Here is a 72,089-nt window from a genome sequence, read left to right on the forward strand (position 1 = left end):
CTTATTGCAGTAAGCATCTTGCAATATATACATGCACCAAATCACAATGTACACTTCAAGCTTACACAATGTTGTATGTCACTTATATCTCAATAAAACTGGGACAAAGAAAAAGAACAACAAAAAAGAGCAGAATATACAAGTTTTTATCTTGGTTCTGGTTATGCTTTGAAAAAAAAAGTCATGTGGGTCCCTGGATAAGAGATAGAACATGAAATATGAGAGAGTTGAAGGTCTTCATTGATGAGACCATGCTTCATTTCTCCCTCTTCTGTCTCCTCAGTTATGACTATATATTCAGTCAGTTTATATTCCTTTTAAACTTTTAAAATTATGTTTAAAAATCCATTTGGGGAGCTTTAGTTCCTGGGGCTTGAGGTACATTCTTTTGAATGATGGGAATGATCCTAAAGTGACTCAAAACCCTGCCTGGTGAATAATAAGAGGGAAAAGCTGAAAAGTAACGAGACTTCTTCCCCCCATGCAATTCCCCAAGAGCCTCTGATGACCCTTTCCTAAGAAGCATGTCTACCACACTTCCAGCAGTACTGTCACAGAACAGCTATGCAGTCCCCTATATAAGTTTTCTGATCAATGTATTGTCTACGTCAGCAATGCTGGTTAGAAACCCTCCATCTTGTCAGTCATAGTGCCCATGTCAAATATATTAAGAAAAAATTTCCCATTACATGATTCTTTATCATATACACAAGAAAGGCAAATATAAAAAAAAATGTCATGTCTCAGAGATAAAAATCAACATTCTGTAGCCAGAAGGACGACAGTTGCTCAAGCCTGAACAGAAGAAAAGAAAAGAAAAACAATGGAGGGCAGCTGTGGATATTTTATTCCAATTCTTAGCTGGTTTACAAAAATAACCTTTTATCTTTCCCAACAAGTTATCTGAGCTGCAGTCTTATTCAAGGTACATGCATTCCATTATCAAGTGATAGGTCAATAAAGTCCTAAGGAGTCTACACCCAAGGACATGTCTAATACCTGTCTGATTCACATACAGGTTTCTCAGGGCATCTCCTAAGGGTCAAGTACAAGATCCAGTCAGTTCTCTAGAAACCCCTATATATTTAATTTATTTTAAAACTTGCAGTTCTTTTAGGATCATTTTCTCCAAGATTCATCAGGTGCTTATCTACCCAAAATATGCATCAAGAGCTGCTATCACCTAAAATGACTGTGAGTGCTTAGATTTTGATGATGAACAGCATGTATATATCCATATTTAGGAATGCAACAAGAGTTCTGTAATGAGATCATGAGTATGTCACAAGCAATGCAATCATTTAGTCAAAACAAAATCCTACTTAATTGGCCAAAAGATAAATGGGGGGTGGGGTGTCATCAGCACCTGAGCAGGGTATATAAAGGGCCCAAAGCAGGACAAAGACATTCACACCTGACAACACCCAAATCCTCTCATCAGTCCAAACCTAAACAGCCCCACATATCACCATGTCCGGCTCCTGCTGTGGTTCCATCTGCTCCTCCCAGGGCTGTGGCACAGAATGCTGCCAGCCCTCCTGCTGCCAGCCCTCCTGCTGCCGCGACCCCTGCTGCTGCCGCCCCGTGAGCTGCCAGACCACTGTGTGCCGCCCCGTGACCTGCACCTGCCGCTGCACGCGCCCCATCTGTGAGCCCTGCCGCCGCCCTGTGTGCTGTGACCCCTGCTCCCTGCAGGAGGGCTGCTGCCGCCCCATCAGCTGCTGCCCCACGTCCTGCACTGCCGTGGTCTGCCGCCCCTGCTGCTGGGCCTCCACCTGCTGCCAGCCCATCTCTGTGCAGGCGCCCTGCTGCCGCCCCTCCTGCTGCCAGCCTGCCCCCTGCCGCACCACCTGCAGAACCTCCCCCTGCTGCTAAGAAGTGTATCGACTGTCTAGAACAAGCTATCAACTTTCTGGAAACGTCGTACTCCCATCTCTACCTAACAAACCTCCTGCCCTGAACTATCAAGACCCCAAGTCAACCAGAGGTTGAATGGAAATACAGGCTCACTTATTAAGACTTGGGCTGTTCTCAAGTCTTTGTAACACTATCAACTCCCTTCTTCCCACTGTCGATCTTAGATCTTGCGGCATGCTTGTTTTCTAATAAACTTCTCATCTTTGGCCTAGAAAATATATTTTTGGTTTTACTTGTTCATTCTAATTTTTTTCATTAAGTTTATTTTTTATTTTACTTAAATCAATTTGCCAACATATAAAATATACTGATTGCCTACCATCTGCAAGTCACAGGCTAGATGGTATATGAGAAAATTAAAATTGAGTTAAAAATGGTCCCCTCTTCAAGAAACTTCTAGGAAGATAAAAGAAATTCACAATGATGCAACTAAAAATTATAAAATGAAAAAAAGTGCAACATACATTGGTGTCAACAGAGAAATCGGTATTGACTAGGGAGGGTGAACAAGGAAAACTGAGAAGGGAGCTAGGATTTTGTATAGGTTAAGATTTTGGCATGCAGGTATAAAAGACGATGGCATTCTCAACACTGGTAATAATACACATGAAGGTATGGAGAGAGGGACTGTTCAGAGGATAGTTTGGCTGGGAACACTGGATATATGTAGAATGATCGCGGAAAATAAATTTGGAAAATGTGTATGCTTTGAATACTAACCAAAGGAGTGTGTCCTTAGTGCAGTAAGTACTAGGGAGCTTTTGAAAGTCTTGGGGCAAGTGAATGGCACAAAGGGTACTGGGTATCAGCATGATCCTTATGGTAGCTGCTTATCAAAAATAAGGCCAAAGGCTAGACATATAATAGCTATACAGAAACAATTCAAGAGGCCATTGTACTGGTCCAAGTGATATACAGTAAGAACTGACCTACAATGATAGCCATGGAATAAAGAAGACACAAAGAGTAGGGCAGACATAGAAACTCAGAAGATATATTACCTAATTGTGGGAAACAAATAGTTAAGAATGAAATGTGTTGGGATGCCTAGGTGGCTCAGCAGTTGAGCATCTGCCTTCAGCTGAGGATGTGATCCTGAGGTCCTGGGATCGAGTCCCTTAACAGTCTCCCTGCAGGGAGCCTGCTTCTTGCTCTGCCTATGTCTCTGTCTCTAATTAATAAATAAATAAAATATTTTAAAAAATCAAATGTGTTATTGCAGCTTTAGGTAAAATTCTTCTGTCAGAAGACACCTAAAAGAATCTTAACATATTCATGCTTATTTACTGTATGTTTACTACTCCATAGCATTTCTGCCCACTATTAGTATTTCTATTCTTGAGCTATTTTAAAGTATTTTTTAAAAATAAGGAGACAAAGAGTTTTAATACTTAATTGATCCTGGAAAACAGCATGGTATAAAATAAAATGAATTGATGTAGGAGGGAGAGATAGAAGTTTTATACCCAGCTCTTCTGGCTGTCTATTGTGTGAATAAGCAAGTCACTAATCTCTCCAAAATGCAGCCACTCCTAGACTCAGTAGTAGTCTAACATCAACTGATGCCAAGAGGAAATTAAAAGCAGTCTATAGCAAAAAATCAGTGTTCCAACTTAAAACTATAAGGATGGATGTTAGTATATTTGAATCTTTTCCTTGATTCATCCCTCCTATCAGTACTACAATGATTTGTACACTAGAGCAAGATATGAGGCAGACAATTAGAAACGACAAATACCCACCATTTGCTTCAACGTGGATGGAACTGGAGGGTATTATGCTGAGTGAAGTAAGTCAATCGGAGAAGGACAAAAAGTGTATGTTCTCATTCATTTGGGGAATATGAATAATAGTGAAAGGGAATATAAGGGAAGGGAGAAGAAATGGGTGGGAAATATCAGAAAGGGAGACAGAACATAAAGACTTCTAACTCTGGGAAATGAACTAGGGGTGGTGGAGGGGGAGGAGGGCAGGGGGTGGGGGTGAATGGGTGACGGGCACTGAGGGGGACACTTGACGGGATGAGCACTGGGTGTTATTCTGTATGTTGGTAAATTGAACACCAATAAAAATTAATTTATTAAAAAAAAGATATGAGGCAGACAGATTGAACCTCCCTTCTGCACAACCCTTTAGTTGCTCTGTGCATAATATGATGATTTAATAAACATTTGATACTTATAAAAACAATGATGTCAGTTTCTTTTAAAAATGTCAGTTTCTATAACTATACAATCAAATGTTTGGACAAAACAATTTATTGTTTTTGATCTCTGATACTTGATGATTCCTTCAACCACTTTTCAACTTCATGTGGTCATGGTTATCATATGACATGAATATCTTTCTTGATACTGGCATGAATCACATTCTAATGTAATTCTATCACTGTTCATACCAATACTTCCACCTCATAAAAAGCTAACTATGTGCTTCTATTCAAGATTGGAAGGAAAGAATAAACCTACCACAAATAGCAATAATATGCTCTTTTGGCCACCACTTCTTTTTTTCATTTCCCCCCATGTAAACACTACACATTCTTCTTTTGACAACATGTTCTTTCTTTTGGCAACCACCAAAACTGTTTCAAATTTATTTTGCTTAATGTATATCCAGCTTTCTGGCTATGTACTGTGTAAATGGAGCAGCTAGTCACTTACCTCTCCAAATTATAGTCATTCCTAGATTCAACAGTATTCTAACATTGGCTGGTGGTGAGGGGAAATTAAAAGTGGTCTATATCAAAATATCAATCCTTTTCCACCTATACCTATTGAATGATATTTTATCATTCATTTCCTACCCTGCCTTATATGCACTGTAATCCAGAAAGGATATTTCCTAACTCCTGCTTTTCCTTTTAGTGGTTCCCCTTCGTAAATTCAATTGTTGTGCTCTTTGGTCTAATATCCTTTCACAGGACACATGGTGATTACATAAATTGAAAATAAATCCCACTTATGAGAAATAAATACTGTCTAGATAATCTATATAGCAGTGATTTTTATCGTTCATAGAAAAATGTAAATTACACTTACATTTCTGTGTGGTATTTTCCTCATTATTGGCTATGAATTTTAGCCTTTCTTTTAAATTTTGGCTAATAAAATATCTGTAGTAAATTGGAATGGAACAGTTTTTATTCTCTACATCTTCCTGAGTGATGTTTTCTCAAGTCTGAAGTGTGAGATTCAGGAGAGATCATGGAAATTGGGAGAGATCCAATTTCTGGAAAAATCTATGGATTTCTATCAATGTGAAGTTTATCAGAGTTTCTATCTGACTAACTATAGAGACTAAAATCTTATTAATAAAAAAATTAAAATGTCTTACATAGGAAAGTCAATTGTTACTAATTTTTTCTGGAGATTTGAGTTTGGTGAATATGACCCTAAAATCACATCATCTTATGAGTGAGAGTCACTTTGTCATGTGATGCAGAATGGAAGCTGAGACTTGAGGAGAAATTACAGCATTGTTTGGAAATGAAACAATAACATTTCTATTAAGGACGAAACATTTAGTGAATATTAGCTGAGCAATAAGGAAAAACCAATCTGAGGATGCATTTAAAATAACTCAATATTTGAACAATCAAAGGACTCTGGAAAAGCTTGTTTAAAGAGTAACAAGATAAAAATGCTGTCCATCACAAACAAAGGAACTGGCCAAGACCTATAAAAGGCCCAAGTGGAATAAGCAGCTCTCACTCAGAAACTCCACTAAGCAACCCAACTCTCAACCCAGCTCCTGACCATGGCCTGCTGCTCCACTAGCTTCTGTGGATTTCCCACCTGCTCCACCAGTGGGAACTGTGGCTCCAGCTGCTGCCAGCCTAGCTGCTGTCAGACCAGCTGCTGCCAGCCAACCAGCTGCCAGACCAGCTGCTGCCAGCCAACTTGCTGTCAGACCAGCTGCTGCCAGCCCAGCTGCTGTCAGACCAGCTGCTGTGAGACTGGCTGTGGCATTGGTGGTGGCCAGGAGGGTGGCAGTGGAGGTATGAGCTACCGAGTCAGGTGGTGTCGCCCTGACTGCCGCGTGGAGGACACCTGCCTGCCCCCCTGCTGCGTGGTGAGCTGCACACCCCCAACCTGCTGCCAGCTGCACCATGCCCAGGCCTCCTGCTGCCGCCCATCCTACTGTGGACAGTCCTGCTGCCGCCCAGCCTGCTGCTCCTACTGCTGCCAGCCCACCTGCTGCCAGCCCACCTGCTGCCAGTCTACTTGTTGAAAACCTCATTCTAAAGGAATCCTGAGAAACTGGTCCTTCAAAATGAGCCAATGTAGAGTCCCAACAACATCTGAGCTCTAATACTCAAAATCCAGCTTGCAAACTCTTATCACATGACTACATAATTTTCCTAAGATGTGAATTAATTTATAATTGAAGACCAAAAATATTTCATAAACCTCGATATGAACAGAAGTCCTACAAGTTTAAGAGAAATATGTAAAATTTTACTATAAATATCTGAAGCAGCTCAACAGCTCTTTGGAGTTGGGATTTAATAAAATTTTTATTCTTCAGTGATGAAGTCATTGTTGGAGCTTTCTTTTCTTTGGAATTTTTTATTGCTATTGGGTACTTGGATTTTTCAAAATCTCAATAACTATGCTATGACAGTATGGTTTTCTTAATTTTTGTCCTGTTATAAAGGTCTTTGAAAGATGGATTTTCTTTGTTTTGCCATTAAATAGTCTAATATCTGCAGCCAAAATCTATTATTAAAAGAATCTATCAGAAAAAAAAAGAATCTATCGGTATTTAAGAATTATTCCCCAAGGTCCTCACATATGCAAACTGATGGGCTAGGTGTTCCAGAAGATCAATTTTACAAAAAGGAATTTTTATGTCATTTAGCTTCTTGAGGTGTTACCAAATCTTTTTATTTCAGTCACATGACTCAGTGTACAATTCTTTCAATTATCAAGGGTATAAAAGGGTAATACATAATTGGAAAGACAGTAAACATAAGATTTCAAATTACTAGCATAAGATGTAAAGGCATCCTGAGTTCTTGTCACTACTTGGTAACTAAGAATCTATGGATTATTGAGCAAGGCCTTTTGCCTGCCTGGGCACCAGTTGAAGGCCTGGAAAATAAGAGAATTGACTTTCATTGCTTACAAGATCCCTCTCAGGCAGAGGATAGATTATTTCCTAAACAGGTAATAATGCACTGACAATTAGTCTCTTCAGATACCCAATAGGGAAAAAGTATTCAGTGGTCAAATAATGTTGCATGCATTTTCACCATCTTTAAGGTTTATATAAAGCACAATAGAATATTAAAGAAAGCTCTAAAACTATTATTCCCAAATTGATTTAATCAGGGAATCTTCCATTTATTTATTATTAACTAACATCCTGTAACACTAGTATTCCTCAAAATATACTTTGGAAAATGATGAAAGGGAATTTCAACTAATGTTTCTATAACATCTATACAGTTCTTTCATGTATTGTTAAGTAGAAAACGAATATTCATTACAGGAAGGGTTTAAGCAAGCATGATACTGGCATTCACTATGTCCAGTCTTATTCTAATCTCCAGAGAGAGAGGTCTAGAATGAAGCAAGGATGAAATAAAAAAACACATAATAAGACCTTCCATTTTAATGGATAAAATTTTTAATTATAAAATCAAAGTGGTAAACGAGTAGCAGGAGATAAAGGGAAATGGGGAATGATTACTAAAGATTATTAGTTGATGAAAAAGTTTTTAAGCTAGAGAAAGGAATGGCGGTTGCAAAACATTATGGATGCACTAAAAGTCATTCAATTGTACATTTTAAAATGGTTTAGTATACATTATGTGAATTTCACTTCAACTTAAAAAACTAAGTCAAAGGGATGGGGTTTCCACTAACACGACTTAACCAGCATTAGAAAAAAAGCACCACCTTTAGGTAGACACAGTCTATAGAATATACAGCTTACTGATCCTATAGCATCTTTGTGTGAAAAAGGTTCTCCCTCCTCTGAGAGGACAGAGCCTCCCATCAGGGCACAACCTACACATTCATACACAATGTGTCTAAAACATGTTCAACACTCTACGTCCCTCATATACCACTCTCTTAGCTTCCAACAGATTAGGAAGACTTAGGTTGGATGCACCTTTTACTTAGAAGGGCTTCAGATTGAAGCACCAAAAGAGCCAAGTGGACATGCAGAAGAGAAGAAGATCTTATTACTTGATATAGAATAAAAAATTGGGGATGTTCAACTGGTTGGCATATCAACCATATCTTATCACTCAGGAAAGTAAGGCAGAGGCAACTGAATTAGAGAACTAGTAAAATGGACTTTAAGGAATTGAGAGAAGCCCCAAAATTTACAATAAGAAACTCAGAATCTTGATCTCTTAAAGAAAAATAACTCAATATATAAGTATCTATAAACAGAAGGTAAACATTCAATAATAAAAAACAAACACATCCTTTCTTCTTTTGGTACTACTGTGTCTGGGCCCCATCACTTAAATGAAGCAATGAAAACCAAAGAGAATAAGCAAAGTAATAAAATAGTTTTAAATGTAAAATGACTAGCATTCTTTTCTCAAAGAAGACCACAGATAAAGATATCCAGCATTTAAACAGGACAGAAAATCTACACAGAAACATCATGAATGATTATAACTTCTTACTCTGTATGAGAACCAATCAAGAAGAAGTGGATTTAAGCGGTAGGAGAAAATAATTTTATTTTCTTAATTTATTTGGGAAGGTAAGGGAATGTTCAGATTTGTCTGTGGCAGAGGAGTAGAATTCTCAAATTTTAAGTGTCATACCTTATGTGATGGTTAATCTTATGTATCAACTTGACTGGTTTAAAGGAGATATGGTTTAAAAGAGAGCTGGTAAAACATGATTCCTGGGTATGTCTGTGAAGGTGTTTACAGAAGGAATTCACATATGAATCTGCAGAATGAGTAAAGAAGATTGTCTTCACCAATGTGGGTGGGTATCATCTACTCCATTGAGACCCGGAATAGAACAAAAAGGCAGAGAAAGGGTGAACTGTTCTATAGCTCAAGCTGGGACATCCATTTTCTGCCTTTAGACTTCACTGCTCCTGGTGGGACTTCTCAGGCTCCATATCTGTGTGAGCCAATCCCTCACAATAAATACACACACACACACACACACACACACACACACACATCCTATTAGTTCTGTTTCTCTGGAGAACCCTTACTAGAATATCTTATTCTTAATAATTCTCTGAAGGCAATTAAAGCCCAGAAACATGAAAACTGAGTTAAGTTTTGCACCAATGTTAGCTGCTAAAAACAGTGCCACACCAGAAAAGTACAGAAATAGAGATTTAACAAACAACATTACTATCTCCAGTGCCTTTATCAGGAGGTATTTCAACTCCTCAAACATCTGAATTGTTTGCAAGGGGAGATAAATGTTTTTAGTATCAGAGATTCTACTGAATTTAAATATGAATTAAATAGCTCCTGAGATTGTAATGGTGACAAATCTACATATTCCAAACATCCAAGGTAGAAAAATTAGTTAATCAAAGAATCTGTGATGTAGATTTGCTTAAGGAGAGGAGGCAAAAAAATTCACATACCTTTTAACTCAAAATTTGATGTGGGATTTGAAAGTGTCTTAATTCTGACTTGGGAAGAGTTATGATCTTAACTCAAAACTGTCATTTCTGGAGAAGCAGGACTGAACACCTGGTATTCTGATTCAACCTATATAAGTAGCATTTTAAAATTCATGTCCCTATAATAGAATCCATACTCAACAGAGACCAGGTCACCTTTCATTGCACCTGCACAAATTCGAATTATATTAGCTTTCAGTGAGTTGGACTAGTTTCTAATATGTACAGTAAACTGCATATTGCAGATCTAATACACATGCTCCAGTGTTAATACACTGAGTGTGATTTTTATGCAGTTAAGGACATTTAAACTATAGGACATTCTAATATCAAAATTTAGATAAAGTCACAAGTCAAATAGGTTAATAACCTTTTTAGCACTTGAGATTTTCTTGAAATGTGCTTATTATATAGTTAAAAAATAAAATTTTCAGAGAAGCCTCTAATTGTGTTGCTACTCACCCTAAGTGCTGCCTTTCTTCCTTTGACTCTAAAAAAAGTTTGAAAGTGGGCCACATTTTTACATCTTTTCTTACCCTTTGATTTTCTCTAGAACAATTGCTTACATTTGGAAAACAGTATTTTTTAAGATTTTATTTATTTAAGAGAGAGAGTGTGTGCATGTGTGTGTGAGAGAGAGAAAGAGAGAGAGAGAGGGAGAGATCACAAGCAGGGAGGAGGGCAGAGACAGAGGGAGAAGCAGACTCTCCACTGAGCAGGGAGCTGTGTCCATCCTAGGACACTGGGATCATGACCTGAGCAGAAGGCAGAAGCTTAACCGACTGAGCCACCCAGGCACCCTGGAAAAAAGTATTGACTATACTTGGTTGAAAGAGTTTAGTCTGGAGTCAGATGATGTGCGTTCAAATCTCAGATTCAGGGCAGCCCGGGGGGCTCAATGGTTTAGCGCTGCCTTCGGCCCAGGGCATGATCCTGGACACCTGGGATCGAGTCCCACATTGGGCTCCCTGCATGGAGCCTGCTTCTCCCTCTGCCTGTGTCTCTGCCTCTTTCTCTCTCTCTCTCTGTCTCTCATGAATGAATAAATAAAATCTTTAAAAAAATTCAGATTCACCACTTCTTGCTGTGAAACTAGGCAAGAGATGTAAATCTGTTTGAGGCTCAGTTTCATTACATGGATGATGGGAGTAGCTATAGGCGTGGCTCATGAGATCGCAGTAAAAATTAAACGAACTGATACAGGCAAAGTAGTCAGAACCATTTGGGCACCCAAGTGCTCCAGAAACTGTGATCAGTAACAATTCATCCACATTTCTCAGTCACCCAAAAAGCATCCCTTTTTGGCCAGCTGGATCACTTTGTTTCACAGTCAAATTGAAGATAAGAAAGATAAATGGGCAGTAGTTGACATCAGGGCCATGTTGCTGGGAATTAAACTGTCATGTGAGGCCCAAGAGCTCGATTATTAGGATCAACATTGAGTAATACTGACACTCCTTAAAGATGAGGCATTATTGGTCATTGCCCATTATTCTTAGGGCAATGACCAAATTTTAACAAATATGAGGGACTGTGGGATGTGTAGCCAATGAATGCCAATGATTACTTGACTGTGGTAAAGAATACTAATTGTAGACCAAATAAAATGAACTTTAAAAGCCTTTTAGAGGTTGAAAAATAACTCAGGAATAGGGCAATTATTATTCAGAGACAGATTATTTATACACAAACAAGAAAGAGATTTTGAGAATTATGTAAATCATAGCTAGCCAAGCCTTATAAAAGGCCCAGCGTGGAAGTCACCACCAAATCTCAAAAACTTCTCTTAGCAACTCAACTCTCAACCCAGCTCCTGACCATGGCCTGCTGCTCCACTAGCTTCTGTGGATTTCCCACCTGCTCCACCAGTGGGAACTGTGGCTCCAGCTGCTGCCAGCCTAGCTGCTGTCAGACCAGCTGCTGCCAGCCAACCAGCTGCCAGACCAGCTGCTGCCAGCCAACTTGCTGCCAGCCCAGCTGCTGTCAGACCAGCTGCTGTGGGACTGGCTGTGGCATTGGTGGTGGCCAGGAGGGTGGCAGTGGAGCTCTGAGCTGCCGAGTCAGGTGGTGTCGCCCTGACTGCCGCGTGGAGGACACCTGCCTGCCCCCCTGCTGCGTGGTGAGCTGCACACCCCCAACCTGCTGCCAGCTGCACCATGCCCAGGCCTCCTGCTGCCGCCCATCCTACTGTGGACAGTCCTGCTGCCGCCCAGCCTGCTGCTCCTACTGCTGCCAGCCCACCTGCTGCCAGCCCACCTGTTGTGAGCCCACCTGCTAAAAGCCAGGTTGTTGATTTTTGATTTGAAGTTTCAACTTCCAAATCAATTCATGAGCTAATTTTCTCCTCCACTTCTCATGGACCACTAACAAATTCTTGAACTTTTATATGGATTTTGTTGTGGGGGATACCACACATTTGGGCCTCACAGATCTGATTCCATTCAATTCTGGAAAGACCTCATTCTCCCCACTGAGATTGCCAAAATATAAATTTAACTCAAGAAATTGCCTTCAGGACGCATGTGAATTTACTCTCTATGACTCAGTGCCACTGATGCCACAGAAGAACCATCTGTCCTTCTCAGATATGTACACCTCCACTATGCCACCATTCTGCAAGCTGCAGTTTTTATGAATGGGAATTAATATACCAAGGTCTATTAAATTTTATTTGGTGCAACAAACATATCTATTCTTCTTCATTGAGTGTGTTCGTGATATGTATTTCATAAAAAGTCACTAAAGATTTTAGTCTGTTTTGGATATCCCACATTGCTGTCTAGGAAATTTGATCAGATCCAATGGATGTTAATCCCCATAGAAAGATAAAGCAAAGGCAGTTATATAGGGCCTCAGAAGTGGCACAGGCTCTATTTCCATATCTTGACCTCACAAAATGTTTCCATAGAGTTACAGAAATCGGGAACTCTGAATCCAGAGCCAGAATATGATGTATGTTTTTCAAGTCTATTAGAGGAATGTTCTTTCAGGCTATCTTCAAACTGTGGTAACATAAACTAGTATATTACACTCTTCCATTTATATGTAGCCTTGAAGAGTAAAGCAAGAGAGCTATAAGTTGGGGAAGACTCTCTGAGGAAATATACTTTTGGTTAGATAGAAATTTTTACTTTTCTTTTTCCAGTTTCTAAACTGAAAGTGAAGATAATAATGTAACGAATTTGGTTTAAAATTTTCAAAAAATGAAAAATAAAATAAAATTTTCACTTAGAAATACATACATTTATTTTACATACTACATAACAAATGTAAGTTTAACATACAATGAACGTACACATATTTAAATACAGCCTCAGGAAATGCTTCATAAATCTGGGCAGATTTTAGACAATGATTAGGATTAATTTGTGGTTTCTTGAAATTAGAAATGGAGGGAGCCAGGGGCTCTTGGGTGGCTCAGTCAGTTAGGCGACTGACTCTTGGTTTCAGCTCATGTTGTGATCTCTGGGTCAGGGGATCAAGCCCTGCACTGGGCTCTGGGCTTAACTCAGAGTCTGACTGGGATGCTCTCCTCTTTCTGCTCCTCCCTTCTGCTCTGTGTCTGTCTGTCTGTCTCTCTCTCTCTCCCCCTCTAAAAATAAATAAATAAAATAAATAAATAAATCCTTTTTTTAAAAGAACTGGAGGGAACTGAAGTTAATTCTTTTCTATTAAAAATACTTTAGTTAAGATTTTTTTTTAAATATTTTGTATTGGAATTCAATTTGCCAACATATAGTATAACACCCAGTGCTCATCCTGTCAAGTGCATCCCTCAGTGCCCATCACCCAGTCACCCCATCCCCCTGCCAACCTCCCCCTCCACTATCCCTTGTTCGTTTCCCAGAGTCAGGAGTCTCTCATGTTCAGTGAAAATTAACAAGACAGGAAACAACAAATGTTGGAGAAGACGTGGAGAAAGAGGAACCCTCTTGCATTGTTGGTGGGAATGTGAACTGGTACAAGCCACTCTGGTAATCTGTGTGGAGGTTCCTCAAAGAGTTAAAAATAGAACTGTCCTATGACCCAGCAATTGCACTACTGGGGATTTACCCCAAAGATACAGATGCAGTGAAAAGTTGAGACACCTGCACCCCAATGTTTCTAGCAGCAATGTCCACAATAGCCAAACTGTGGAAGGAGCCTCAGTGTCCCTCGAAAGATGAATGGATACTTTGGTTAAGATTACAATGCTTTATTCTTTCAAGGGTTAATGGAAATCAAGATTGGAAAGCATGAAAAAGGATAACGTGTAAGCAGAGAATCAGTTTTCCCAACATTTCCTCTAGAGATCTGATCCAACCCAGAAGACACCCTTGAACAACAGAACAAAAATGGAAATGTCTTCTTGTTCCTTTGATTTTAGCTATTGACCATTTTCAGGTAGCACTACCTAAGAGCTCCTTTTGAGAAAAAAGTATAAAGTAAAATGACAAGTGACTTGCAGAATAGAATGCAAATTTGGCTGTTTATCGTTACAATACACTGCCCATCATTCATTCATTTCTTGATTCAACAAGCATTTACTGAGTACTCACATTCAGGATGGTGCAGAAGGCACTACCTAGAATACTAAAATGGATCAGACATGGCAGATCATGCCCTTAAGGAATGAAGGATATGGTAGAGCAATTACACAATTTTAGCCCAGGGGTGTCTGAGAGATCATCTCATTTTACAGATGAATAAACCAATGTTCAGAGGGATTAAGTGACTTTTCTGAGGTCACAGAATCACTTAATGGTAGAACTAGTGTGAGAAGCCTGCTTAGTTTAATTAGTTCAATTTAGTTCTCATAATCACCTAAAGCTGGACTCCTTTAAAGTCCCCTCTTAGCTTAAAATTCTATGATTTTTTTTTCAAAAGCACCAACTAAAAACAATTGAGGATTTATCAACAGGGGGATGATTGAATAAAGTGTGGTATGATCATAGTCTGAAATATTGCATAGCTGTTTAAAAGAATGACTAATACATATGAGATATGGAAAAAATTAGATAACCTAGATAAAATGGATAAATTCCTAGAATCACATAATCCATCATGAATCATAAAGAAACAGAAAAATCTTAAATCTATCTATGAATCATGAAAAATCTAGAAAAATATGAACAGATCTGTAACTAATAAGGAGATTAAATTAGTAATAAAAAACCTCCCAACAAATAAAATCCAAGTACCAGAAGCTTCACTGGTAAATACTACCAAATACTTAAAGAAGAGTTGAAACCAATCATCCTCCAACTCTCCCAACAAAATAAATAGGAGGGAACACTTCCAGACTCACTCTATGAGGTTAGCATTACCCTGATACCAAAGCCAAAAACACTACGAGAAAACTAGAGACCAGTATCCCTGAAGAATATTGATGCAGTATTCCTCAACAAAATACTATCAAACAGAATTCAACAGTACAGTAAAAGGATTATATACACCATGACCTAGTGGGATTTTATCTTAAAATGCAAGGATGGTTCAACAGACAAAAATCAATGAATGTAATACAACACATAACAGAACAAAGAGGAGAAAACACTTGGTTATCTCAATAGACGGAAAAAAAAGGATTTGATGGAATATAACACTTTCATAATAATAAAAAAAACAGAAAACAAAACCACTCAACAAACTAGGAGTGGAAGGGAACTACATCAGCCTAATAAAAGCCATATATGAAAGCTCACACTAACATCATTCTCAGTGGTAAAAGACTAGAAAGCTTTTCCTCTAAGATTAGGAAAAAGAGGGACACCTGGGTGGCTTAGTGGTCAAGCATCTACCTTCAGCTCAGGGCTTGATCCCAGGGTCTTGGGATCAAATCCCACATCAGGCTCCCCACAGAGTGCCTGCTTCTCCCTCCGCGTATGTCTCTGCCTCTCTCTGAGTGTCTCTTATGAATGAATGAATAAAACCTTAAAAAAAAAAAAGATTAGTAAAAAAGAGAAGGGTGCCCACTTTTATTTATTCTATTTATCATAGTACTAGAAGTTCCAGCTAGAGCAATTAGATAAGAAAAAGAGGCAAAAAGCTTCCAAATAAGAAAGAAAAAAGTAAAACTGTCTCTACTTGCAGATGACATGATATGATATATAGAACACCCTAAAGACTCCACCAAAAGAAAAAAATTAGAAGAAAATGATTAGAACTCATCAACAAATTTAGTAGAGTTGCAGGATACAAAATCAATATACAAAATCAGCTAGATTTTTATATACTAACAACAATCTATCAGAAAGAGAAATTAAGGGGCCTGGGTGGTTCTGTCAGTTAAGCATCAGACTCCTGATTTCAGCTTAGGTCATGATCTCAGGGTGGTGAGATGGAGCCCCACATTGGGCTCTGCACTGGGCATGGAGCCTGTTAAGATTATCTCTCTCTCCTTCTCCCTCTGCCCCTCCTCCCTGCTCTCTCTCTTGCTCTCTCTCTAAAATAAAAACGTAAAAGTAAATAAAGATAAATTTTTTTAATAAATTAATTTTTATTGGTGTTCAGTTTACCAACATACAGAATAACACCCAGTGCTCATCCCGTCAAGTGTCCCCCTCAGTGCCCGTCACCCATTCACCCCCACCCCCCGCCGTCCTCCCCCTCCACCACCCCTAGTTCATTTCCCAGAGTTAGAAGTCTTTATGCTCTGTCTCCCTTTCTGATATTTCCCACACATTTCTTCTCCCTTCCCTTATATTCCCTTTCACTATTATTCATATTCCCCAAATGAATGAGAACATACACTGTTTGTCCTTCTCCGATTGACTTACTTCACTCAGCATAATACCCTCCAGTTCCATCCACGTTGAAGCAAATGGTGGGTATTTGTCGTTTCTAATGGCTGAGTAATATTCCATTGTATACATAGACCACAGCTTCTTTATCCATTCATCTTTCGATGGACACCGAGGCTCCTTCCACAGTTTGGCTACTGTGGACATGGCTGCTAGAAACATCAGGGTGCAGGTGTCCCGGCGTTTCATTGCATCTGAATCTTTGGGGTAAATCCCCAATAGTGCAATTGCCGGGTCGTAGGGAAGGTCTATACAAATAGCCAACAAACATTTGAAAAGGCATTTTCATGTCACTAGTCATTACAGAAATGCAAATCAAAACCACAACTGATAAACAACCTCATACCCACAAGACTGTCTAGTCTCAAAAAAAAAAAGTGCTAGCAAGGATGTGGAGAAATTGGAACCCTTGTGTACTGTTGGTAGAAATGTAAAATAGTGCAGCTACTATGGGAAACAGTATGGCAGTTACCAAAAAAACTAAAAATAAAATTACCATGTAACCCAGCAATTCCACTTCTAGGTATATACCCAAAGAATTTAGAGTATGATTTTGAAGAGTATATTTGTACACCCAAGTTCATGGTTATATTACTCATAACAGCCAAAAGGTTGGAAGCAGCCCAATGTCCATCAATGGATAAATGGATAAACAAACTGTAGTGTATACATCCAATGGAGTATTATTCAGACTTAAAAAGGAAGGAAATCCTGATATATTCTGTAACATGGGTGAATCTTGAGGACATTATGCTAAGTGAAATAAGCCATTCATAAAAAAGACATATTGTATGATTCCACTTATATGAGGCACCTATGTTGGTCAAATTCATCAATACGGAAAGTGATAAAGTGGTTACCAAAGGCCTAGGGAGAAAAGAATGGAAAAGTTGTTCTTTAATGCACAGTTTCAGTTTTGGAGGTTAAAAAGACTTCTAGAGATTGCGCACCAAAGTGAATGTGCTTCAGCCTAGTGAACAGTGCACTCAAATGGTTACGATGTTAAATTTTATATTATATGTATTTTATTATAAGTACAATTTTTTAAAAGATTTTATTTATTTATTCATGAGAAACATAGAGAGGAGAGAGAGAGAGGCAGAGACACAGGCAGAGGGAAAAGCAGGCTCCATGCAGGGAGCCTGACGTGGGACTCCATCTCGGGTCTCCAGGATCACGCCCTGGGCTGAAGGCGGCACTAAACCGCTGAGCCACCCAGGCTGCCCCACTATAAGTACAATTTTTAAAAAAATAAATACATATAGACCCCATTATTTACTTAACTAGATATATTTATGGTTTATGTCTGCAAAAGCAGGAAGAAGTGTCAAAGAATATGCACCAAACTGTTATTTCTGAAGTACTAGTTTTGGATCAGATGGATGTTTTGGGAAAGAGAGGAAAAATAATAATTTTTTTATGCACTTGTGTACTGTTTGACTTGTTAAAACACGTATTCATCACTGAATTTTATTTTTAATTTAGTAGAGTCAGAAAACAATCTACTAGCAAAAGTCATTAAAGGTTTCAACTGGGAATATGTACACTGGTGGTTGAAGGCAAAAATACTGGTTAGAGCTTTTAGTGTCCTATAACTTGCACAAACAGATCCTAGAAAGGCATAGTTCTTTTGGATGTTGATTAATTTGGATAGTCCATGTTTTGATGACCCTAATATCAGTCATTCCAAATCTGAACAAATTCTTTTTATGAAGTCCTGATCCCTAATTTAATGATCAGTTAGGAAGAAAATGTTCAGTTTAGATAAACTGGGTCTCAAGGTTAACAAAGGATAGGTATGGTAAAGCAAACCAGGGTTAGCCCAACTCTAATCTGTCATGTGATTTGCATAAAGAGGTGTTGCTCTGATTGGCTTCCATAATGATCCAGAGAGCAAAGACAAAACATAATGAGATTTAATTGAATAATGACCAAGCAGTCTATTGAAATGCTATTTATAACTTTCTAAACAACTCAAGTATCAGCCAATCAGAGACTTACTTTGCAAATGGTATCAAGGAACAATGCTGAGTGTTAGGGAAATAGGCAGCTCTAGGAAATATATAAAAGGCCAGATGTAGAAGGTGCAGCCAAAACTCAAAAACTTCTCTTTAACAACCCAGTTCTCAACCTAAGTTCTGACCATGGCCTGTTGCTCCACTAGCTTCTGTGGATTTCCCACCTGCTCCACCAGTGGGAACTGTGGCTCCAGCTGCTGCCAGCCTAGCTGCTGTCAGACCAGCTGCTGCCAGCCAACCAGCTGCCAGACCAGCTGCTGCCAGCCAACCAGCTGCCAGACCAGCTGCTGCCAGCCAACTTGCTGTCAGACCAGCTGCTGCCAGCCAACTTGCTGTCAGACCAGCTGCTGCCAGCCCAGCTGCTGTCAGACTAGCTGCTGTGGGACTGGCTGTGGCATTGGTGGTGGCCAGGAGGGTGGCAGTGGAGCTCTGAGCTGCCGAGTCAGGTGGTGTCGCCCTGACTGCCGCGTGGAGGACACCTGCCTGCCCCCCTGCTGCGTGGTGAGCTGCACACCCCCAACCTGCTGCCAGCTGCACCATGCCCAGGCCTCCTGCTGCCGCCCATCCTACTGTGGACAGTCCTGCTGCCGCCCAGCCTGCTGCTCCTACTGCTGCCAGCCCACCTGCTGCCAGCCCACCTGTTGTGAGCCCACCTGCTAAAAGCAAGGCTGCTGATTAATCAAGAATGAAATGGGAAGCTAAACCAGCTGCTCTGATCTCTGAAGAAGTGTTCAATTTTATTCCCATCATGACGTTTCTAAGCCGATCAGAAATAATGAGTCTTAATCAGGCCCCTCTTGGATGTGCTGAATTAGCACAGTGAATACATGTATCAATCAAAGTATCTAGATATCCTGCCTTGCTAGAGAAGGCATCAGGGTAGGGTATTTCTTTATTTCAGTGACATCTCCCGTCTCCTCCCTATCTCTTGATCCCTGCATATTTTTAGATTTGCTTTCTCCTTGAATATACTATTAATTTCAAATAAAATGTTTAAATGTGTAAAGCAAACTGAGTTATTTTCTTCTTTCTACCTCTAAGCTTATCCATCTTTAGTTGGAATTCAAGTTAGTTTAGTTGGATTTGCATTTTGATAATAATCTTAAAGCATAAACAAAGTATAAACTGGAAAGATTAAATATTAATTACATTATGCATGAATCCATCAGTAAGTAAAATGTTCCATGCGTTAAATAATCTTTATAGTTATTCAAATACTTAAAATGCCTGGGTGGCTCAGTGGTTTAGCGACTGCCTTCAGCCCAGGGAGTCTCGCATTGAGCTCCCTGCATGGAGCCTGCTTCCCCCTCTGCCTATGTCTCTGCCTCTCTCTGTGTCTCTCATGAATAAATAAATAAAATCTTTAAAAAAAAAACTTAAAATGCTCTAACCTATTATGATTAGGTCTAGACCAGTAAAGCCACTTTTGGCTAAAAATTTTAGGTTGCTCAAATCTATGAGATCTCCACCTAGATATACCTCTACCATTTTAATCTCCTTCCAGTTAGTTTATACACCAGATGGTTCTCCTTTGTGCATGCCTAATATCTAAAGATTATATTACTTACTAAATAGATTTTAAAATATCTACCAGATACTATCTATTAGATGGCATTTTCCAAGAGCATTTAGGTTTAATTCCTATGTCTTAGCCTATTATATTCTTCCCACTGATCCCCAAATTACTCTTCAAATTTCAACTCCCAACACTCACCTGCATTTACTGTAAGTGTGTATAAAGTGTATCTGATGTAAATGAGGGTAGAACAAAAAGCCAGGGAGATTCTCTGTGAGTTCTACCAACACCAATGGTCAAATACATGCATTAGATATCTCAAACTATATATGTTGCACTTTGTAATCCAATTTGAAAGATGTTCTCTTAGGAAGTTAACACAAATCTAGAACAAAAAATACATTTTACCATTTAATTTTTAATTCCTCATTAAGTATTTTAATGCAACATCCAAAATAAAATAGGACAAAATATAGGACACTTTATGTAAAATATTTTCCAAGTTATTTACTAGCTCCCAGCACTTACCTCTATCATTTAATTGGCAGCAATGATAGATCAAATTAATTTCAAAGAATATAATAAATGGCGATGCATTCTTCAAAACATCATAATTCCCAGATGGTTTTCCCTGAGACTTGGTTCAACTATTCAATGTAGAAAAATATTTCAGCACTTCCTAGTCTCTTTTGACAATAACAGGGACTCCTCCATGGAAGGTGCTACAGCTTGAAAGTTCTATTAAATCATTTGTAAGTGGTCCATGTGTCCATGAATCATGCCTTTTACTCCACCTATTCAAAATCAGATTCAGTGAGCATTTACTGAAGTTCTACCTGAGGCTTAGCACTCTGCTAGATACCTTTATATACACTATGTCACTTGGTTCACAAGAAAAGATTTCTCATCTAGAACATGAAAAATATTTACATATTTCAAACTGATTGAAATCAAAGGAATTATAACAGTAATTTGATGTGATGTTGGAGTAAACTAGAAGCTTTTAATTATGTATAACCAAAGGTACTCTTCTATTCAGAGGAAGTCCCAATGTCCTAAACTCAACAGAATTCAGTCTATACAGCCAGAAGGAAAAAAATAATAGTTGAAAATAAAAGCACAATTATCCTTAGCCTTAGAGATATGAATAGAGTGTCACGTGGAATAACCACCTCTACAAAATGAGGGTGTTGACATGGAGTAAAATGGACGGACTCTTTGAACATGGAAAACCACAAATGTATTCCAAAGTGCAAAGGACCAATATGAGGAGTCCAAATGAAACTATAAAACGAAGTAATTTCTAAACTGCTGCTCATAATGGGTCATAAGTATTTCAATGTAAGCCAATCAGAGGACCAATGAGGAACAAATTTAAACAAAAACAAGGAAGATATGTTAAGAATTTTATAAATAGAAGCTGGCTCAGATATATAAAAGGCCTGACATAGACCTTACCACCAAAACACCTCCAAGCAACCCAACTCTCAACCCAGCTCCTGACCATGGCCTGCTGCTCCACTAGCTTCTGTGGATTTCCCACCTGCTCCACCAGTGGGAACTGTGGCTCCAGCTGCTGCCAGCCTAGCTGCTGTCAGACCAGCTGCTGCCAGCCAACCAGCTGCCAGACCAGCTGCTGCCAGCCAACCAGCTGCCAGACCAGCTGCTGCCAGCCAACTTGCTGTCAGACCAGCTGCTGCCAGCCCAGCTGCTGTCAGACCAGCTGCTGTGGGACTGGCTGTGGCATTGGTGGTGGCCAGGAGGGTGGCAGTGGAGCTCTGAGCTGCCGAGTCAGGTGGTGCCGCCCTGACTGCCGCGTGGAGGACACCTGCCTGCCCCCCTGCTGCGTGGTGAGCTGCACACCCCCAACCTGCTGCCAGCTGCACCATGCCCAGGCCTCCTGCTGCCGCCCATCCTACTGTGGACAGTCCTGCTGCCGCCCAGCCTGCTGCTCCTACTGCTGCCAGCCCACCTGCTGCCAGCCCACCTGTTGTGAGCCCACCTGCTAAAAGCCAGGTTGTCATTTCCAATTGCCCAGGACACAATATCTCTGGATAGCAGATCTCCTCAATCACCCCTGGGCCATCAGAAGTTCTTAGACTTCCATTTAGGTTTAAGTTATGGAGTTACTAAGTATATGAGTTTTATCTGATTTCATCCTGCAGTGAATACCTTGGCTATCCACTGTGGTCACAGAAAAGCTGCAAACCTACCAGTTGGTTATCAAAATGCTTTGGATATACTATTTCTGATTTTTCTGTAGGGTTGAAAACTATTAATATTCTGTGGAATTAATCTTTGAGAACTATCCTCAAGTCTAATTCTTTTCCCTGCTTTATAATCCTTTTTTTCTAAGTTCTATTTACCTAACATTTTTTCTAACATCAAAGGCACCAGAGTAGAGTCAAGTGACTTTCCTCAGGTGTCATCAGAAAAAATGGAAGCTCTTCACCCAAAATTCACCTTCTAAGAAGTAGGCTAAACTTTTTCATATTTCAACATCTGATTCCAACCCTTTTTTTGCAGGGGGTGGGGATCATAATGATCTTGCCTGTTGGCTGTTTCAATTACACCTGTGATACAGTGTTTTCTGTCATTTCTTAATAAATATTATAACTGGGCAAATAAACCTTAGTCTGTGTTTCCACTTGTACATAGAATGGGTTAACTGTGATAATTTGTGAGTGCCTACTTGGAAGAAATACATTTGTTTCTTTTTAAAAGAAACTGAAATCATATATAGTGCATTCATTCATTCATTCTATAAATATTTATTGACCATCACTTCTAAGGCAAGGACTATGGAGATCAGGAAGATGAAGAATATCCTTGAGGACTTTGCTATGCATTAAGAAAAAGTGTATGTGGGAAAATAGCCACAAAAATGTAACAAGATAAACTATATTCTCCTTAGTTGGTAGAAAAAACTCTCCCTGTCTTAGGGAGATTCTTTTGTGGCCAACAAGCTCTGATGATCCAACTTACAACAGATACATCACATGTGACATACACATTGGCAAACCCAAAACCCTAAGAGAAGGATGTAAATAAGTAGACATAAGACAGAAGGATTTTTTTTTTTTACTTCAGAAAGGGAGTGAGGATAATAAAGAAGAGAGGAGAGACCCAGTCAGGAGGTCATGAATATTACCCTATGACTTATCCCCATTAAGTTACCAAACTCACACAATACTTAGAATAGGTCAGCTTCCCTATGAATATCAGTGGAAGAGCTGGATTTCATGTGTGGGTTGCTGCAAAAGGCGTTGGAAACAACCCAGGATGCAGACAGAGCAGGGGGATCTATAAGAAAGTAATGCCTCGGGAATGCTCAGAAACTGGAAAGGCTCTGGATGACCATTGCTATGGAAAGTAATATCTTGTTATGTAGACCGCAAAGAAGACAGAAGGGCCAGAAACAGGATTTCAAAAAGGAAAAAAATCACTTTGGGACTAGCAGGAGCTATGTTGGGAGCAACATCTGAAAAGGCTTCATAAGGGAGGTAATCTTTTGGGGCGCTGATGATCATTCTAAATGGAAGGAAAAGAGTTTAGCCTCCCCACCTATAAGAGTGGCAAAAATCCAAAGCACAGACAACACAGAATGGTGGTGAAATGCTGCTGGAGCAAAAAGAATTCTCTCTCAGTGCTGGTGGGAATGCACAATGGTACAACTTTGGAAGACACTTGGGCTGTTTCTTACCAAGCTAAACACAGGCTCATCATACAACCTAGCAATTGGGTGCCCATGTATTTATCCAAATAAGCTGAAAAGTTAAGTCCAGAAGATAGGGGGCAAGATGGCAGGGGAGGAGAGGTCCTCAACTCCCCCTGGTCCCACCAACGCACCTAGATAACTTTTAAATCATCCTGAACACCTACGAATTTGAAGTGAGATTTAAAGAGAGGACAGCTGGAACGCTACAGAGAGAAGGATTTTTGCTTCTAGCAAGGTAGGAAGGTGGAAAAAAATAAAATAAAAAGAATCAAGTGGGGAAGGGGCACCGCAAGGCACCAGTCTAAACCTGGCAGCGAAAACCTCGGGGACAGGAAAGCCCAGCACGGGAGAAGCAGGAACTTTAAAAATCCACACCGGAGGATCCCTGGGTGGCGCAGCGGTTTGGCGCCTGCCTTTGGCCCAGGGAGCGATCCTGGAGACCCGGGGTCGAATCCCACGTCGGGCTCCCGGTGCATGGAGCCTGCTTCTCCCTCTGCCTGTGTCTCTGCCTCTCTCTCTCTCTGTGTGACTATCATAAATAATAAATAAATAAATAAAATTTAAAAAAAAATCCACACCGGATTCTCCCTGGATGGGAAGTGCTCACCAGGGAAATCGGGCATTATTGCAGGAGGGGCAGTGAGGCCTCCAATTTCTCAGAGTCGCTAAAAGAGGAAGTGCGTGGGGGGAGAGTGCAGCACAAACTGTGAGCGCATCTCGGTAAAGGGCTGGAGCGTGCAGTCCTTGAGGCATCTAGGAGAAGCTGGTGGGTCAGGCGGGGGCTGTGGACAGAGGTGTCTGTGCCCTGCTGCCTTTGGGAGCCGCTACCCACCCCCTCCAGTGCGATTCTAGCACCACAGGGCCCCTGGATCCCAGGGCGCCAGGCAGACACCATGGCGCCAGGCAGCCCATGATCCTGTGCTTCCCTTGGGACAGGCAGAAGCGGGGACGGCACAGGACAGCGAGGACTCTCCTGCCACTGGGAGCCCCCAAGATGTGCAGATCAATGCACCTGTGCTGTCCGGAAGCATCTAGGCCAGTGTGAACTGGGAGACTGCATTAGTTACTGGTGGAGAGCTGACTCCAGAGCTGGACATCTGACCGCCGCCAGTGTTGTTGTTCCTCCTGTGTCACCTTGTGCCTGGAAAGGCGGGGCTGCCAGGGAACAGAGGACTCACGGGGTAAGCAGCTCCCACTGAGCCCGCAGGGGATGGGGCATCTCCACGCAGGGGATGGGGCATCTCCATTCAGGCACACACACCTGAGAATCAGCACAGCAGCCCCTCCCCCAGAAGACCAGCTGGAAGGACAGGGAAAGAGCAAGTTCTGGACCAAACAGCACTGGAGAGTCCAGGGGAAGTCGAGGGATTTATAGTATTAGAACTAGAGGGTACCCCCGCATCCCCTTTTTCCAGTACAACTCATTTTTATAATCAAACTAAAAATTTCCAATATTTTTTCTCTTTTCCCACCTTAAATTATAATATTTTACCCCCTCTTCATTTTTAAGTTTCTTCCTTTTTGACTTTCATATTTCTACAATTACATGTCTTAGATATATTTTCCACTTCTAGATTCCCTTCAACGTACTCAATTTAATTTTGGGAGAAATATGAGATATGTTTCTTTGTTTTGTGTTTTTTGTTTTCTCTGCCTCATTTTGTTCTACTATGGCGGAAGTTAATACCTTCTAAAACATGACCAGCATGCAGCCAGAACCAAGTGGTATACCATGCTCATTCATTCTGTAAGATTATATTCTCCCTTCATTCCCATTCTGCCCCCTCTTTTATATCATTTATGTTTTGGTGGTCAGTGGTGGAGCTTTCTATAAGTATTGCTGGTTTATATAAATTTGGGACTAAGCATCTTCTTTTTTTAATTTTTATTTATTTATGATAGTCACACACACACACACAGAGAGAGAGAGAGAGAGAGAGAGAGAGAGAGAGGCAGAGGGAGAAGCAGGCTCCATGCACCGGGAGACCGACGTGGGATTCGATCCCGGGTCTCCAGGATCGCGCCCTGGGCCAAAGGCAGGCGCTAAACCGCTGTGCCACCCAGGGATCCCGGACTAAGCATCTTCTAACATACAGAACTTAATACACTAAGAACCAAGAGGATCACCCTCTAGGACTCCTCAGGTAGACTACATTCTCCCTCCACTACAATTTCGTCAACACCACCATCTCCCAGTCCTCCCCTTTCTTTTCTTATCTTTTTTAATTTTTTCTTTTTTTCCTCTTTACTTTTGCTTTTTTCTTTTTTTTCTTGACTCTGGGATTCTTGGCCTTTTATTTTTTACTACTTTGTTTTAAAATTTGTTTTTCACATTGGTGGTCCTTTTGTTTTATTTTGTTCTGATCTTTGTTTTCATTTTCTTGTCTCTGACCTCGGCACATTCATCTAGGGTGAAATTTATTTAGGTCGTGGTTGATATTCTTGACTCAGCCTGCTTATACAGCCACTCTGCACTGAGCAAGATGACTAGAAGGAAGAACTTACCACAAAAGAAAGAATCAGAAACAGTACTCTCTGCCACAGAGTTACAGAATTTGGATTACAATTCGATGTCAGAAAGCCAACTCAGAAGCACAATTATAAAGCTACTGGTCACTCTGGAAAAAAGCATAAAGGATTCAAGAGACTTCATGACTGCAAAATTTAGATCTAATCAGGCTGAAATTAGAAATCAATTAAATGAGATGCAATCCAAACTGGATGTCCTAACGATGAGCGTTAATGAGGTGGAAGAAAGAGTGAGTGACAGAGAAGACAAGTTGATGGCAAGGAAGGAAGCTGAGGAAAAAAGAGAAAAATAATTAAAGTTCATGAGGAAAAGTTAAGGGAAATAAATGATAGCCTCAGAAGGAAGAATCTGCACATAATAGGGGTTCCAGAAAAGGCTGAGAGGGACAGAAAGCATATCTGAACAAATCAGAGCTGAGAACTTCCTTAATTTGGGGAGGGAAACAGGCATTCAGATCCAGGAGATAGAGAGGTTCTTGCCCCCAATCAATAAAGACCATTCAACACCTTGGTATTTAATAGTGAAACTTGCAAATTTCAAAGATAAAAAAAAATCCTTAAAGCAGCAAGAGACAAGAGATTCCTAACTTATATGGGGAGAAATATTAGATTATCACTAGACCTCTGCACAGAGACCTGCCAGGCCAGAAAGGGTTGGCAGGATGTATTCAGGGTACTAAATGAGAAGAACATGCAGCCAAGAATACTTTATCCAGTAAGGCTCTCATTCAGAATAGAAGGAGAGATAAAGAGCTCCCAAGATAGGCAGAAACTGAAAGAATATGTGACCACCAAGCCAGCTCTACAAGAAATATTAAGAGGGGCCAGGTAAAAGAAAGAGGAAGCCCAAAGAAATAATCCATAAAAACAGGGATTGAATAGGTATTTACAATGACACTAAATTCATATATTTCCATAGTTACTCTGGATGTGAATGGACTAAATGATCCCATCGAAAGACGCACGGTTTCCGACTAGATAAAAAAGCAAGACCCTTCCATTTGCTGTTTACAAGAGACTCATTTTAGACCTAATGACACTGCCAGCCTGAAAATGAAAGGTTGGAGAACCATTTACCATTCAAATGGTCCTCAAAATAAAACTGGGGTAGCAATCCTCAAATCACATAAATTAAGTTTATCCCAAAAACTGCAGTAAGAGATGAAGAGAGACACGATATCATACTTAAAGGATTTATCTAACAAGAGGACCTAACAGTCATGAATATTTATGCCCCTAATGTGGGAGCTGTCAAGTATATCAATCAATTAATAACCAAAGTAAAGACATACTTATATAATAATACACTAATACTTGGAGACTTCCACATGGCACTTTCTGAAAATGACAGATTTTCTAAGCACAACATCACCAATGAAACAAGGGCTTTAAATGATACACTGGACCAGATGGATTTCACAGATATATACAGAACTTTGCATCCAAACGCAAATGAATACACATTCTTCTCAAGTGCACATGGAACTTTCTCCAGAACAGACCACATACAGGGTCACAAATCAGGTCTCAATACATACCAAAAGATTGGGTTGTCCCCTGCATATTTTCAGACCACAATGCTTTGAAACTAGAACTCAATCACAAGAAGAAATTTTTAAGAAACTCAAACACATGGAGGTTAAAGAGTATCCTGCTAAAAGATGAATGGGTCAACCAGGAAATTAGAAAATTAAAAAGATTTATGGAAACTAATGAAAATGAAGATAAAACCATTCAAAATCTTTAGGATACAGCAAAAACAGTCCTAAGAGGAAATAAATCACAATACAAGCATCCCTCAAAAAAATGGAGAAAACTCAAATACACAAGCTAACCTCACACCTAAAGGAATTGGAGAAAGAACAGAAATAAGAAATAAAAACTACACCAAGCAGAAGAAGAAAGATAATAAAAATCTGAGCAGAACTAAATAAAATAAAACGAGAAGAACTGTTATTTATCTATTAAAAATTAATACGCTAGATAAACCATTAGCCAGCCTTATTAAAAGGAGAAAAGACTCAAATTAATAAAACCATGAATGAAAGAGAAGAGATCACAACCGATACCAAGGAAATACAAACGATTTCAAAAATGTATTATGAGGGCAGCCCTGGTGGCCCAGCGGTTTACACCACCTTCAGCCCAGGTTGTGATCCTGGAGACCCGGGATTGAGTCCCACGTCAGGCTCCCTGCATGGAGCCTGCTTCTCCCTCTGCCTGTGTCTCTACCTCTTTCTCTCTCTGTGTCTGTCATGAATAAACAAATCAATAAAAAATAAAAAAATATATTATGAGCAGCTATATGCTAATAAATAAGGCAATCTAGAAGAAATGGATGTATTTCTGGAAAACCACAAATTACCAAAACTGGAACAGGAAGAAATAGAAAACCCAAACAGGCCAATAACCAGGGAGGAAATTGAAGCAGTCATCAAAAACCACCCAAGACACCAAAGTCCAGGGCCAGATGGCTTCCCAGGGCAATTCTATCAAATGTTTAAGAAAGGACCAATTCCTATTATACGAAAGCTGTTCTGAAGGATATAAAAGGATGGAATACTTCCAAACTCATTTTATAAGGCCAGCATCACCTTAATTCCAAAACCAAAGACCCCACCAAAAAAGAAGAATTATAGGCCAATATCCCTGATGAACACAGATGCAAAAATTCTCAATAAGATACAACCAATGGGACTCAACAATACATTAAGAACATTATTCACCATGACCAAGTGGGATGTATCCCCAGGATGCAAGGTTGGTTTAACATTTATTAAACAATCAACGTGATCACATCAACTAGAGAAAGAAACAAGAATCATATGATCTTCTCAATAGATGCAGAGAAAGCATTTGACAAAATACAGCATCCATTCCTGATCAAAATTCTTCAGAAGGTAAGGATAGAGGGAACATTCTTCAGCATCTTAAAAGCCATTTATAAAAAGCCCACAGCAAATATCATTCTCAATGGGGAACACTGAGAGCCTTTCCACTAAGATCAGGAATATGACAGGGATATCCACTCTCACCACTGCTATTCAATATAGTACTAGAAGTCCTAGCTCAGCAATCAGGCAACAAAAAGAAATAAAAGGCATTCAAATTGGCAAAGAAGAAGTCAAACTCTCCCTCTTTGCAGATGACGTGATACTGTACATAGAAACCCCAAAAGACTCCACCCCAAGATTGCTAGAACTCATACAGCAATTTGGCAGTGTGGCAGGATACAAAATCAATGCCCAGAAATCAGTGGCATTCCTATACACTAACAATGAGACTGAAGAAAGAGAAGTTAAGGAGTCAATCCCACTTACAATTGTACCCAAAAGCATAAGATACCTAGGAATAAACCTAACCAAAGAGGTAAAGGATCTATACTCTAAAAACTACAGAACACTTCTGAAAGAAATTGAGGAAGACACAAAGAGATGGAAAAATATTCCATGCTTATGGATTGGAAGAATCAATATTGTGAAAATGTCCATGCTACCCAGGGCAATTTACACATTTAATGCAATCCCTATTAAAATATCATGGACTTTCTTCAGAGAATTGTAACAAATCATTTCAAGATTTGTGTGGAATCAGAAAAGACCCCCCAGTATCCAGGGGAATATTGAAAAAGAAAACCAGAGCTGGGAGCATCACAATGCCAGATTTCAGGTTGTACTACAAAGCTGTGATCATCATGACAGCATGGTACTGGCACAGAAACAGACACACAGATCAATGGAACAGAATAGAGAATCCAGAAATGGGCCCTCAACTCTATGGTCAACTAATATTTGACAAATCAGGAAAGATTATCCACTGGAAAAAGGATAGTCTCTTCAATAAATGGTTTTGGGAAAATTGGACAGCCACATGCAGCAGAAGAAAACTAGACCATTCTCTTACACCATACACAAAGATAAACTCAAAATGGGTGAAATATCTAAATGTGAGACAAGAATCCATCAAAATCCTAGAGGAGATCACAGGCAACACCCTTTTTGAACTTGGCCACACCAACTTCTTGCAAGATACATCTATCAAGGCAAGGGAAACAAAAGCAAAAATGAACTATTGGGATTTATCAGGATAAAAAGCATCTGCACAGCAAAAGAAAGAGTCAACAAAACTGAAAAACAACTTACAGAATGGGAGAAGATATTTGCAAATGATAGATAAAGGGCTAGTATCCAAGATCTATAAAGAACTGATTAAACTCAACAGCAAAGAAACAAACAATCCAATCATGAAACGGGCAAAAGACATGAAGAGAAATCTCACAGAGGAAGACATAGACATGGCCAACAAGCACATGAGAAAATGTTCCACATCACTTGCCCTCAGGGAAATACCAATCAAAACCACAATGAGATACCACCTCACACCAGTGAGAATGGGGAAAATTAACAAGACAGGAAACAACAAATGTTGGAGGGGATGTGTCGAAAGAGGAACCCTCCTGCACTGTTGGTGGGAATGTAAACTGGTACAGCCACTCTGGAAATCTGTGTGGAGGTTCCTCAAAGAGTTAAAAATAGAACTGCCCTATGACCCAGCAATTGCACTACTGGGGATTTACCCCAAAGATACAGATGCAGTGAAAAGCTGAGACACCTGCACCCCAATGTTTATAGCAGCAATGTCCGCAATAGCCAAACTGTGGAAGGAGCCTTGGTGTCCATCAAAAGATGAATGGATAAGGAAGACGTGGTGTATACATATGTACAATTGAATATTACTCAGCCATTAGATTTACGGCAAATTTATTTTTTTAAGATTTTATTTATTTATTCATGAGAGACAGAGAGAGAGAGAGAGAGAGAGAGGCAGAGACAGAGGGAGAAGCAGGCTCCTCACTAGGAGCCTGATGTGGGACTCAATCCTGATCCTGGGATCAGGACCTGAGCCAAAAGCAGACGCTTAACTGCTGAGCCATCCAGGCGTCCCTACTCAGCCATTAGAAACAACAAATACCCACCACCGTTTGCTTCAACATGGATAGAACTGGAGGGTATTATGCTGAGTGAAGTAAGTCAATTGGAGAAGGACAAACATTATATGGTTTTGCTCATATGGGGAATATAAAAAGTAGTGAAAGGGATTATAGGGGAAAGGAGAGAAAATGAGTGGGAAAAATCAGAGACGGTGACAGAACGTGAGAGTCTCCTAACTCTGGAAAACAAACAAGGGGTAGTGAAAGGGGAGGTGGAGGGGATATGGGGTGACTGGGTGACGGGCACTGAGGGGGGCACTTTACGGGTTGAACACTGGGTGTTTTACCATATGTTGGCAAATCGAACTCCAATGAAATAATATACATATAAAAATAAATAAAATAAACTCTGAAAAAAAACTTACATCCACACAAAAACCTGCACATGAATGTTTATAGCAGCTTTATTCATAATTACCAAGAATTGGCAGCAACAAAGATGCCCTTCAATAGGTGAATGGAAAAACAAATTGTATTACATCTATGGAATGGAATACTATTCTGTGATAAAAAGAAATGATTTATCAAGGTGCGAAAAGATTAAATGCATATTACTAAATGAAAGAAGCCAATGTGAAAAGGCTACATGCTATATGATTCCAACTGTATAACATGCTGAAAAAGGCAAAAACAACAGAAACATTAAAATGTTGCTCAAACGTTCTGCCTACTATGCCGCAGAGATGCCTGTAGTCCAACACTAAAATAACAGGCTTATAAACTAAAAAAAAAATAAAGTTATAGAAATAGACACAGGACTAGCCTGTGAAATCTAAACAGAAGCCAATTATGGGCTTTTAAGAGAGCTTTCTTTTATTGATTAAAGGACCACACACTGTTGGTGCTTCTATTTCCTCTTTGTCCAGACTATTCTTTTCACTTTAAACACAGATAGGACTCCTGGAGCTACAGAATACCAAGATAATGGAAGGGACACTGGTCCTGACATAGCTGAGCCTCTGCACCATTGCTAGCAGCTGCCTACCTGTGGGAAGAAGAAGTCCTTTGATCAAGCCAATATCTATTGGCTTTTCCAAAATTGGAAACCTAGAGCGTTCCTAACCACTACACTATGCAGTAGATTGCAGTAAGCTCTCAAAATGGAAACTTCCTATATATGACACCTAAGAGCATTTGAGATGCATAAACAGTTCAGTGATAGGAAAAGCACATTAACTGCAAATTCTAAAGCAAGAATGGGGAGTACTTTTAATTGAGGTTCATTGATCATAATGTGAGTAGATGGATAATAAGAGGGATAGAAGAAAATCAGGGGGGCAGATTAAGGTAAGAAATGGAGAAAAGAATGAAAAGGAAAAGCACCAAATAGAGGAGAAAAGACAGAGAGAAGACAGATTGAAGATGACGAGGGGGACACCTGGGTGGCTCAGTGGTTGAGTGTCTACCTTTGGCTCAGGTCGTGATCCGGGGGTCCTGGGATGGAGTCCCACATCAGATTCCCCTTGGGGAATTTACTTCTCCTTCTGTTTATGTATCTGCCTCTCTCTCTGCATCTCTCATGAATAAGTAAATAAAATCTTAAAAAAAAGAGAGAGAGAGAGAGAGAGACGACTAGGGACTAGAGGCAGAAAAGAAAAGGGGAAAATGACGGGGGAGAGGGGCATGAAGGAGAAAGATGAAAACCAACATGACCTTGTTTAGTGCCAGACACTGTGCCATATGCTATTTATACTTTGCACACTTTATCATTTAACACTTATATCAGTCCTTGAGATAAATATTATTATCCTGGCTTGTAGATAAGGAAATAAATCTAAATGAAACTAAATAGCTTGCTTAAGTCACATATTCTTTTAAGTGAACAAAAAAACTAAAATCTGAACCCAAAACCAAAATCTGACTCCAAAACTCAGAGAATGAAATTAAGGAATTAGATTTGAAGGAGGTATGGGGAGGTTCAGGAGATTTAAGAATGGCTGTTTAGAAGCTGTGGAATAAGTTCCTCTTTTCTCAGTTGTTATTATCTTTCAGCCCACCTGCATAGTCCAGGATAATCTCTGCATTTTAGAGTCACCTTAATAGTACCTTTAACTACATCTGCAAAGTTCCTTTTGTCCTATAACATAACATATTCATGGGCATGACACCAGGGCTCAGAGGTCACAGGGCCTCAAATTCTGCCTACCCCAGGGATTATCAGACACTGTGTTGACACTAATTCCTAAAGACCCAAAATATCACTCAGTCCACCGATGAAAGTGGTGGCTTATGGTGGATCATGGTGGCCAGTCTTACCACCCATTTTAATCACAGCAGACCCAGTAGATCCAGAGATCAATTCCTCAATTTGTGAGTCTATAACTGGGATAATCTGATTGACAATTAGCAAAATCCTCACGTTAGCACTCTGGCTTGAGAAATGAAGCTCATGTGGTAGCAAGAACCAAGTAGAAGCCACTGGAAGTTCCCCCTCATTACAAGGGTAGTAAATCCAAAATGATATCATATCCCTGGAGGAATTGTGAAGATGAGTGCCATTTTTAGAGACTTGAAAAAAGCCTGATGGTGATACCTAGCATCTCCCCACTGACTCTCTTGTTTGTCCTATGGAAAAAGCAGACAAACCTTAGAGTATAAGAAAGTAATTATCTACTATTATTTTTTTAAGATTTTATTTATTTATTCATGAGAGACAGAGAGAGAGAGAGAGGCAGAGACACAGGCAGAGGGAGAAGCAGGCTCCATGCAGGGAACCCGACGTGGGACTTGATCCCAGGTCTCCAGGATCACGCCCTGGGCTGAAGGCGGCGCTAAACCACTGAGCCACCTGGGCTGCCCTCTACTATTATTTTAAACCAATTTAAGAAATGGCCCCAATTGGAGCTGATGTTCCAGATGGAGTGTCTTTCATAGAACAAATCAACATAGTCCCTGGCAACTGGAAGTATGCAGCTTTTGACATGAAAATACCTTTTCCTCTATTATCAGTTTGCAAGAACAATCAGAAATAGTTTGCTTTTAACTGGTATGACTAACAGTAAATTTACAAGTATTGTCTCAGGGCTGTGTCAACTCTCCTGCTTTCTATCATAATATACTCAGCAGCGACCTTAATCATCTTGACATTCCACACATCGTATCAGTCCACTAAACATTGATGACATAATGCTAATTGTTTCTGATGAGCAGGAAGTAGCGAGTACTTTAGATGTCTTCGTAAACATATGAGAATACCCAGGTTGGAGATAAACCCCACAAAAATTAAGGAGGTCACCACCTCAGTGAAATTTCTTGGAGTCAAATTGTCTAGAACATTTTGAGATCTCTCCAAGGTAAAAGAAAAATTGTTGTCCTTTGAACTATCTTCAGCTAGGAAAAGCACAACCCTTAGTGGACTTTTTTGGATTCTGAATTCAATATACATTTGTGCTAGTATAATCCACCTACTGACAACCTGAAAGAGACAGGACAATTATGGATTCAAGGTATTTCAGAAATGAAGATTTAAATCACCCCCTATCAGGTAAAGAACCTCAACCAGCTGAAGTCCTTATTGAGAATTAAAAAAAAAAAAAAACCCTACCATGAAATGAGTAGTGAAGGAAGAGTTATAAATATCAATTACAGTCTTGTGATCAATTAGAAGGATTATAGAAACCATGTGTATTTCTTCCTTATTTATTTTTCTTCTCCTTTCTCCTTCCCTTGTTTAGTGCCATTTGCTATACCCAGACTTACTAAACTTCAAATGAACCCAATTAGAAGGATTATAGAAACCATGTGTATTTCTTCCTTATTTATTTTTCTTCTACTTTCTCCTTCCCTTGTTTAGTGCCATTTGCTATACCCAGACTTACTAAACTTCAAATGAACCCAATTTCATTTAATATTTAAATATCATTTAAAATAGATACTGTTATCTAGGTTTTGTAAGAAGAGTATCTTAAATTTAAAAGAGCTTAAACAAACTGAATCAAGATTTCAAAGAGATATGTGTACTCCTATGTTCACTGCAACGTTATTCACAATATCCAAGACCTGGAAGCAAAGCAAGTATCCAACAATGAACTATGGATGAAGAAAATGTGGTATTTACATAAAATGGAATATTATCCAGCTTTTAAAAAGAAGGAAATAGTGCTACTTGCAACAACATGGATGAACCTGTAGGACATTATGATAACATCAATAAGCCAGACACACAACAAATCCTATATGACACCACTTATATAAGGATCTAAAATAGTCAAACTCATAGAAGCAGAGAGTAGAATGGTGGTTACTGATATGGAGAAAAAGGCAAAAAACAAAAAATTAAATTTCCTTATAACTTAAATCCCATTGATAAGTACTTGAGACAGGCAGAGTGACCCTCCTCCTGGAACTCAACTGCCTTGATGTTAATACTTTGCTAGAAACAAAAGGCAACCTTTGCTTGACATTAGCCAGACCTCCAGGATCCTGTAAAATTCCCTTTGTAAACTTCCTTTATCCTAGATATATGTTAGCAATCATCCTCCAAGCATATGGCCACTGATAATACAACTGAAGGGTCTCATAATTAAGGTTTTACTAGACAGTAGTATATGGCCTTTTCCTAACAACTGCTAGTCCCTTGAGGTCCTGGAAATCTTGCTTTCAAATTCCTTAAGTAATGGAATCCCTAACCCTCTCCCAACTTGAAAGTATATAATCAGCCACTCTTCACAACCCCAGTACAGCTCTTTTTGCCCATGGTTCCTGTCCCTGTGCTTTAATAAAGCCACTGTTTTTTGCACCAAAGATGTCTCAAGAATTCTTTCTTGACTGTTTGCTCCCAAACCCCAATATTTCACATCAGTTATAGTTGGGAGTGGGGAGGATTGAGGAGGTAATGGTCAAAGGGTATAAAGCTTCAGTTATATAAGATGAATAAGTCTTAGAGATCTACTATGTACCATAGGGTCTATGGTTAACAATAGTGTATTATATACTTAAAGATAAAGATATATATTAAGCATTCTTATCACACACAAAAAAAGGAGAGGAAACTTTGGGATTTCATGGCATTGATTGTGCTTTTTCACAGGTTTATACTTATCTCCAAATTCACTGAGTTATTTACATTAAATGTGAACAGCTTTTTGTATGTCAATCATTTCAATAAAGTGCTTTTTTATGAATAAAGAAAGTTAAATAGCTTGCTTATAGTCACATAGCTTATACGTAAAAACCAAAATATGAACCCAACTCAGGCTCCAAAACTCAGAACAAGACAATGAAATTAAGAAACTGGAAATAAAGAATGGTGATTTATTTTTATTTTATTTAAAATAAATTAATTAACATAGAGTGTATTAATTTCAGAAGTAGAGGTCAGTGATTCATCAATTGCATATAACACCCAGTGCTGATCACATCACAGACCTTCCTTAATGCCCATCACCCAGTTACCCCATCCCTTCACCCCCTCCCCTCCAGCAACCCTCAGTTTGTTTCCTATAGCTAAAAGTCTTTTATGGTTTGCCTCCCTTTCTGATTTCACCGGTTCAACTGATTTAAAGATGTTTATTTGGGAAGCTGTGGGCTTTCAGAGTAAGCTCCTCTGTGCCAGGTGTTGTTCCTGTCTCACTTCATGCCCTCCCTGCTGTTCAGTCGGGTTAGTGATGCTCTGCAAACCACTCTGTCGGGATTCACCACTAGGGAGTGACAGAGGAAAACTGCAAAGCTGAAGAGGAAGAAGGCTCCTGCTCCTTCCTTTTTGCTTCCTTCTGCTTCATTGAGACTTCTTGTATGCTGGCAACTCCCAGGATTACCTCCTAGTAACACTGTTTGCTCCAGCAGCTGCAGAGCCCATCCAGAGAAGCATCTAAACTCAGCCTGCAGTTTTCTCAACACGTGTAGAACCTGCTTCAATGCACACCCCACTCAGAGTCACCAGCCAACCAGTTTTCCTGAAACATCTGAGTTTCAGCTCTACAGGATAACCCCCTCCCTAAATTTCTAAGTGTTAATTCCCTCCCTCTTCCCTCAGAAAAAAAAAGTATCATTTCCAAGGGTTTGCTACAGCTCCTACATCTGTAACATCTCAGTATCCCCTTCTAACCCTTTTAGTTATCTAACAACTTAGTTTAAAATTCTTCATATAAAATTCACTTGATTCAAATAATGGGTGTGATTCTTGTTTCTGAAGGAACCCTTACTGTTATACTCTTAAGGCCTTTTAAAAATTCAGATTATTTACTGAACCATTTGTTCAGACTTCCCACTTACTTTGATTAATCTTGGAAACTGACTGAAAAAAAAAATTAGTCTCTGAGCTTTGGAAGTGGCAACCAGAGAATTACATTATAGGTCTGACAAGAATCTGATTGAAGAACTGGAAAGATTACTTGGCACCACTTAGCTCTGCAGTTAAGAAAGCTCTACCATTTCTGGGCAACCCGGTGGCTAGGTGGTTTGGCGCCACCTTCAGCCCAGGGCGTGATCCTGGAGACCCAGAATCGAGTCCCCCCTCCGGCTCCCTACATGGAGCCTGTTTCTTCCTCTGCCTGTGTCTCTGCCTCTCTCTCTCTCTCTCTCTGTCTCTCATTCATGAATTAATGAATAAACAAACAAACAAACAAACAAATCTCTACCATTTCTATTAAAAACCTTCTCTGTAAAGTGGGCTGTGCCATGGAGACCTGACAGCAGGTAGCCCTTTGTTAATTACTGACTTATCCCCAAAACCATAACTCTGACTTGAGAAACCTGCTTTCCATCATGATTATTCTATAAATGCTAATAGGCAAACTTAGTTTTAAAAGCCCAAGAATACAAAGGGATTTTGAGAAACTTCAAGGGAGAAAATGTTGAGTCATCACATCAACTGAAGCATGAAAGCCTTAAGTGAGCCTGGGGATTGAGAGTTAAGTAATTTTGTTCTAATGAGGTTAGGAGAGACTAATCCAAGCACTAACTATTTGTTCATATCGGGGATTTTCATTTCTTTCTCTTTTTTAAAGATTAATTTATTTATTTTGGGGGGTAGATTTTGTATGAGCAGGGGGAGGGGCACAGGGAGAGGAAGACAGAGAATGCCAAGCAGACTCCATGATGAGCTCAGAGCCTGAACAGGGCTCCATCTCAGGACCCTGAAATTATGACTTGAGCCAAAACCAAGAGCTGCATACTTAACTGACAGAGCCCCCCCAGACACCCTGAGGCTATTCATTTCTAAAAACATTCTTTTTTTCTCTTCTTGATTCCTACATCACAAATACAAGACAGAGTAAAAGAATTGATATACTATGTGGGGATCCCGGAGTGGCTCAGCGGCTGAGCGTCTGCCTTCAGCGCAGGGCGTGATCCTGGAGTCCCGGGATCGAGTCCACATAGGGTTCCCTGCATGGAGCCTGCTTCTCCCTCTGCCTGTGTCTCTGCCTCTCTCTCTCAGTCTGTGTCTCTCATGAATAAATAAATAAAATCTTAAAAAAGATATACTACATGACCTCAAAATCAAAAATTCTGGCTTTTACTAGAATAATATTGAAAACACAAAATTTCAAGACTTTTATCTCTTTGTTTTTTTTTTAATTTTTATTTATTTATGATAGTCACACACACACAGAGAGAGAGAGAGAGGCAGAGACACAGGCAGAGGGAGAACCAGGCTCCATGCACCAGGAGCCCGACGTGGGACTCGATCCCGGGTCTCCAGGATCGCGCCCTGGGCCAAAGGCAGGCGCCAAACCGCTGCACCACCCAGGGATCCCAATCTCTTAGTTTTTCAATATAGTATTTATCTTCGGTGGAAGAGACAAACTAAATCTTTTCCCAAAAGGATGAGAGGAATCTTGGTCTGAAGGGAGCCAGAATAAAGTAAAGGTAGTATTGTTTTGTTCAAAAGATAAGATCTGTAAACCTGCAGAAAAGATGCCAGTAGACTTATAACACTGTGGGATGGAGAAGTGAAGGAACTCAGGATTTTCAGAACCACTGAGGTTGTCAACCATGAGAAAGTTCAAGAAGAGTCAAGATGACTGATGTTTATCTAGAATAACAGCCAGGAAGATCTTGATGCAGGAGAAATTCATGGTTCTCCTCTTAGGGGGCATCCCTGGGGAAACAGGAGACAATACAATGAATCCTGAAGATAGAATTCAGGAACCTCTGAAGTTAGTATTTTGAACCTTCATTCCAATATTTACGGTTTTATTGAACAGAAGAGACAAAAATGAGAGAGAAGTACACAAAGGTTAGGAATAGAAATTAGTATGGACCAGGGGCTGAGACTGGAAGTGAGCCAAACAAATATATTGTTATATTGTATTTGAGTACAGATTGTACACTCTGATCACTTGAAAGACATTTTTTAACTGTAGGAAGGGACAAAAAAAGGAATCAGAAGACCTAAATGAAAATCCCAAATTTACCCAATTTTATCTTGGGTAAGCACAAAACCCTGTTGACTGTTAGGGGACTAACAATGCCCAGATACACAAGAGTCAGGAATAAAGCTGAGAAAACTAGGAAGAAGGCTGCCCAGGATGATGTTTTACTCCATTTGGGTGGTTGCTCCTTCTTTATCTAACACATCTGCACTCTCAAAAATCAAAACACTCTTAATATTTGTAGGAATTTTTTTCCACATGTGATGTTCCTCACCTCTCTGTTCTTTTTCTTTCTTCACATACTTCTTCCCAATCCATCAAGAGCCAAACTCCTGGGGTGCCTTGGTGGCTCAGAGGTTGAGTGTCTGCCTTCAGCTCAGGTCGTGATCCCAGAGTCCTGGGATCAAGTCCCGCACTGGAGCCTGCTTCTCCCTCTGCATGTGTCTCTGCCTCTCTCTCTGCGTTCCTCATTAATAAATAAATAAAATCTTAAAAAACAAAAACAAGAGACTAAACTACTTGAAAGTACACCTGTGTCCTGCCCATTCCCGAGTCCCCTAAATCCCCTAGTACAGTGCAAAGCAAATAGCAGGGGCTCAACAAAGATTGGCTGAAATAAGCCAAATAATTCAATTATTTGAAATTTGAAAATTTCAAATTTTCTCTTGAAAAATATAATAATCAATAATGGAGTGATTATGGATTAGTATACACTGATTAAGAACACAGACCTTGGAGCCAGAGAGCTGGGGTTCAAATCCCAACTCCACTATTTACCAGTGGCTGGGGTTCAAATCCCACTCCACTATTTACCAGTGGCTGACCCTGAACAACTTATTCTCTCTGTGCCTCAGTTTCTCTCATCTGTAAAACAGAGGATACCTTCAATACCAAGCTTTGGACTGTTGTAAGAATTAAATGACATAATACATGTAAAGCACAGAACCTTATCAATTAAATGCTAATAAGCCTTTGCTGTTATCATAAAATCAGCTGTATATTATAGTAAACTAAAAACTGAAGATATGTTTTAAAGTTATCATGTCAGCTAATATTTAAATACATAAACATTTAATTATCTTAATTTTTAAAAATTTCAACTACTTACAGGAACTGTTTGGAAATCCAGTAGCTATTTGATTCAATCCAGTAATCAGATTTGTCTAACCAATGGACAAAAATATCTAATTCAAAATAAAATTATAACTATTTGGTAACAATAGTTATTTGGTAACTAATTATTTGGTAACAATAGTTATAATTTTATTTTGAATTAGATGTTTTTGATTTGAAAACTAATGATTATTTGTTATCAAATAATTCCGAGGATAAAAAGCCCAACTTTTACTATAGAATAATTGTGTTTAACTATCTCAATCTTCAATTTCACACAATGAACAGCTGGAAATTTTATTTTCCCAGTGCCTGCATATATTCAAATATATTCAAATTTTACTGGAAATCTATTTCCCAATCAGGTTAATTTTACTTAGCACATATACTTTATACTTTCCTTAACTGTGTATAATATCCTATGACTATCTGCACATTCCATAGCCCACAATAATGAATGAGAATTAATCCCCCCAAGAAAAATAGGCAACACTGCCAGCCAGCATAAACTGGGCTAAGCTTGTGTGTGCCGTGTGCCAGAGTACTGTGAGGGGGCTAGCTGCCCTGGCATGTTGCATTGCTATCATACATGTCCACATGAGACAGAGTAGAAGGGCTCATCCCTTTTAAGTCGGTATAAGCTGTCTTCAAGTCGCAAAACATTACTTCCATTTAAAAGAAACCCAATTAGCACAGGCTAATAAGCTGGCAAGCACTTATCTGTCTTGGCTATAACGACCCACTAGAAAATATCTGGAATAGGCCCCAAAAGTACACCATTTAACCCAAACCCAGAATCCTTTCCCTGCCTGCTCAGCAAAGAATAAAGCGGACATTATACAATGAAAGGACTGATGCCAATAGCAGTCCTGAAGCCAGATACTTTTTTCTTCCAACTGCTATTATAAAGGAGTTCACCAGAAATAGAAAAGATCATGCAATTCAGAAAACAAAGACTGAATGTTTTTACTTACAGACATTTTTATTAGGATGACAAACTGAAAAGGCTCCTAATGCCTGCTTGTGTGAAGGAATGAAGTGCTCCATCAGGCTTAAAGAAAATTGAGTTGCCTCGAAGTGTGAAATCTCCCCACACTGACATTCTTGCTGACTCGGGAGGTGCTGTCATGGGAGGGTTTTCCCAACAGCACCCTAGAAATCCAGGATGTTGGTAAGGCACACAACAAACTGTGACTAACACACATAAAAGTGACCTTTCATCCTAGGCCAGGAAGTTAGTAGTAAGCACATTCTGTGTCTGGGTGTTGGAGCCTCCTGTGTCTTCAGCCCTGCTACCTCTCATGGGCTTCAGGCTGCTCATCCTGCAGGTCCTACAATGACCTCATCATCCCCCACTTCCCACCACTCCAGATGGCAGCTCTGTGGCTCAAGCCCCCTCTTACCTACGAGTAAATCTAAGACCTAAATATGATCCTTGGTTTCTCTCTCCACATGTCTTCTTGATCAGCACAACCTATCATCTCTACTTTCAAAAATGTATCCCCAACTCTTCCAACTCTTACTGGTTTATCAATCACTGGCATCACTGTTCATCCTCTCATCTGGACCACTGATTGTTCTGTTTCCACTTTGACCCTGCTGCATCTCACTTTCCACAGAACATAACATGTTATCGCCCCCTGCTCCAAAGCATCCAGTGCATTCTCAGTGCCTTTAGAATAAAACCTAAACTCTATTGAGCCTACAAAATCCTACATGGCCCGGCACCTACCTACCTCTATGAACTTCATCTACTTTCACACTCCTCGTTTGCCACACTCCAGCCACCTGGCAAGAGAAGTTGCCAACTGCCCTGGCCAATGGAGTGCACTCCCTGCATCACCTCCCACCACTCTGGCACTTCACCATTTTATTTTCTTCTGGCACCTGTTACTTCTCATCGTCATTTCTTTATTTTTTTTATTGCCTATCTTCCCCTACTAGAATGAATGCCCTGACCACAAGGCTCTTATCTGACCTGTTAACTTCTATATGCATAGCACCTACCATGCTGGGTATTTGGCTGAATGAATTAACTAATTTAAAAAAATGAATGAATACAGTTTACAGTTGTGTAAAATTTAATCCCAGAAAAATGCTAATTTTTACTATAAATATGAAGAATTGCTGTTAGACAAGCTGTCATTCACTAGGTGTATGACTTTAAATCATTATTTATTATCCTTACTCTCAGTTTTGTCTTCTGAGAATTAGGTGTATTAATAGTCCTGATCTTATAGGGTTATAAGAAATAAAGAAGAAAATGTGCACAAAACCCCAATGTTTATAGCAGCAATGTCCACAATAGCCAAACTGTGGAAGGGGCCTCAGTTTCCATCGAAAGATGAATGGATACAGAAGATGTGGTTTATGTATACAATGGAATATTACTCAGCCATTAGAAACAACAAATACCCACCATTTGCTTCGACGTGGATGGAACTGAGGGTATTACACTGAGTGAAATAAGTCAATCGGAGAAGGACAAACATTATATGGTCTCCTTCATTTGGGGAATATAAAAAATAGTGAAAGGGAATGAAGGGGAAGGGAGAAAAAATGAGTGGGAAATATCAGAGAGGGAGACAGAACATGAGAGACTCCTAACGCTGGGAAACGAACTAGGGGTGGTGGAAGAGGAGGTGGCCGGGGGGTGGGGGTGACTGGGTGATGGGCACTGAGGGGGGCACTTGATGGGATGAGCACTGGGTGTTATTCTATATGTTGGCAAATTGAACACCAATAAAAAATAAATTTATTAAAAAATAATAATAATTTGTAATTGATTATGGAGGATTTAAAATAATAACCAGTAATATATATTCAATAATAAATTTGGCATTTGCTGGCAAAAAAAAAAGAAAATGTTCACAAAATACTCAGCACTATGCTTAGCACTTGGTATATGTATTCAATAAATGCTACCTATTAGCAGAGGATAAGATGACCATATTCTAGTCATCTTAAAAACACAAATGAGTTTTATTGTGGAAACTGATGTGCCACCAGTGGTCCCCAGGAAATTGCATAGCGTGATGAGAAATCCCAGATATATCCCTTTTTCTCTAAGACAGAAATCATACCCTCCTCAACACCCCCCATAGAACCTTCAAATTATTTCCTTTCTACTGCTAGCATTTTAGTTAAGAAAACAGGCTCTAAAATCAGCTCCCCTTTTATGGTCTCAAGACTTTCAATAACCTGATCCTACCCTTCTACCAACTCATCTTGAGGGTTGTTTTCACTCTAGTCAGAACAGTCCCTCCACCACCATCCCCACCACCACCCTGATACCAAGTAAAAGGGAATATGGCATAGTGGTTGAGAGTGCAGAATCTGGAGCCAGACTGCTTGGCTTCAAATGCTAGCTCCATAACTTACTCATTTACTAGTTAGTCTATGCCCCAGGTTCCTCATCTGTAAAATGGCAAGGATAGAAACATTGCGTACATCATAAGCTTGTGGTAAGAACTATGTAACACACATAAAGCACTCAGCACAAGGCCTAATATTTAGTAAGTAATGATGCAGCTGAGCCTTTACTCAAAAACTAGTTGTCTTTCTAAAAACAAATCCAATCATGTCCCTTATCTGTTCAAAACCTTTCATTAATGCTCCTTGCCAAGAGGATGAAGTTCAAAGTCCTGAGTGTAGCATACTAGGCACAGTGCAAATTCTTCCTACTGTGTCACTCACCCACTTTCCAACTCCATCTCCCACTGTTCTCCACAGCCTCCCCAAGCAAGGGAAATCCAGAATCCATGTTTTGTGCTTCTCCCAATCAATGCTTTTGTCATCCCATGATCGTACTGCGGCGTTTTGTTTCCCTGCTTCACCTGTTGAAATTCTCTTATTATTCCCTTCTACCTGCTAAGCTCCTAATCATGGTTCTCTACCTACACAACTGCTACCTTCTCATGAAGTACTTCCCGAACCTTCCAGGTGAAGTCTGTGGTACCTACTTCTAAGCTCCCAATCATCTAGAAAACCTGAATGTACAACCCTGTGTTGTCATTTGCCAGTTCACATCTCTGTGTCTCTTCTCTACAACCTCCTCAAGGTCAGGCACCTCTTTGCTTCTTTTTTTGTGTAATGTCTGACTTACAGCAGGTGTTCCATGAATGAGGTTTTGACTGGACTAAGATATATCTATGGAAGGAATGTGGACAACAAGCAAAATTTTAGCAGAGGAACCAAAACCACAAAATCATTCTAGTAGTGGCTAAAATGGCTAAAATGAAAGCAATTTCACGTTAAGCATGCTTTCTTTTTTTTTTCTTTTTCTTTTATTTTTTTTATTGGAGTTCAATTTGCCAACATATAGCATAACACTCAATGCTCATCCTGTCAAGTGCCCCACTCAGTTAAGCACCCTTTCGATCCATCTTCTTGTGATTTTGGCTTCTGATTCCTTTTTGTTGCATAGTTTTCTACTTATTTTTTAAAGCCTAAGCCATTTTACATGAAAATGGGTCAAGGAAACATATTCTTTAAGATGTTCAAAGTAAAATATTTCTAAAGTTTTACTAGTTTAATGTTTTCCCTACTCTAAAGCAATTCTAAAACATCATAGTAAGTTTTACATCTTTATGTATTTAAATAATTCTATCATTAGGGTTTTAGTAGGGTTTTTTTTTGAAGATTTTATTTATTTATTCATGAGAGACACAGAGAGAGAGGCAAAGACATAGGCAGAGAGAGAAGCAGGCGCCCTGTAGGGAACCTGATATGGGACTTGATCCCAGGACCCCGGGATCACACCCTGAGCCAAAGGCAGATGCTCAACCATTGAGCCACCCAGGTACCCCAGATTTTAGTAGTTTAGATATTAACTTAGCAATCTCCCCCACCTGTGCTCTATAGAACACTAATCTATGAAGCTAACCTATGGAAACTAACAAACAAAATGATTCCATGGCCAAGTAATTTTGGAGAAAAATACCTGTTATATCTCTTAATTGGAAAGTCAGAGAGCATTTTAGCATATTAAAGGCTCTGAAAAGTCCACCAATGAAGAACTCTATTTCTCAAATGTATTTACCAGATAACCCTTTAATGTTCCATCAAACAGGTGTTCATGGAACTCATTTTAGGAAATATTGCACAGTTTAGTCTCTAAATGGCCCCACAAAACTGTTTTTTGGGGTCATCAACAATCTTAATCTATAACATCGTTGGTCTGAGTTTTGAACGGCATCTGCCACTGTCACTGTACAATTCCTGACTCCCATCTACCTGTCCCTGACAAGTTATTGTTTACTGTATGCATGGAGGGAACGGAAAGTAAATGATTTTTACATCTAAGAAAGTGTTTTACACTGGATCAGAATCTCCTTCTCTATAGAGCCCATCCATTCATCTTAATTCAGCTTCTTGGAGCCATGAAAAATAAATCTAAGACTTTTAGCACTTTTTCAACCAGAAGACCTAAATTATCACATAGAATCTTTGGTTGCTGTTAGAATAGCAATCAAAAAGCCTACTTACCTCTTCATCTGAAAAGCAGACAAAGAAATGTGGAGATGATTTGCAGATACCTAGCATACCAGGCCATCACTAATGATGTATAATGATTAGAGAATAATGACTCGGTGCCTTTGAAGACTGAAATGAAATGTCCTTGAGGTGACAAAGAGCCAACATGAAGAGTCCTAATTTGACAACAAAACAACCTAAACCCCTTTTATGAGGTAAAGAGTGTGTCCCAGGTAATAAACACTTAAGTAATTAGCTGGTTTTAATGGAGATAGCTATAAACTGAAACACAAGGAAAAAAATCTTGGTAAATAGGCTGACACCCAGGGAGGTGGGTATATAAGAGCCAGGGCAGAAGAGAGAAGCATTGAGATACCAACAGAGTCCTCTTCTCAACCCAAGGAAAACCCAACTCCTGACATCATGGCTCTCTGTGTTCCCTGCTGCTGCAGCGTCCCCACGGGCCCTGCCACCACCATCTGCTCCTCTGACAAATGCTGTCGTTGCGGAGTCTGCCTGCCCAGCACCTGCCCCCATGACATCAGCCTCCTTCAGCCCACCTGCTGCGACACCTGCCCCCCACCCTGCTGTGAGCCTGACACCTATGTACCAACTTGCTGGCTGCTCAATTCTTCCCACCCAACTCCTGGACTGAGTGGGATCAACCTGACCACCTATGTTCAGTCTGGCTGTCAGAATCCCTGTGAGCCCTGCTAAGCAGCCATGTCTCTGCACAGGTGTGGGATGCTGCTCACCATCTGGCCTTCAACACCCACTACCTGTTTCAGGCTCAATCAATCCCAAGTCCCTGGGCCATGTTTTCATGAATTCACCCAACTTCTCCTCTCCTCTTTTGAGTGGAGTTGGAGACCTTCTTTCTGTCTTTTAGGCCATTTTACTGCTCTTTGAGATATAACCATTTTGATTATTCCTTAATAAACTTTATTCTGGCTTAGCAAATTTGGCCTTGTGATGATTTGTTCTCATGTTTCCTCTTGGCAAAAGTGGAATTCCTATCTAAACCTGAATAGCAGGTCATCATATCTAAGATTTATCCCCAGCAGAAGGAGCACATTTGTGGTGGAATCACTGAAAAATTACATACTAGCTCTTTGTGATGGGTTGAAAACTATAAAAAATTCACTAAGCCATTTTGTAGGCTCTTTTTACTCAACAGGTATTTTTTGAAGACAACTACTATGCCAAGCCCTTTGCTGGAACCTGGAGATTAATATAATGTTTTTTAAATGTTTTACTTAATTTAATTTCCATTGTCCCTGAAATTGATTTTTCTTTCTTCCTTACCTGGCTAAACAAATTGATCACTTTGCTGTCATGTAGAAATAATTTTGATTGCTTTAGTTATAATCATTGGTGAAATTCCAAGCTCAAAATGCAAACGTAATTTGGGGAAGAACATATACCCATTACTTGATACATGCTGTCTAGAAAAGTCAATTCCGAAAAAATATTCATATTTATTGGCTATTCCTTGCACCCTCAAATGAGGCTTGTTTTACTTGTAAGAATTATCTTTAGAAGTTTACTAGTCCAGGGACACCTGGGTGACTCAGTGGTTGAGTGTCTGCCTTTGGCTCAGGGCATGATCCTGGGGTCCTAGGATCAAGTACCACATCAGGTTCCCCACAGGGAGCCAGCCTGCTTCTCCCTCTGTCTATGTCTGTCTCTCTCTGTGTGTCTCTCATTAATAAATAAATAAAATCTTTAAAAGCACAAAGAAGTTTAGTAGTCCAAGTAACATATAGTATCATGGTGTTGAAATAAGCTGAAAATGCCAGGCTATAGCACAGTATTATCCATCCACCAGAAATGGCACACAATTCTGGAAGCAAAAACACAGTTCCTGTTAGAATAGAACTTTTATGATGACCATTAATTCATCTCCTCAGTTGTCCTGGAAAATTCCAAATGTGTAAGGTTTTTACAGGAAGTATCCAAAGAACAATCTCATCTATTTTCTTGGACTTGTCTTGGGACTTTGGGCCATTCACTTTTCTCTCAACCTTAGTTTTCTCGTCATCACAGCAGAAATAATACTCCCACCCCTGCCTGTATCCTGGCCTCAGGATTATTGTGAGACTCAGATGACCCAACATGTCAACAGCCCCATTCTAAATGGTGACAGACACTCGCCATTACTGCCACATAATGGTTCCCAGCTTTCGCACCAAAAGGCATCCTCTTATTCTTTGAAAAATATTATTTTTTCCACGTACCTTTGTAAAATAACCCATTTCTTCCTTCATGTTTGTTCATAAATACATTCATAAGCATTGGTGAGAATTTTAGGATTAATATACCCAAGTTTCCTTTTTTTAGTCATAAGCAAAGAATTTTGACATTTTCATATATGTTTGTCAGGGATAAATATTTAGATTTTATTTTTAATACTGAAAGTAAGTCTGAGGGTCCTAGAAATACTACTATGGACCTTTAGGCACTCAAAGACCCTTGGCACTAATTTAAATGACCCAGATAGAACACGATGTGTGGCTCTGCTCCTAAGCTGCCTTGTGTCCCTGAGCCAGTCACTTGAGTTCTGTGGTTCTCAGGTCTTAAATCAGTCAAACAGGCTTGTTGACCAGAATTTCTCTAGAGACACTTTCAGCTTTAACATTCTATGGTCCTAGGTTATCCAGAAGCATTTTAAGTAACAAGTACTCCATGCCACTAACCAAATGCATCCCACCTGATCACTTTTAGTGCTACTTTCATTCATAATAGCTAACATTTGGTGAATATCTATTGGGAATTCTAATATGTGCTTCATGGGCATTATTTCATTTATTTCTAACAAAAAAAAAAAAAAAAACAAGGACAGATAGCTACCATCAATCTCTCCACCTTACAGGAGAGAAAACTGAGACTCGAAAAAGTTACACAAATAGTAAGTGATTGAGTGAGGATTAAACCTAAAACTGCCTGAATCCAAAAGCTTCTTCTCTTTCCACTACACCAAAGCACACACTTCCTTTGCAGACAGCAATAAGTCCAAGATAAATGGATTACATGTGGCTCTCTTTATACAGGAGGAAAGTACATGCCACTTAACAGTACATTTTCTTCTGGCCCCCTAAATTGTATATTTGGTTGTATATAGTAACTCACTTTCTCTGGGGTGATTACAGTCTAAGGCAAAATGAGTACATACAATGAGTCTAGGAAAAACTCTTTATGTTTCTAAGGTGAAAACAAATCATCTTTTTTTTTTTAAGCCAGACTTTAAAATACTGATTAGCAACCTTCACACAGGTTAATGGGTCATGAACCTTGCGCTGAAATACAAAATGTTTGGCAACTCAAACACATTTTTTAATTTTCTGATGAGTTTCAATAACCCAGTTCAAAGTGAAAACAAGCTACCTGTAAAGTTAATAATTGTTTTCATTTTTCTTTCAAATATATCCTGGCCTCCAGGCCTTTATTTCCATCTTCACTAACTCTAGCCTAATTTAGCCACTGATCACAGCCTCCTAGGTAACCTTGGTTCAATGATCCCATGCCTCTCCCTTCATCCAAACTATACCTCTGTCAGACCAAGCTTTTATCCTTCTATAAGCATTGGTTAAATTGAATTGCTCAAAACTCTAGGATAACTTAAGTTTTGTGCTTTTTCGTTTCGTTTTGTTTTGTTTACTGAATAACCTGGTATAGTCATTTCTACCAAATTTTATCTACTACTAACCTTGGGGCAATGTACAGACTACACTCTTGTCAGAGCAATGCCCCCTATATGACAGGCAAGAGAGAAGTATCTTGTTTTAAATCATATCTCTGGCACATACTAGCTATGTGTCCTTGGTCATGTCGTTAACTTCTCCTGGCCTCAGGTTCCTCAACTGTCAAATAAGATTAAAAACAGTTTGTACCCTACCCAACCAGTGCACCACAGGACTGTTCAGGTCATGAAAACTAGGAAAGCCTAAGAAAAAAATTGTCACTGACCAGAGGAGACTAAGGCATTGAGATGACTAAATGTAATGTGGGATCTCAGACTGGATCCTGGAACAGAAAGAGGACAGTAGTGGAAAAACTAGTAATATCTGGATAACCCCTGAAATTTAATTAACAGCAATGTACCAATGTTGGTTTCTTAGTTTTGATAGATGTGCAATGGTGTTGTAAGATATTATCATTAAGGGAAATCAAGTGAGGGATAGATAGGAATGCTGTACTATCTTTGCAAGCTTTCTGTAAATCTAAAACTATTCAAAAACAAAAAGTGAATTTTTGAAAAGTATGTATAAATACAGAGAACTGGTGGTTTCCAGAGTGGAGGGAGTAGAGGGATGGGCAAAAGGGGTGAAGGAGAGGGCAACATAAAGGCTTATAGTTATGGAATGAACAAATTATGGGGATGAAAGGTACAGCAAAGGTAATACACTCAGTGGTATTGTAACAGTGCTGTATGGTGACAGACTGTAGCTATACTGTGGTGAGCACAGCTTAATGGACAGATTTGTCTAATCACTATGCTGTACATCTGAAACTACTGGAGGAGGGAGGGGCAAGATGGCGGAAGAGTAGGGTCCCCAAATCACCTGTCCCCACCAAGTTACCTAGATAACCTTCAAACCATCCTGAAAATCTACGAATTCGGCCTGAGATGTAAAGAGAGACCAGCTGGAATGCTACAGTGAGAAGAGTCCGCGCTTCTATCAAGGCAGGAAGACGGGGAAAAAGAAATAAAGGAACAAAAGGCCTCCGAGGGGGAGGGGCCCCGCGAGGAGCCGGGCTGAGGCCGGGGCGAGTGTCCCCAGGACAGGAGAGCCCCGTCCCGGAGGAGCAGGAGCTGCACCAACCTTCCCGGGCGGGCGGAAAGGGGCTCGCAGGGAGGTGGAGCAGGACCCAGGAGGGCGGGGATGCCCTCGGGCTCCCGGGGACACTAACAGACACCTGCGCCCCGGGAGAGTGCGCTGAGCTCCCTAAGGGCTGCAGCGCGCACGGAGGGACCGACCGGAGCAGCTCGGAGGGGCTCGGGAGCGGCTCCAGGGAGGGAGCTGCGGGGCGGGAGCGCGAATCCACCAGCGCAGGCCCCGGAGCACAGGGCGCCGGGACACAGCCCAGGATCCGGCCTCCCCCTGGGACAGGCAGAGGCCGGGAGGGCCCAGGACAGCGAGGACGCTCCTGCCCCGAGCTGAACACATCAGCGGCCCCGCCCCGGAGCCTCCAGGCCCTGCGGACGGAGAGCCGAGAGCCCGAGCCCCGTAGTTCCTGCGGAGGCTGAATCCAGGCTTCCAGAGTTGCCATAGCAACTGCTGCTGTTCCTCCTGGGGCCCCACGGGGTAAACAACCCCCGCTGAGCTCTGCAGCAGGCAGGGGCAGAGCAGCTCCCCCAAGTGCTGACACCTGAAAATCAGCACAGCAGGCCCCTCCCCCAGAAGACCAGCTGGACGGACCAGTGATACTCCCCCGTGTTCCAATACAACTTGTTTTTGGCCACTCTGCACTGAGCAAAATGACTAGAAGGAAAACCTCACTTCAAAAGAAAGAATCAGAAACAGCCCTCTCTCCCACAGAGTTACAAAATCTGGATTACACTTCAATGTCAGAAAGCCAATTCAGAAGCACCATTATACAGCTACTGGAGGCTCTAGAAAAAAGCATTAAGGCCTCACGAGACTTCATGACTGCAGAATTTAGATCCAATCAGGCAGAAATTAAAAATCAATTGAATGAGATGCAATCCAAACTAGAAGTCCTAACGACGAGGGTTAACGAGGTGGAAGAACGAGTGAGTGACATAGAAGACAAGTTAATGGCAAAGAGGGAAACTGAGGAAAAAAGAGATAAACAATTAAAGAACCATGAAGACAGATTAAGGGAAATGAACGACACTCTAAGGAAGAAAAACCTACGTTTAATTGGGGTTCCCGAGGGCGCCGAAAGGGACAGAGGGCCAGAATATGTATTTGAACAAATCCTAGCTGAAAACTTTCCCAATCTGGGAAGGGAAACAGGCATTCAGATCCAGGAAATAGAGAGATCCCCCCCTAAAATCAATAAAAACCGTTCAACACCTCGACATCTAATAGTGAAGCTTGCAAATTCCAAAGATAAAGAGAAGATCCTTAAAGCAGCAAGAGACAAGAAGTCCCTGACTTTCATGGGGAGGAATATTAGGGTAACAGCAGACCTCTCCACAGAGACCTGGCAGGCCAGAAAGGGCTGGCAGGATATATTCAGGGTCCTAAATGAGAAGAACATGCAACCAAGAATACTTTATCCAGCAAGGCTCTCATTCAAAATGGAAGGAGAGATAAAGAGCTTCCAAGACAGGCAGGAACTGAAAGAATATGTGACCTCCAAACCAGCTCTGCAAGAAATTTTAAGGGGGACTCTTAAAACTCCCCTTTAAGAAGAAGTTCAAGTAACTCTGAACGTGAATGGGCTTAATGACCCCATCAAAAGGCGCAGAGTTTCAGACTGGATAAAAAAACAGGACACATCTATTTGCTGTCTACAAGAGACTCATTTTAGACAGAAGGACACCTACAACCTGAAAATAAAAGGTTGGAGAACCATTTACCATTCAAATGGTTCTCAAAATATACCCTAAAAACTACAGAACACTTCTGAAAGAAATTGAGGAAGACACAAAGAGATGGAAAAATATTCCATGCTCATGGATTGGCAGAATTAATATTGTGAAAATGTCAATGTTACCCAGGGCAATTTACACGTATAATGCAATCCCTATCAAAATACCATGGACTTTCTTCAGAGACTTAGAACAAATTATTTTAAGATTTGTGTGGAATCAGAAAAAACCCCAAACAGCCAGGGGAATTTTAAAAAAGAAAACCATATCTGGGGGCATCACAATGCCAGATTTCAGGTTGTACTACAAAGCTGTGTTCATCAAGACAGCGTGGTACTGGCACAAAAACAGACATATAGATCAATGGAACAGAACAGAGAACCCAGAAGTGGACCCTGAACTTTATGCTCAACTAATATACGATAAAGGAGGAAAGACGATCCACTAGAAGAAAGACAGTCTCTTCAATAAATGGTGCTGGGAAAATTGGACATCCACATGCAGAAGAATGAAACTGGACCACTCTCATGCACCATACACAAAGATAAACTCAAAATGGATGAAAGATCTAAATGTGAGACAAGATTCCATCAAAATCCCAGAGAAGAACTCAGGCAACACCCTTTTTGAACTTGGCCACAGTAACCGGAGAAGGACAAACAGTGTATGTTCTCATTCATTTGGGGAATATGAATAATAGCGAAAGGGAATATAAGGGAAGGGAGAAGAAATGTGTGAGAAATATCAGAAAGGGAGACAGAACATAAAGACTTCTAACTCTGGGAAATGAACTAGGGGTGGTGGAGGGGGAGGAGGGTGGGGGGTGGGGGTGAATGGGTGACGGGCACTGAGGGGTACACTTGACGGGATGAGCACTGGGTGTTATTCTGTATGTTGGTAAATTGAACACCAATAAAAATTAATTTATAAAAAAAATAAAAATAAAATGAAACTACTGTAACATTGTGCCAGCTACATTTCAATTAAAAAAACGTATATACCCCCTAAAACTGTAGTGAAGTTTAAATTAATTAAAACACATACAGCCCTTCAAACTCTGTACCGGCTGTCAACATCTAGGTCCACCTTTTAATATTGTGATGCTGGGGTGAGTTTCTAGTAGATTCCATCAATAGAGGGCGCTAGAAGGAGCCTGCAAGGCCTGAGGAAGAGAAGGTTTTGTTGCCCCAGCAACAGTCCTTTATCACATAGCCACAGTAGATTCTAGTCTCCAGCTTCCTTCCACACTCCAAAAACAGCATCACTGCACTTCCTTAGAAACACCTGCACCAGCAAGGTGGGAACCCCTCCCCCCAAGAAGGACACACCTGGCCCCACGGGCCCTCTCCCCTGAGCTTTTGAGGCCAAAGCACCAGCTGGGCAGCCCCTGGGGTCTGTACCCAGCTCAGCAGGGCCCCTCTTCCCAGCGTCTGGGTTCAGTTACCCCCAAACTTCACTCTCTCACTTCACTCTACCCAGGGACCCTGGGATCATGCCCTGAGCCAAAGGCAGACATTTAACCACTGGGCCACCCAGGTGCCCCAAGACCAAAGGATTTGTATAAGCAATCCTCATTTAATCTTTATGTAACTCTTGCAATAAGACTACGGCTAGTGGTTATTATTTTTCCCAAATTTGTAGAAGCCTAAATAACTTGATCTAGGTCTCACAACACATAATTTTTAATCTGGATTCAAACTTAGTTCCAGAACTCCTCCTTATTACCTTGTCTTGTACTTAATTATACATTGTTTGGATCATATGCAAAGGGATTCCTAGCCTTTTCCATCAGACCTTGTACCCTTGAAGGATAGGCACCATGCCTTCTACTTTTCAGAATATATGCGAGAATGAATAAATATTTGACTTAAAATTAATGGATTTGCTGACCAGTATCCTTTACTGTATTTATGTACTAGCTTTGACCATGACATATTAACACTATCACTGAATTAAAGTGGAAGGAATTTTTTAGATGTTTGATAGGAGGTGACTACCAGCTTTGGCAGTCAGCAATTTGGTTATTCTGAAAAGAAAGAACTTTTCATGTTGTTTTGCAAGGAGATGCAAGCTCATTTTTCAGACCATAGACAGTCTTATGAATCTATGTTTTAATATGTTCAGGCTTCTGGTTAAAAAACCAATATCCTTTGAGAGATTATTTAAATATTTATACATAATTGCATACATATATAATGTAGTGGATTGCGACAGAAAATCAGCTAGCATGTTCTGAGCTTCCCAATAAAGATCATGGTACTGATTTCTGATATTCATTTATTCCCTCAAATCCATAAAAAGGTAGCAAGGTAAATCTGGTAGGAAAAAGTGCCAGAGGTTTTGACTTCCCAAATATATCCAGAGCACACATTTTGAGAAGGACTATTTCTTACTTCTCAGGGAAATCACTCTTGATTCTTTACACTTAGTAGTGATCATTTGTAAGAACAAATTCTGGTTGGTAAAAAAGAGGGAAGCCAGAAAAGACAGTGAAGTATTTACCTGTGATTGAGTAAGTGAAGAACTACACTGATACCATTTTGAAATGGCAGCAGGAAGCACGTTTGAATGTAGCAACACAACCAAATAAAACTGAAGGAGAGCTTATTGCTGATAAATAAGAAGTTAGTGAGTTATTTGTATGGGATTATACAAACAACAACAGGGAAACATTCTGATGGGCAGAAGCCATGGTCCCTGAGACAGCTGGATATAAAAGACTCACAGAGAACAACTTTGTAGACAGCAACAAAATGTCTTACTGTGAGTCTTATCTCCAAGGCTGCTGCAGGATCCCCACCACCGGCCCCACCACCACCATCTGCTCCTCTGACCTGTGCTGTCAATGTGGAATTGGCCTGCCCAGCACCTGCCCACACCAGCTCAGCCTCCTTCAGCCCACCTGCTACGACACCTGCCCCCCACCCTGCTGTGTGCCTGACTCCTATGTGTCATCATGTTGGCTGCTCAACAGCTGCCACCCTACTCCAAACCTGAGTGGGATCTCTATCACCACCTGTGTTCAACCCTGTGCACGTGAAGCACCAGGTGCTAGCCAAAGATATGTTCAGGAGCTTGCCCACATTGCCCCAAGAGACAACAATAGTCATTAAGGGCTGCTCAGCAAATGGTCTTTAATTAAAAGCTCTGGAAGAAAACGTTCTGACCCTGTGCTTTCAGTTTTGCAGAATTGTTCTTTCTGTGTTTTGAATGATGACTTACAGTGAGAAGTCGAATAAACACTGTCATGAGCCTCCTCACCTTAAAACTAAATAAGCACCACTGTGCCCCAAACCATGTACTGTCTCGTGTTTAATGCTATAATTACTGCACAACTCTTGACGCATGTGTACATCATAAACCTATAAATACGTCCAGCAGAATGACATTAACTGATGACATCAACATAAACCACATAAGCAAAAAGAGGCCTCACAAGGTTATGTAAATACTTGAAGAAAATTGCCTGAATGGTCAGATATATTAAGCTGTAAGCTTAAAATCATTTTAAATTCCAAGGTCAGCGCCTACTTTTAATTTTAATGTTTTCCTGTCTCTCTAAGTAACTAACTCACATACGTCCGTTTAAAGATTCTGAGAAACTGACAATCAGATATCAACATACAGAAGAGACCCCGAAGACTGAGCTGACCCATATTTTTTCATTGACTCATTTAGGTGAAGCTTTGAATGTAAAACTGTTTTGACAAGTGTAAAGTACTTCACAAATGAATTGTTCTGCTTATGTAAATTATTATTATTATTATAAGGGTATATTCTAAAAATAAATACATACCTTTTTTCATTCTAATCTGTAATTTGATCCAATTCAATATACATTTATCAAATGCCTACTATGTTCCAGGCACTGAATGAAGTACTTGAATAGAGACAAAGAAGATGAAGACATAATTCCCATTTTCAGAGAGTTTGCACTGGGGTGAGGAAGACAGATATAAATGATGAACCATAATATATAACAGACTAACACAAGGTCTAAATATAAAGACAGGCAGCACACTTTGTGAAACCGAAGAATCTAGAAGAACCACCTAAAAGCTACCGTGAAGGAGATATTTGAATTGATGCTTGAGTAGTGAGTAGCATTTGAAAAGTAAAGAATCAGGGAAGGACTGCAAGAAACAGTATGATCTTGGGATCCCTGGGTGGCTCAGCGGTTTAGTGCCCGCCTTTGGCCCAGGGCGTGATCCTGGAGTCTCAGGACTGAGTCCCACATCATGCTCCCTGCATGGAGCCTGCTTCTGCCTCTGCCTGTGTCTCTGCTTTTCTGTCTCTCTCTGTATCTCTCATGAATAAATAAATAATTTTTTTTAAAAAAAAGAAACAGTATGATCACAGTCACAGAGATGTTAAGTACCTAGAAGGCTTTAACCACTTTTATTTGATATGCTTTGTGATACATATCAATATTTAAGCAAAAATCAAGCCAACTTCATTAACGAGTTCTTCCTCTCGTAAAATGCATGAGGTTTATTTACCAAGGACATTTAGTATTTTCCACTGATTTGTTTCAGCTGGGTTTCTTCCCTTTTAATCAGGCCAAGTTGGTTTTCAGTAATGTCTCCTCAGAAACACCCAACCAAAGAATCTGTACTTCATGTTTACTCAACAGCAACTTGCTATCCAACAAATTATGTAATTTAAATTCTACTAACTGAATAGTTTTGTGCTGATCAAGAGGAAGTATGTGAAAATGCTGGAATCTGGATGTTACATATTAGTAACATATTCAGTCCAACTTCCTCATCTGTCAACCTACAGAATGGCAAATCAAGGCCAACTAAGGTGAAGAATGTTGTATAAGGCATTCCTCAAAAGAATTTACAACCCAATTGAAGATCCAAGGTGTGAAAACAAACATTCACAGTAGGAAGTCAGTGAAAAAAAGGATTTCTATAGCTCTAAATCACATTGGATTGGATGCCCTTCCAGAAGCCACTGTTGTTTTATGAACCTATGACTTCTCTTTTTAGTTCGTGTTTCAATTTATTTTAAATTAAGTATAGCATTCATTTGAAAATGAATAAGATGAGGTGATTTTCTTTTACTGGTACATTTAACAAAGGTCAGCAACTGGGTGCATCTTTCTTCCCAAAGAATTTACATTTTGACTCACTATGAGATTGGCATAACTTTGAGAATAAAATTGTAAAAAAAAAAAAAACATAAGAGTAATACAACCTTTGGAAACTTGCAATAGATTAAAAATAATGAAAGGGGTTTCATCTTATTCCATTCTGGCTATCACCCCACTTGCTCAATAGAACCTGAATTATATCCTCAATAAATAAGGTAAATATGTCTGAGGTGCATATAGCCATATGTAACATTCATCTGTAAGTAGCCATGTCCCTATTGACTTTATTGAGAGAATGGTCCATTTAACCGCTTGAGTTACATGTACCAAAATTAGTAATTAAAAATGGAATCATGTTATGCATACTATTTTAAATTAAGGGGGAGGAAAACAGGGAGAAGAATATAGCCTCTGAAACTATAGCTAAATTTTCTCTCAGACTGATTATCCATAATCAAGTTTGGCATTCCAGACCCTGTGAAGATAAAATGCAACCATCTTATGACAAAAATGACAAATCAATGAGTCAAAAACATGATTTACCTTAATAAGGCAGGACTCTCAATGGACAAGTAAATACCAAACTGATTAGAGAATCTTAGTGAAGACAAGTGGGATAAACAAAAATGAGAGGAAGCTTTCTGGTTGGACCAACACCCACCAGGGAGCATATATAAAAGCCTCAAAGCAAGAGGAGACATTTGTATCCCAGAAACCTCATCTTTGCAAGAAACCAGGAGCAAACCAGATTCTCAACACCATGGCTTGCTGTGTTCCCTGCTGCTGCAGCGTACCCACTGGCCCCGCCACCACCATCTGCTCCTCTGACAAATGCTGCCGGTGTGGAGTCTGCCTGCCTAGCACCTGCCCACACACGACTTGGTTACTGGAGCCAACCTGCTGTGACAACTGCCCCCCACCCTGCCATATTCCTCAGCCCTGTGTGCCCACCTGCTTCCTGCTCAACTCCAGCCACCCTACCCCAGGCCTGGAGACCCTCAACCTCACAACCTACACTCAGCCCTCCTGTGAGCCCTGCATCTCAAGCTGCTGCTGAATGATGATTGCTTTGCTCCATGCCTGACAATGAAGAACCCAGAAGCTGTCTATTCAGTATTCACTTGCCTGGGCAGTTTATCAGATGTTGAGGTAGACCAGATGGCCCAGATATGGAAAACCTACTTTTCATTTTAATGGGAAAAAATTGAGACATTTTTTATGGTTATTCGGCTGAATAATCATTTGGATCATTTGGGCAGGTGAACATCATCTATTATCAAAATACTACTGAAATCTGTCAGAGCTCTGACTATATTTTCTTGGTCATGTTGCTTCTTGGATCCTATTTCTTATACTGGATATTTTCATAGAGAAAAAAATTCTTGATGGGCTTTCCAATAAACTATTTCTCTGGCAAGATATGTTGTTTGTGTACATTCTTTTTTTTGGTATATTTCTTTAATTTTAAAAAAGGTAAAGATAAGATGATTATTTTATTTTTTTAAACTGATTAGAATGATTGGAACTAGCTAGCTTCCTAGGCTTCCTAACTTCAAATTGGTTATCTTTTATGTTCTCCCCTTTTCCTCATCCAAATACAATTTGGAGGTGAGACAGTATTTATTTACCTATATTTTGCTGCGTAAATCACATTATTAATTCACATAATCCTTAAAACATCACTCATAGATGAGAAAAATGAAGCTTTAAGAATTGCTCAACATTCTCAAAGTTACTTAGTAAGAAATCCAGAATTCAGGTCTTCATATGTTTGACTTTAAAGCCCAATTCTTTCTACCAAATGACAGAGGCTCCAATACTAAGAGCCAGAAGTTGAGTGAACAGATAGGACATCAACTTAAGACATGCAAGAAAAAATTTTAAATGTAAGAATCTTTAGCAAAATCATCATATCTGATTGTAATAAAAAGGGCTCTATTGGCTCACAGATTAAAAGTAGCAGATATTGGGCAGCCCAGGTGGCTCAGTGGTTTAGCGCCACCTTCAGCCCAGGGCATGACCCTGGAGACCCAGGATCAAGTCCCACATCAGGCTCCTGGCATGGAGCCTGCTTCTCCCTCTGCCTGTGCCTGTGCCTCTCTCTCTGTGTGTGTCTCATGAATAAACAAATAACATCTTTAAAAAAAAAGTAGCAGATATTCAGTTCTAAGATCTGGGTCATTTAGTGGGCCTACCAATTTTGACTTCACTTTTTGACTTCACTTTCCCTTAAGGAAAACTTAAGTGAAAACTCTAGAATCAGGGCACTAGGAATATATCTCTACTAGCCACCATCCTCTGCACAGAAGTTCAACGTCAGTGATCAACAAAATGCCAAAACTCTTCAGTCATGAGCTAAGAAGTAGAGCTAGAGTCTTGATTAAACATGATTTAATCTATGCCTTAATTTTACTTCTTTTTACCAACCTACTTAATTTTATCTTGAGCAGATTATCCTTTTTCCAACCTTACTTAGAGAGAGAATACCTATATAATATATATATAACACATATCATGATGTATACATGTATAATACATGTATAATGTATATATGTGTCATTCATATACAAAGGCACAAGTCAACATCTGAAAAGCATTGAGCTAAAACCGAAAGAATATATGCAAAAAAAAAAAAAAAAGGCAGGGCAAGGAAGCAAGGAAGGGACGAAGTAAATGCCTTTCAATAAACATGTTTCTAAATGCCCTTAGTGTGCCTGCCAGTCTCTCCAGAGAGGGATTTCTCAAAGGATCTCACAGGCTTGTTAGTGGTCTGAATGAAGAGAACTTAGCAGCCACAGGGCACATGGAACACAACCTACAATACTGCCAATAAGGGATTTAGTATATTCACTCATTTGTTTGGCCAGTATTTCACGAGTGCTTCCCCTATGCCAGGCACCATATCTGTGCTAGAAGTATAAAGATAAAAGAAATGTTATTACCTAGAGTGCTCTCAAGTTTCTTTCATATCTGGTGAGAGACAAGTAAGTTATTTTTTTAAGATTTATATATTTATTTGGGGGGGGCAGAGGGAAAGAACCTTCAAGCACACTCCCTGCTGAGCACAGAGCCCAAAATGGAGCTCAATTTCATAACCCATGAGATCATGGCTTGAGCCAAAACCAAGAGTCATATGCTTAACTGCCTGACCCAACCAGGAGCCCCAAAACAGGTAAGTTATTATAATCACAACACATGTGTTCTACATACAGTGTATGAATATATTTATAATGCCATGTGGTTCCTGCCGTGACAAGGTGTGAGCAGCAAGGCATGCAAGCACACAGAGGAACTAATCCCAGATTTGATGATTCAGTGTCAGGGGGAGGGAGAATTATGGAAAGCCTCTGAGCTCTCCAGGCTAAGCATTGAAAGATGACAAGGCAGGAGAGGTGGTGTGTGTGTGTGGGGGGGTGCTGTTCCAGACACAACAGCAGCTTACTAACTCATGGATTGAGTGCACTGAAAATGGAGAGAAGATGGTAAGGGGAGGAGGAAAGAAGAAATGCAGAGACCCTAAGGTTGGGGCTCCCTAAGCCAAGAGCTTTAAGACTAAAACCTATAAGCAAAGAGAGATTTTTTTTTAATTTTTTTATTTATTTATAGAGACAGAGAGAGAGGCAGAGACATAGGCAGAGGGAGAAGCAGGCTCCATACTGGGAGCCCGACGTGGGACTCGATCCAGGGTCTCCAGGATCACGCCCTAGGCTGCAGGCGGCGCTAAACCGCTGCGCCACCGGGGCTGCCCCAAAGAGAGATTTGAAGCAAGAAACTAACAATCATATTTTGTTTCTTTTTATTATCAACTTTTAATTTATGTCTTCACTATCACCAATACCCCTGTAGGGCTAAGGGCAAGCCACCCTGAAATGTGTCACATTGGCATACTGATTTTTTGTACTGATTATTTTAAATAAAAATTACTTAAGAGATGGCCTATGCAAGGACATCCAGCCCCTCTTCTGTCTCAGTGAAAGCAGGAAATAAATCTCCCCTTGTGAAAGGTACCCTCCCTGTAACAGGAGGTAAAGACAATCCTCATTATCACGAGTTAGGCAATGTAGAGCTGAGAAGGATGTATAAACAAACCTTGCTACCTTTTACTAATTTACTGCCGTAGCCCAGTTTCTGTTTACCATTCCTTACTATTTGAAGCTCCCAAAGATAAGTTTTCTTTGACCTGTCAATTTCTCACATCTTGTCTCTTTGCCCTCAAAATATAAAAATTGCCTGCTTTGGTAATTTTTTTAGGTCTCAACTTCATTATTTGCCTTCCATATGCACATAATAAAACTTTGGTGTTTTCTCCTCCTAATCTGTCTCATGTGAATTTAATTCTTGGGCCAGCTGGAAAACCTTTAATGGTAGAGGAAGAATTTCTCCTTCCCCACACTCCCATTGACTATAGACAGTATAATTAAAACTGGGCAAGTTCTTGTGTGTGTATGTGTATGTAGATTTTCAGCAACTTGAAAATCTACTATCTAATCAAGAATCACCATGCTTTTCCTACATTCACTTAAAGGAAAAGGGGCTCTTTGTTTCTAAAAATAAAAGGTTTAGTATCTCTGACACATACTTTAAACTTACATGTTAAACCACAAAAAAAGGGTAGCTCAATTTCAATAGGTTCTATATTTATTATACAAGAAGTTAGTCACCAGGCCATCTAAGGCAAATTAGCTCACCTCTCTAGGATTCACTGTCTTAATTTACAAACAAAGGAGAGTTATTCCCAGGTCTCTTAGACCATGGCAAAGAGAAAAAATTTTAATAAAGTGTTGCAAATCTTTTCAATAAGAGAGATGTTTATTATCATAAGCTTATTATTTTACAACTGTTTCTAATCTATAACTTTACATATTATTTGTAATTATGGAAACATAACATTCTACACAGAACAGTAACAATTTCTCTAGCCTTATAAGCCTGACTCAAAGTAACACTGCATTCTTTTTTTTTTTTTTATAAATTAATTTTTATTGGTGTTCAATTTACCAACATACAGAATAACACCCAGTGCTCATCCCGTCAAGTGTCCCCCTCCGTGCCCGTCACCCATTCACCCCCACCCCCCGCCCTCCTCCCCTTCCACCACCCCTAGTTCATTTCCCAGAGTTAGAAGTCTTTATGTTCTGTGTCCCTTTCTGATATCTCCCACACATTTCTTCTCCCTTCCCTTATATTCCCCTTCACTATTATTCATATTCCCCAAATGAGTGAGAACATACACTGTTTGTCCTTCTCCGATTGACTTACTTCACTCAGCATAATACCCTCCAGTTCCATCCACGTTGAAGCAAATGGTGGGTATTTGTTGTTTCTAATGGCTGAGTAATATTCCATTGTATACATAAACCACATCTTCTTTATCCATTCATCTTTCGATGGGCACCGAGGCTCCTTCCACAGTTTGGCTATTGTGGACATGGCTGCTAGAAACATCGGGGTGCAGGTGCCCCGGCGTTTCATTGCATCTGAATCTTCGGGGTAAATCCCTAACAGTGCAATTGCTGGGTCATAGGGCAGGTCTATTTTTAATTCTTTGAGGAACCTCCACACAGTTTTCCAGAGTGGCTGCACCAGTTCACATTCCCACCAACAGTGTAAGAGGGTTCCCTTTTCTCCGCATCCTCTCCAACATTTGTTGTTTCCTGCCTTATTAATTTTCCCCATTCTCACTGGTGTGAGGTGGTATCTCATTGTGGTTTTGATTTGTATTTCCCTGATGGCAAGTGATGCAGAGCATTTTCTCATGTGTGGAATCAGAAAAGACCCCGAATAGCCAGGGGAATTTTAAAAAAGAAAACCATAGCTGGGGGCATCACAATGCCAGATTTCAGGTTGTACTACAAAGCTGTGGTCATCAAGACAGTGTGGTACTGGCACAAAAACAGACACATAGACCAATGGAACAGAATAGAGAATCCAGAAATGGACCCTGAACTTTATGGTCAACTAATATTCGACAAAGGAGGAAAGACGATCCACTGGAAGAAAGACAGTCTCTTCAATAAATGGTGCTGGGAAAATTGGTCATCCACATGCAGAAGAATGAAACTAGACCACTCTCTTGCACCATACACAAAGATAAACTCAAAATGGATGAAAGATCTAAATGTGAGACAAGATTCCATCAAAATCCTAGAGGAGAACACAGGCAACACCCTTTTTGAACTTGGCCACAGTAACTTCTTGCAAGATACATCCACGAAAGCAAAAGAAACAAAAGTAAAAATGAACTATTGGGACTTCATCAAGATAAGAAGCTTTTGCACAGCAAAGGATACAGTCAACAAAACTCAAAGACAACCTACAGAATGGGAGAAGATATTTGCAAATAACGTAACACTGCATTCTAAATAAGAGAGCGATTTCTTTCTGCCATGGAATTATGTGAGAATCTGCAAACTCCTCTGTAATGTTTTTCTTAAAATGTCAAAATAATTTCCTTCTGCTTATAATTTTTATACTCTTGAAACTCTTCTACCATAATGTATAACAACAGTAACTTATAACAATATGTGCATAATAAACCTTCCATCAGACTCCAAGTTCCATGACAGCAAGAATGATGTGTATTTTGTTCACTGCTGTGTATCCAACATTTATCACAGTGCTTGGCACCTGGGAACTGCCCAATAAATGTCCATTAAATTACTTTTTTTCCCCCATCAAATTTAAATTACTTTTAAAATACTGAAAATGTTAATCAAAAGAGTGAGCAATTTGGCAGGTATTCACTCAAAGATAAATCTGGTTGAAATCTAGCAGAGATTACAAATCCTTTCTTCCAAGCAGAGTCATAGAGAACTTTTTTAAAATTTGAAGTTTATTAATTTCTGTGCCACTATTTTATTTAATTGTAGGTATGAACCTTCAGATAAATGTTTGCTATTTTCCATAAGGTTGCTCTTTTACTATCTACAGATATATTTTTTCTTCTTTAAACTATTTCTTTCTCCTTTTTCTCACTTTGAATTTGATCTGCAACTTACTTGGATAATGATTATCTTTGTGTAACACTTTATGGTTGTCTATGGACAACATCTCCTGAGCAGAAGAATGTAGATATTATGATCCTTATTTTGCAGAGGAGAAAGATGAAAATCTAAAATGACTTGCCATAACAAGAAAGGCTATCAGCTGGACTGGGACCAGTAAAGAGCTCTTCTGACGCCTAATATGATCATCTTGAATCTATACCCCTTCCAGAAAAACACACAGACATGCTCCTCCATCATGCACAGAGACACAGGTATACTTAAAGTAGGAAGTGGGAAGCAAGTGAGAAGAATCATGATTTGAAGAATGAGTGAATCAATGTTAAGTGTAAATAATGTGAGGGTCAGGATGATCCTGCACAGAAGACTCCATGTTCCCTCTTAAATATTGAACCATGCCTGAAGCCTAAATGATGTATTGGAATGAAAGAGTCCAGGTGTTTCCTACCACAGATACATTTGATTTGGGGAGAAAATGCACTACTTGAAAAAAAACTGAATAAAATCAAATGTAGACAGATTAACTTAGGCCTTAACTTCGATTTCTATTGGTAGTAATTTCATGTGAATATTAGTAGCATGGTCTTGAAATTTTCTTTTACTTAGGATGCAGATATAAGCTACAAATTCAACTTTCCCACACTTAGCAGTAAGAGAAGGAAACAAAGCAAGCCAGTTCTCAATAGAGAAATAAATGGCTAATGCACATATGAAATAATGTCTCAACCTAACTCGTTATAAAAAGAAATACAAATACAACAATAACAAAATTTCGTTTTTCACCCAACAAATTGGCAAATAAAATATCCATCAAAAGTACAGGGAAATGGTAATTCTCAAATACAGCTTGTGGGGATACATAAATAGAAAGAGGCAAAGAGAACCATTCTGGAGGGCAGTATGACAATGAATATCAAAGGTCTTAAAATTTGCTCCAATAATTCTATCCAATAATTATTTCTGTTCCTAAGATGATCAGAAATGTGCATAAAGATTTCTATCCATAGTTGTTACTACTGCCACAATTACCACCTTGCAAATAACCTAAATAATTAATCATATAAAATTCTTAAGTAACTTAGAAGTATATCATTATATGATGAATGCTAGGAGACATTAAAAATAACATTATCAAATATACTTAAGAATTCGAGATAATGAAAATATATTATGTTTAAGCAAAAAGGCAAAATACAGAATAGTAGGTATAATGATTCCAGTAACATAACAAAATAATAAAAAATGTATAGAAAAATTACTAGAAATATCAGAAAGGGAGACAGAACATGAAAGACTCCTAACTCTGGGAAACGAACTAGGGGTGGTGGAAGGGGAGGTGGGTGGGGGGTGGGGGTGACTGGGTGACGGACACTGAGGGGGGCACTTGACAGGATGAGCACTGGGTGTTATTCTATATGTTGGCAAATTGAACACCAATAAAAAATAAATTTATAAAAAAAAGAAAGAAAAATGACTAGAGGAATATACGCAAATATTCATAGAGAATTTCTCTTGATGATAAGATTATGAGTTTTCTTTATACTCTTCTATTTTATTCAAATTTTTAAATAAATACATAATATGTATGGTCAAAAATGGAAAAATAGCTGTCTTTTACAAGTCTGCCCATGTTTCTCAAAAGCATGTTAAGATATGATCTTCAAAAGTCCCAACACTTAATACGTTACACGTTGATTATAGCTTAACAAAAAATTAAGTAATATTTTAAAGTCCCAAAGCTAAAAGAAAGTTACTAAACTTAAGTTCAACTTTTTCAAACAAGAATACATCATCAGGCCCACTGATACAGATAAAGGCAAAGAGAATAAACATTAGACCTGCACTAGAGATAAGGCCTACATAGTGCAGGTATACTATTGTGCAATATTCCCCAGAAAGTCTGGTGTTGGAATTATAATAGCAGAAGCTTTTGGTGATATGTCATAAAACTTGTGTTCCAGTCACAAACAACAAGAGTAATCAGTTCAGATTCATCAAGGAACTCAAATAAATGTTAATTAGGAGAATAGAGACTCTTTACAAGCATCTAAATGTCAAACCAATCAAAGGATAATGGGTACACTAATATAAACAAGAACCAGGAAAGAAGCCTTCTGGTTGGACCAACACCCACTGGGGAGGGTATATAAGAGTCTCAAAGCAAGAGGAAACATGCACATCTTAGAAGCCTCATCTATCGTTACAACCAAATCAATTTAAAACACAGATTCCCACGCCATGGCTTGCTGCATTCCCTGCTGCTGCAGTGTACCCACTGGCCCTGCCACCACCATCTGCTCCTCTGACAAATGCTGCCGGTGTGGAGTCTGCCTGCCTAGCACCTGCCCACACACGACTTGGTTACTGGAGCCAACCTGCTGTGACAACTGCCCCCCACCCTGCCATATTCCTCAGCCCTGTGTGCCCACCTGCTTCCTACTCAACTCCAGCCACCCTACCCCAGGCCTGGAGACCCTCAACCTCACAACCTACACTCAGCCCTCCTGTGAGCCCTGCATCTCAAGCTGCTGCTGAATGATGATTGCTTTGCTCCATGCCTGACAATGAAGAACTCAGAAGTTTTAGTGTCCACCTGTCTCAGTACCTACAACTAATTGACTCTGCTTTCCAAGTTGGAACAAGGATGACATTATCCCTGAAAACCCTCGCTCAAAAAGAAACCAAGAGACTTTCAATGGCTACGTGGTAGATATTAGAGACCAAAGGCAATCTGAATATGTGGATGCTATTGGCTTCCCAAAGTTTTTCATTTCCTTCGTATTAAAGTTTATCTTTCTTTGGTGCTTTGGGGATTGTTTCCAGTGTTGGGTGGTATCTTTCTGGGAACTGAATATCTTCTTCATGATCATACTAATAAATTTTCCATCTCTGGCATAGCACAAATGTCTATAATTATGTTTGTTTATTCCTATTAATTCATTAAATGTATTCATCAAATGTACTTCTTAACTCTAAAAGTCAACATTTTAAGAAAAACAGAGTATCTGCAAAACCAAAAAAAAAAAAAAGACTGCACAGGCAAATATTTCTTGCTTTTATTGTTCTTATTGTTTTAAGAAAACTAAATGGCTTTGCATATCAGATGGTCCATTATATCAGCACGGTCACAAGTATACTTTCCCTAACTTGTCCTACCAAAAAATGGTTTAAGGTAAATTGGGAAGCACTGAACATGATATGAAGATATAACATATCAACTTCCAGTGACCTGATGTGTTGTTTATTTAAAAAAAAATAGTAACTTCATAATGTTATAATTCATTCAGTAAATATTTATTAAATATCTAATTATGTGCCCTATATTTTATTATCCCTGCTCAAAATGAGCAGACTGTCTAGCAGGTCAGGTAGATAGAAACATAATACTCATTCATTCCTATGTACAATTAACAATTATTTTTGAATGCTGAGTACTGTATTATAATAAAAAATATAAATGTTCTACTAGTAGTATTAGTAAAGTGCTGTGATACCATAAAATTGAGAACAATTAAGATTGTTGCCATGGTGATAAGCAGGAGAAAGAGTAAAAAAGAGAGTCAAAGACCACTAGAGCTGGTGGCCAAAAAGATTTAAAAGAGAAGAAGGTGTCAAAGAGAGATTAGACAGCGGGGTTATGTCACTAAGTAAGCATAGGAGCAGAGACGGAAGAGAGAATTTAAAAAAGACATAATGTATTTTGCTCTGAATATGGAGGCACAACTCCGTATCTAAATGGGAATTTAGAGAGCTGGAATTTGCACAAGTGTTCTAGAGGAAGAAGACGTATGAAGGAAGGTGTGCAAGTCTGTGTAAAACTTCTATCAAATACTTGCAAAGGGCTGGGTTGCATGCAGGATAAAATTCCATGAGGCTAACAGACTGGCTGCTGGGGGATAAAGAGCTGAATGGAGATACCAGAAGTCAACAAATATGAACAGATACTGAAGTTCCCAGCACATTCAGAGATGACAAAGCTCTCAGTACCTCTGGCATTCAACTGATGTTCCACAAGGAAACACCAAAATAATAAAAATCACAATCTAGAGTAAAGAACACAACAAATTATACTTACTCTAGAAAAGTCTAACGCCAGGCCTGCGAGGATCAAGAGAATCTTCCAATGATTTAACTTCTTGTGAGAACAAAACTCAACACTCAGCACTCTATCTACAACATATCAAGACTTCCTAAAATATATATGATAAAATATATCATCCAGAATGAACAATATATAATTTAAAACTGCCAGGTAGGGTGTGCCTGAATGGTTAAGAGTCAGTTAAGCAACTGACTCTTGGTTTTGGCATGGGTCATGATGTTGGGTTGTAGAATTGAGCCCCATGTGGAGCCCTGCTTGGAGCCCCATATTTGCGGCTCTGCACTTAGTGGAGAGTCAGCTTCCTCTCCTTATGCCCCTCCCCCCATACACATGTTCTCTCTCTAATAAATAACTATCTCTAAAACAAAACAAAACAAAATTTGCCAGACATATGAAGAAGCAGGAAAATGTCATCCATAATAAATAGAAAAATCAGCCAAAAAAAACAGGTCCATAGATACATAGATGTCAGAATTAATAGGCAAGAATTTTATAACAGTTATTATTATAAAATTTGTTGCAAGTATTTTCATGAGAATAGGGAAAGATGAATATAATGTGAAAGGAAAAGAGAGAACGAGATGAAGAAACTCACCAGAAAAGTGAAATTTTAGATTTTTATTTAATAAATTAATAACAAAATTAAATTTGAATTATTTAAATTAAATAAGAGAGAAGCAAATAAAAACTAGTTTTGGTTTTGGAAACTAAAGAGTGCAATCTGAAATAAAGAATTCAACAGATGGCCTTAATAGCAGATTGTAAATTGCCAAATTGGAGTGAGGTCAGTGAATTAAGCTAACTCAAAGTAATCGTAAGACAGATCAAAATTATAAATACTAAAAGAAAGAAAAATGGAATTGAAAAAAACTGAACAGGGATCCCTGGGTGGCGCAGCGGTTTGGCGCCTGCCTTTGGCCCAGGGCGCGATCCTGGAGACCCGGGTTGGAGTCCCTCGTCGGGCTCCCGGTGCATGGAGCCTGCTTCTCCCTCTGCCTGTGTCTCTGCCTCTCTCTTTCTCTGTGTGTGACTATCATAAAAAAACAAAAAACAAAAAAAAAAAAAGAAGAAAGAAAGAAGAAAGAAAAAAAACTGAACAGAACCTGAGCAGCCTCCTGTGGAACAGGACCAAGTGACCCAGCAATTATTGGCTAAAACCAATTAAGCACACCTTTAAAAAAATAAAAGGAGTAAATACACATTAAATAGAGGGCAGCAAAGAGAAAAGAACACGAGACTTCTATTCAGAAAAAATGGAGGTCAGAGGACAATCAAATCTCATTTTAAAGGTCCTGGAGGAAAAAAAAAAAAAAAAGGCGGGGGTGGGGTGGAAGCCTGTGTGGTTCAGTGGTTGAGTGAGTCTGCTTTCCACTCAGGGTGTGATCCTGGTCTGGGGATGGAGTCCCGTATCCCACTCACAGTGAGGAGCCTGCTTCTCCCTCTGCCCCTGTGTCTACCTCTCTCTCTGTGTCTCTCATGAATAAATAAATAAAATCGAAAGAAGAAAGAAAGAAAAAGAAAGAGAGAGAGAGAGAGAGAGAGAGAGAGAGAGAAAGAAGAGAGAAAGAAAGAAAGAAAGAAGAAGAAAGAAAGAAAGAAAGAAAGAAAGAAAGAAAGAAAGAAAGAAAGAAAGTAAGTCCTGGAAACTTTTTTAAAAAGTATTAACCCAGAGTTTTATAGTTGTAAAAACCACTTTCAATGGAAGAAGGGGGATCCCTGGATGGCTCAGCAGTTTAGTGCCTGCCTTCGGCCCAGGACATGATCCTGTGGGACCTGGGATCAAGTCCCACATCAGGCTCCCTGCATGGAACCTGATTCTTCCTCTGCCTGTGTCTCTGCCTCTCTCTCTCTCTCTCTCTCTCTCTCTCTCTCTCTCTCCCTGTCTCTCATGAATAAACAAATAAAATTAAAAAAACAAAACAAAAAACAAAATGGAAGGAAAATGAAAACACTTTTAGATAAAGCTGATTAAAAAAAAGTGTCATCTGAAAGATCACTTTTTTTGTATATTTTTTATTGGAGTTCGATTTGCCAACATATATAACATCCAGTGTTGATCCCGTCAAGTGCCTCCTTCAGTGCCTGTTACCCAGTCACCCCGTCCCCCCATCCACCTCCCCTTCCACTACCCCATGTTCTGTCACCCTCTCTGATATTTCTCACTAATTTTCTCTCCTTTCTCCTTTAATCCCTTTCACTATTTTTTATATTCCTTGTATGAGTGAAACCATATAATGTTTGTCCTTCTCTGACTGACTTACTTCATTCAACATAATACCCTCCAATTCTATCCACGTTGAAGCAAATGGTGGGTATTTGTCATTTCTAATGGCTGAGGAATATTCCATTGTATACATAGACCACATCTTCTTTATCCATTCATCTTTCGATGGACACCGAGGCTCCTTCCACAGTTTGGCTATTATGGACATTGCTGCTATAAACATTGGGGTGCAGGGGTCTCAACTTTTCACTGCATCTGTATCTTTGGGGTAGATCCCCAGCAGTGCAATTGCTGGGTCATAGGGTAGCTCTATTTTTAATTCTTTGAAGAACCTCCACACAGTTTTCCAGAGTGGCTGTACCAGTTCACATTCCCACCAACAGTGCAAGAGGGTTCCCCTTTCTCCACATCCTCTCCAACATTTGTTGTTTCCTGTCTTGTTAATTTTCCCCATTCTCACTGGTGTGAGGTGGTATCTCATTGTGGTTTTGATTTATATTTCCCTGATGGCAAGTGATGCGGAGCATTTTCTCATGTGCTTGTTGGCCATGTGTATGTCTTCTTTGGTGAAGTTTCTGTTCATGTCTTTTGCCCATTTCATGATTGCATTGTTTGTTTCTTTGCTGTTGAGTTTAATAAGTTCTTTATAGATCTTGGATACTAGCCCTTTATCTGATACGTCATTTGCAAATACCTTCTCCCATTCTGTAAGTTGTCTTTTAGTTTTGTTGACTGTTTCTTTAGCTGTGCAGAAGCTTTTTATCCTGATTAAGTCCCAATAGTTCATTTTTGCTTTTGTTTCCTTTGCCTTGATAGATGTATCTTGCAAGAAGTTGCTGTGGCCAAGTTCAAAAGGGTGTTGCCTGTGTTCTCCTCTAGGATTTCGATGGATTCTTGTCTCACATTTAGATGAAAGATCACTTTTGAGTTCTTGTTCAAGATGAAGACTGAGAAGCTCCTGAATGCCTTTCCTCCCACAGATACACTGGTCTACAGCTACCTATGCAGCAACTTCCTCTTACAAAAACTTAATGGCTGGCTGAGTGACACACCAGGCCATGGAAGCAGGCAGGAGAGGCTGGGGCATAGCATCTCCA

General features: G+C 39.7%; 3 protein-coding genes, 1 long non-coding RNA gene and 1 pseudogene across 4 annotated transcripts; 4 read left to right on the forward strand and 1 right to left on the reverse strand.

Annotated features, from left to right (window-relative positions):
* Positions 1 to 1,401: 1,401 nt before the first annotated feature.
* LOC129511033 (keratin-associated protein 10-7-like) lies at positions 1,402 to 19,357 on the forward strand (annotated as a pseudogene).
* A 1,955-nt stretch (positions 19,358 to 21,312) lies between these two features.
* Positions 21,313 to 22,491, forward strand: LOC129504490 (keratin, high-sulfur matrix protein, B2A-like). Its single transcript, XM_055317215.1, has one exon. The coding sequence runs from the start codon at positions 21,368 to 21,370 to the stop codon at positions 21,869 to 21,871; it is 504 nt and encodes a 167-aa protein (XP_055173190.1). The 5' UTR covers positions 21,313 to 21,367; the 3' UTR covers positions 21,872 to 22,491.
* Positions 22,492 to 38,628: 16,137 nt separating this feature from the next.
* Positions 38,629 to 43,162, reverse strand: LOC129504556 (uncharacterized). Its single transcript, XR_008663381.1, has 3 exons — positions 41,502 to 43,162; positions 39,689 to 39,902; positions 38,629 to 39,140 (listed from the first exon to the last, which is right to left on the reverse strand). It is a non-coding gene; the product is annotated as an uncharacterized LOC129504556 (long non-coding RNA).
* Positions 43,163 to 46,359: 3,197 nt separating this feature from the next.
* LOC129504540 (keratin-associated protein 3-1) lies at positions 46,360 to 46,962 on the forward strand. The gene has a single exon (XM_055317273.1). The coding sequence runs from the start codon at positions 46,426 to 46,428 to the stop codon at positions 46,717 to 46,719; it is 294 nt and encodes a 97-aa protein (XP_055173248.1). The 5' UTR covers positions 46,360 to 46,425; the 3' UTR covers positions 46,720 to 46,962.
* Positions 46,963 to 58,351: 11,389 nt separating this feature from the next.
* On the forward strand, positions 58,352 to 59,081 carry LOC129516676 (keratin-associated protein 3-3). Its single transcript, XM_055336189.1, has one exon. The coding sequence runs from the start codon at positions 58,423 to 58,425 to the stop codon at positions 58,717 to 58,719; it is 297 nt and encodes a 98-aa protein (XP_055192164.1). The 5' UTR covers positions 58,352 to 58,422; the 3' UTR covers positions 58,720 to 59,081.
* The last annotated feature ends 13,008 nt before the right edge of the window (positions 59,082 to 72,089 follow it).

This window comes from Nyctereutes procyonoides, unplaced genomic scaffold (genome assembly GCF_905146905.1).
Source record: "Nyctereutes procyonoides isolate TBG_1078 unplaced genomic scaffold, NYPRO_anot_genome, whole genome shotgun sequence".
NCBI lineage: Eukaryota > Metazoa > Chordata > Mammalia > Carnivora > Canidae > Nyctereutes > Nyctereutes procyonoides.

Excerpts from the sequence above, each read along its gene's own strand:
- LOC129504490 (XM_055317215.1), top strand. The coding sequence starts at position 21,368 with ATGGCCTGCTGCTCCACTAGCTTCTGTGGATTTCCCACCTGCTCCACC.
- LOC129504540 (XM_055317273.1), top strand. The coding sequence starts at position 46,426 with ATGGCTCTCTGTGTTCCCTGCTGCTGCAGCGTCCCCACGGGCCCTGCC.
- LOC129516676 (XM_055336189.1), top strand. The coding sequence starts at position 58,423 with ATGGCTTGCTGTGTTCCCTGCTGCTGCAGCGTACCCACTGGCCCCGCC.